Source organism: Poecilia mexicana, unplaced genomic scaffold (assembly GCF_051168715.1).
Source record: "Poecilia mexicana isolate PSO_F unplaced genomic scaffold, ASM5116871v1 scaffold_2, whole genome shotgun sequence".
In the NCBI taxonomy this organism is placed as follows: Eukaryota; Metazoa; Chordata; class Actinopteri; order Cyprinodontiformes; family Poeciliidae; genus Poecilia; species Poecilia mexicana.
The window spans coordinates 3,062,049-3,119,756 of record NW_028263371.1 but is presented as its reverse complement, the minus strand read 5'-3'; the positions used below and the strand labels follow the sequence as shown (position 1 = coordinate 3,119,756).

At 38.5% G+C, this 57,708-nt stretch overlaps 2 protein-coding genes across 3 annotated transcripts; both read left to right on the top strand.

Annotated features, from left to right (window-relative positions):
- Window positions 1-5,014: 5,014 nt before the first annotated feature.
- LOC106928869 (axin-1-like) lies at window positions 5,015-28,399 on the top strand. 2 transcript variants are annotated; one of them, XM_015005424.2, is made up of 13 exons: window positions 5,015-5,777; window positions 7,683-8,364; window positions 11,959-12,152; window positions 13,960-14,106; window positions 14,691-14,825; window positions 14,949-15,045; window positions 16,448-16,585; window positions 19,034-19,424; window positions 20,242-20,416; window positions 20,499-20,681; window positions 21,603-21,902; window positions 21,987-22,136; window positions 23,331-28,399. In XM_015005424.2, exons 2-13 carry the CDS (start codon window positions 7,753-7,755, stop codon window positions 23,455-23,457), a joined length of 2,649 nt encoding a protein of 882 aa, XP_014860910.1. In that variant the 5' UTR covers window positions 5,015-5,777; window positions 7,683-7,752; the 3' UTR covers window positions 23,458-28,399. The 2 variants fall into 2 exon arrangements, with proteins under 2 accessions (XP_014860910.1, XP_014860906.1); XM_015005420.2 differs by having other exon boundaries at window positions 5,016-5,777; window positions 20,496-20,681.
- Window positions 28,400-29,173: 774 nt separating this feature from the next.
- On the top strand, window positions 29,174-56,884 carry gtf3c1 (general transcription factor IIIC subunit 1). The gene is made up of 40 exons (XM_088008934.1): window positions 29,174-29,653; window positions 30,444-30,656; window positions 30,739-30,915; window positions 31,722-31,865; window positions 32,863-32,959; window positions 33,040-33,163; window positions 33,942-34,127; window positions 34,940-35,055; window positions 35,398-35,450; window positions 35,539-35,888; window positions 35,995-36,063; window positions 38,417-38,541; window positions 38,629-38,717; window positions 38,795-38,948; window positions 39,796-39,899; window positions 40,130-40,260; window positions 41,644-41,943; window positions 42,058-42,203; window positions 43,391-43,488; window positions 43,596-43,692; window positions 44,057-44,240; window positions 44,352-44,448; window positions 46,209-46,341; window positions 46,429-46,516; window positions 46,631-46,692; window positions 46,821-46,929; window positions 47,741-47,883; window positions 47,996-48,138; window positions 48,218-48,302; window positions 48,386-48,498; window positions 48,884-48,943; window positions 49,095-49,188; window positions 49,853-50,025; window positions 50,726-51,289; window positions 52,095-52,237; window positions 52,443-52,547; window positions 52,623-52,912; window positions 53,528-54,363; window positions 54,450-54,636; window positions 56,434-56,884. Exons 1-40 carry the CDS (start codon window positions 29,433-29,435, stop codon window positions 56,641-56,643), a joined length of 6,813 nt encoding a protein of 2,270 aa, XP_087865060.1. The 5' UTR covers window positions 29,174-29,432; the 3' UTR covers window positions 56,644-56,884.
- The last annotated feature ends 824 nt before the right edge of the window (window positions 56,885-57,708 follow it).

Here is a 57,708-nt window from a genome sequence, read left to right as displayed (position 1 = left end):
TTGTTTGGGTTTAGCACCTGAAACCCAATAATTTCTAATTCTGGATGACAACGGACCGACTTCTTTACTGCCTTCTGAAAGCCTCGGCTGCGTAAATGTTTCAGGTGAAAGTGAAGTGGATTTCATTGTTCCACAGCAAGACATGTTGTATTTAATATTTATGTACTCAGAAGAAATATTTTTAGATAATAAATACTGCATTCCCCTACTTAATTCAGAGGTTTTTGCACCTCAGAGCCACAGTTTAATTCAAAGGACATTTGCACATGAATTTTCAAATCAAATAAGTCATCGGTCCTGTATACATCCATCCATCTATTGACTATACACTGAAAAAAATTATTTAGTTGAACCAACTTTTACAAAGTTACTCTAATTTGTTACAGCTAATTTGATTAATTTTGATCAAGTTATTATTGTGATTTCAGAATTATTCAAATAAGAATTACAGCTTGACCAATAAAATTAGATGTAACAAATTAGAGTTATTTTTAAAAGGTTTGTTCAAAGAAAAAAAATTTCTGTGGTCACTGAAAAAAAGAGAATGGAGCTCCAACTTGAAAAAAAAACTTGTGTTGATTTGTTACATGTAATCAAATTAAGTTTGTCTGACTTAATTAATTTGCATGGCAACTTAATACACTTAATACATTTACATGGATAAGCTTAAATTGATTACTTGTAACAACTGTTATTTTTTTAAGTTGGATCACCTGTTTTCTTTTTTCAGTGTACTCCCATACCCACACAGTCCATCTACTCAATAATCATTATTATTATCTTTTTATTATATTTTCCACAGACCGTTAGTCATGGGTAAACACTCGGACAGGGATTGGTCAGAGATGAGGGCCGCTGCTGGAACCTCACCTGAGCCACCAGGCCCAGACTTCCTCTCCATGGGAACGCCGGCCTCCGACAGGACACATGGTAAGAAACTATTTAACATCTGCAGTCAATCAACCTGTAGCATTATGTTTTGATCAGAATAATCAGAACCCAGTTGTATTTTTCAACTGCTCGTCTAAGGAAGACGATCAGTAAATTTGCACTTTTCTGTATTTGAGAGCACAACTAAAGAAATAATAACATTTTAAATAGATCTGTTGGTCTCATTTAAAAAAAAATCTATTTTCTGAAGCTACATTTTGTTGGACAATTTTGCAAGGAATGCACAACTACAGAATTTCAAAAAGTATTCACACCCTCTTGAAGTTTGCCAAATTTTGTCACATTACATCCACAAACTCCCATGTGTGTTGGTGGTATTTTCTGTAATAGACAAACCCCACCTTTAAAGAATAATTGGGAAGTGAAATAAAAGTGACATAGGGTTTTCCAACGATTTTTGAAAAGTGCAGCATGCATCTGCACACCCCTTTTACACTGACACCCCTTAATGATAATCCACTACAACCAATGGTACTCTGGAGTGGCCTGATTACCATTCAGTCCACCTGTGTGTAGCATTATTACAGATGTTCCGTTAGGCTCTCAGGGGCCCTCAAATAGAGTGTTAATTTGGAAAGCAGTCAAAGGCCCATGGTACATCTGGAGAGAAACCAGGTGAGAGAATCTATTCACAGAGACAACTACCATGTGTACTAGCAGTCACTAGTAAAAATGTGAAACATAACATGTTCTTTTACCTCACTAAATACAGTAATGTGTAACTTAACTCTGAATGGTCAGGTATCGTCACTGAGATATAACCTTCTTGCTTAAGAAAACTCTTTCAGTGAATTTGAAATCTTATTATAAAAACTTGACAAAGCCATTTAGACTATCTTATTCATAAAAATGGTATCAGGACTTTTCATTTTAATTACAGCCACTGACATGAATACTTGCTTGCGAGGAATAAACTATCCATTTTGAGCAAGTGGCACGCTTTTGCATGTTATCAATTAGCAGTTTGAACCAATTGTTTCGAGAAATGGTTGTCCAAATGTTAAAATTCATGTGAGAAATGTACCGAAGCGACTTAAAATAGAAACCAAAACTGTAAGGGGTTATCTCTTTCTCTTCCCCCATACCCACCCTCTTTCCCTTCTAACACACACACACACCCTCTCTCTCTAACACACACTTACCAGCTCCTGGATGACTGACGGCGGAGGAGAGTGACAGGGAGGATGTTCGAGCGGCGGCAGCGGCGTGCTCTTTCGGTCCTGCCAGCGTCTCTGCCTGTGTGGACATTGGCTCTTAAATGACTTCACACCTGTCCAAAGGAACAACAAGGCTGAGAGGTGAGGTCACCATTAGCATGTGTTTTGCTTCAGGTTTTGCTTCGCGTATTTATAACCAGAGTGATGTTTGATATACCTGCGTACTCGCTTGTGCGCCTCTTCTGCTTCTTTAATTTTTATCTTTCATTTCAGACTTGGAATTTTTTTTCTAGCGCCGTTTGCTTTTGTCGTGTCTGGGTAATTCGTGTAATAACTTATCAGTCCCCTTCGTCGCAAATCTTTCACTTTCTCTAATTGATGTAATTGTAAGTTCAAATCGATAGGGGCGCTGTTGGGCACATCTCTATTCCTGTGATACAAAATAAAAAAAAACTGATCTCATCAATAAAATCAGCTTAATTACTCCTTTCTATGATGGGCACTAATAAAACTTTTGTATTTTTATATATTTCTATGTTGTTGTTTTCTTACTTGGGTGAGGTAATTCTCTTTCATCATTCTCCTGCACAGCAGTAAAAATCTGCAATTTGATCTGGCAGATATAATTTTTTCCCCTCCCAAAAATAATTATATTTCATCCCATACATTCAAAACATGTCAACATTGACATGTTTCTTATACATTACAGTGTATGCCAAGTTTATGTGACTATAAAAGCCGATTTATCTGCCGCCCCATTTTTTCTTACGTGGGATGATAAAAATTCTGCACTTTTATTTGACATTTTTATAACTCAAAATATAATCTTTATTGAGGCATTGTTGCCCAAGTCAAATTGTATAATTCTTGCATTATTTATTTCTCTTATATTTCTAAAACATCTGTGATGGAATGTCGACCAGCTTGGGGTGTACCCCCCTCTGACCCAATTAATGCTGGAGATGTGCACCACAGAAGATGGATGGATATTTATAAAACAGAATTTTTTTTAAAATATTTTTACTGATGTTATGTAGAACAGGTGAAACTAGCTGTGGTACAGGTATATGAATAACTAGTGGTGCATAATAACATTTTAATTGCATTATTGTAGCTCCTGCTGCCCATGTTGTAGTTATGTAATGATATATTTCAAAAAAATAACTGTAATTACATCTGAAACCATTGGAAATGTCAAAATGAGGATGGTTTAAATAAATACATGGTCTAATTTTAATAATCTTGAAAATATTAGAATTCTCACACTGGGTAATTTAATGCTGCTTATTATGATACAATAATACAAAGTCCGACTGAGTTTTATTTTCTGATTACATTTTTATTCTTTTATTAATTCACACTCAAATGAAGATAAATATTTGTAATTATTTAAACACCGTATCATTGTTTTCATGCTATATCAAAAGAGCAGAGACATTTGGTTAAAAAAAAGACACCACTTATAAAACAAAACACAAAAGACAAATACTGTGTTGTGTATTTAGTCATCCAATTTGACCAATGCTAAATCGGCTTTTAATTTACTCAAAGAACTGCCTGGACATATTTAAATATAAGAAATGATTTTGGTTAATGTACCTAGTGTATTTTTTTTTAAAATATTCACTTTATTTATAGAGTGGGCAATACAAAACAAATGTAATCTCCAGGTACTTAAAAAGAAACAAATGTTCAGTAGAATTGTATTTAAGTCAAGTCAGTAAAGACAAATTCATATTAAAAGCAATTTAAAAACAGTGCAGCTGGATCCAAATATCATAAAATACAGTCATATTTTTATTTTATTGTCTGACCTCCTGTCAGTCAATTCCAGTTGGTAAAATATAATCTATTGAGCAAAACCAACAGATTTATCATCCTAAGCAAACATGGGGTGACAGTGGAGAGGAATAGCTTCACTTAAAGTTGCAGCATGTAACTTTTATTAGGACAATTATATTTTTTTACATATTTGTTAAAAGTGTCACTATGTTGTAACAGTTTGGTACAAAACAAATAATCTGTGACTAAATGAAGCTCCTCCATTTCCTCCCAGTGCTATTATTGCAATCTCCAGAAATGCACTTCTCCTGGTTAAAAACAAACCAATCAGAGCCAGGAGGAGGTCTTAGCGCTGTTAGTCATGCTTGTGCACATGCTGCTAAATGTGCTAATGGCAGAGAAACAGCTTATTGTTTGTCGGCCGTTGCTTGTTGCTTGACTACGCCAACTAGCTTAGGCATTCATGACAGGTTCTACTGTCAGGAAACACTGTATCATAGAGCATGTTGGAGGGTGTGAATAGTGCGCACTCAAGATTGATTGACAGCTTTAAGACCCTCTTCTTGATTGTGATTGGCTTTTTCTTACTGAGTATAGTGTATTTCTGCAGTTAGCACTGGGAGAAGACAGTGAAGTTTGACTTTTTTCACAGAATGTGTCTCATACTGTAAACCAGGGGTGGGCAACTCCAGGCCTTGAGGGCCGGTCTCCTGCAACTTTTAGATGCATCTCTACTTCAACACACCTGAGTCAAATAATGAGGTCGTTAGCAGGACTCAGGAGAACCTGACTGCACTGAGGAGGTGATTCAGCTGTTGGATTCAAACATGTTGGACCAGGGTAACCTCTAAGAGTTGCAGGACACTTCCCCCGAGGACCTGGATTGCCCACACCTGCTATATACTATAGCAGGGGTGCCCAAAGTTGGTCCTCGAGGGCTGGCATCCTGCATGTTTTAGTTCTCTCCCTGGTTTAATGCACCTGGATCAAATGATGGCTGTTAGAAGACCTAAGAGGAACATTGACAAGTTGAAAAGGTTTTTACTACCACCAGGGAGAGAACCAAAACCTGCAGGATGCCGGCCCTCGAGGACTGACTTTGGGCACCCCTGTACTATAGTGACAGTTTTAACAACTATTTTTAAAAAAAGAAAAAAAAGTTTTTTAAAATAAATGTTACATACGGCAGCTTTAAAATATTTGAGTAGAGCAATCTTTAAATGCATAGCTTTTTTATTAATGACTTTTCAAGGTTTACCTGTGGAGAGCATCAACAATTGTCTGCTGAAAAATTATCCAGTCAGTAGTGTTTCTTTCTTTTTTTTTTTTTTTACAAGATTATGTAAGCGGGTGGTTGTTATAGAATAATATTTCTGAAAGAAAGTGTAAAAAAAGTACACTTTTATTACAATAAAATATCTTTATTTTTTAAATTTTATTCAGATTTTTTAAATGCACATTTTACGGGGGATGCTGTAAGGGATAGACATATCTGTGCAATTAAGTTCATTAGCACTATAAAGAAGGGGTATAATTTCTTACTCTGTATGTTTTGCAATTATAAAACTCAGTTTTAAGTCATTACTTTTACTTTAAAAAAATCATAATAGAAGAGTTGCTAGTTTTTGCAGGTTCAGTTCTTGACATCGCTTGGCTTCCTGCAGTCCCTGTGAACGTACTTAACAGTTGGCGTGCTCGCACGTACTCCGTCCCTCTCTGTATTATTGCTCTGAAACTAACCACCATGGGGAGTTGAGGGCAAGGCGACGGGATATTTTTGTTAATGCTTTATTAACTGAAATCGATCCACATGACGCGTTTTGGAGCACCGTGTTCACGCCAGTATCCCCAATGCAGCGGACCACGGGGAACGGGCTTTCAGAGACGGTAGGACGGACACTTTTAAGGGGAAAACACGGGACGTTAACGCACCTAGCTTCAGAAGCTAACAAACTAGCTAAGAAGCGAAGCTAGCTGCTTCTGCCGCCGCTGCTGCAGCTGCTGGAGTGGAAAGCGTGCCGTCGCTTTCTTGTTTCTTTTGATGTCACATCAGCCGGTTTATGTCGGGCGTATTCATTAGGAAAGTTGGTGTTGCTTTCGCAGGAGTTTTCTCTAAGTGTATAAATTACGCTTGTGTTGAAAGTGTTGTTGCATGCAGGCCCGTCTTGTGTGGCTGTGGAGTTTGTTGCTGTACCCATCCCCCAACCGTCTTTTGCAGGCCAACATGAATGAGATTCTCACTTCAAAGCTCTGGCATCGCTGGTGGCATTGCTACGAGGCTAACTAGCTGTCTTAGCTTCTTAACACTAGTTGATTGTTTGAGAAATGTCGTTTAACTTTCCGAAGAGTGAGCTACACCGGCTCTTAGCACTGCTCGGCGAGTTTAATGGTAAACAGACAGCAAGAACTTAGCAGTAAACCTCTGCTTTGAAATTTGCATACACTGTTCTCAGTTGTATTTGGTCCCTCGGGAGCTTTGCTTTCAAGTCGCAAAACTTGTAGTTGCTGGCTAGTTTATGGGACGAATTAGCCGAGCAACATTTTAGTACTTAAGCTGCTGTTTTGTATTCAGTCTCATTTTAAGTGTTAGTTTTTTCTACTCTATAACTAGGTGTGATAAGATTTTGAAAAGAATTGTTCGCTACTAGAAATTGTTTGTTAGAGCACTACAAGCAGCTGTTAGCATTTTTTTTCAGTTGCATGGCAATTTGTACACTCTCATTTGAAGAGCAATAAAATAACTTATAAATTCTGTAAAATTTCATATGCGTAGATGAAACGGGACAACTGAAATGTTCAATTCAGTTTTTGTCAAATATTTACCTTGCAATAGTCATTTTGACTTGTGGGTTTTAAAATTCAAAATTGTGTTTTATGTTCTGCAGTTTACTTTAAAATAAAAGCAAAGTGGTGACCCTTTAATAAATAGTAAAAAAAATTGGCATCATTTCATTTTTTATTATTGCTGGGAAACATTTAGCATTTGGCTGTCTCTCGTCATGCAGTGTAACCAGAGATGCCATCATACATTTTATACGTTGCATTATGTAGGTCATATGTAATGTTTGGAGATCGCTTGCTGTGTACCAGGCTTTAGAAATTCAAGATAAAACCAGAAATCGGTTTAGGCCGGTAAAAGCCTGATCGGTGCGTCTGTATTTAAAACCTAAGAGTTTTGTGTATTTACATGAATCAATTTACAGGTTAGACTCAAATCAGACTGTCACTATTTGCTGCTTGGATACTGGCATGATATTGCTTTTGGATGAAATTTATTGAGTGTGTTACGTGTTTTTAAAAGCGATATACACCTGGCAGAGTGGCCACGTTTTCTTTTTACGTGACAACCAAATTTTACTGGGGTCAAAAGGAGCTTGAGTTGGTGTACTTTGAAAGTTACAGATTATTTTGTCGCTTTTCAGATTAATCCTACACACTTTCAGGACAATAAAGTGTGTTTCCATCAGATTTGAAAGTTTTTATTTTGTAGATGGAAAGAAGGCAGGGTGGGGAAGTAGACTACGAATGAAAATCTGTCTTTTGTCTCGTCTCGAGGATTGGAAACAAATCCGACCTGCTGAAGCTAATAAAAAGTGTTTTCTACAATGGCTCTGCCAAGGTTGTAAAATAATAAATTCAGCAGCTGTGTGATCTCTGATAGCAACCTCTCTAACGCAGGCGGTCTGACTCATGTGGGCTGTGATGGATCAGTTAGTCATTCCTATATTTTTACAAGTTTACGTTTGTTGTGCCGAGTCATACTGCTAAAGCTGTCTCCGTTTTCCTTCCCAGGGTGAATTGTTTTCCAGCAAACTCACTGCTACAGAGGAAGGTCTGACCTCCTTCTTCTGCAACCAGAGACATGAGCGTTGTCAGAGATTTACATGGGGTCGGGTACAGGGGCGGCGGAGGCGTCGTGGCCTCTCTGAACGGCCCCGCGCACTTCACTGAAGATGCCCCCCGGCCTCCCGTTCCCGGCGAAGAGGGCACTGACCTGGACCCCCCGGTCCAGTCGGGCAACAGCCGTCCAGGCGGCCTGTCCCAAACCCAGGGATACCCCTCTTCTAAAATGGGAGACCCGTCGAGTCACGTGCCCTCCTCTTCGTCGTCCGCAACCCCACGCCGGCCCGACCTGGACCTGGGCTACGAGCCGGAGGGCTCAGCGTCTCCGACTCCGCCATACCTGAAGTGGGCCGAGTCGCTTCACTCGCTCCTGGACGACCAGGATGGCACCAACCTGTTCCGGAGCTTCCTGTGTCAGGAAGGGTGCGAAGACCTGGTCGACTTCTGGTTCGCGTGCTCAGGCTTCCGGCAGACCAGCCAGGACAAGAGGGCCAAGTTGGCCAAGGTCATCTATAGGAAGTACATCGTGGACGGGAGTGGGATCGTCTCCAGGACGATCAAAGCGGCCACGAAGAGCTTCATCAGAGACTGCGTGGGAAAGCCACATCTAGACCCTGCCATGTTTGAACAGGTGATTAAAACACTGCATGCATTGTGGGTATTATTATAGAAAATTAAAGGGACGGTGTTATGTGAAATCAACTTTTTGGAGCTTTACATCATCTTACAATGTTATTCCCTAAACAAAAACATATCTGGAGTATGTGTCACAAGCAACAACTTTAATTTGTTTAGTCTCTGCAATTAGGAGTATAACAGCCAATGAAAAATGAATAATAAAGAAACTGACAAAAGCAGTAGGTAAAAACAATAAACTGCAACAAACTTTGTTTCAAATTGTTCAGAAAGTGCAAGTAGTCAGGAATTATAAATATAATGTAAAATAAATAATAAAGCATGACTTCGCTCAGAGCACAAAACATAGAGTTAAACTGAATAGATCTGCCCTTCTGGATTTGGCACATTGTCACTGATAGTCGATCTAGATTTGTTTTCCAATTTCTGGACCAATATAGATATTTATACCAGATCGATGTTTCTCTATTGGAGGGTCGCCCTCGCTTTTCAGGCTTGTGTGTGTGTGTGTGTGTGTGTGTGTGTGTGTGTGTGTGTGTGTGTGTGTGTGTGTGTGTGTCAGTACAGTTTCCCTCCTCTCATTGGTCAGCTTTGTTCTGCACTTTCTAAACAAACTCGAGGATAAAGTGTCTGGTTCAGTGACTAATTAGGCAGGGTGTGCAACTGCTTAGAAGTTTTGGAAGACCACGCTCTGCAAATTTTAGCACTTTGACAACAGTGCAGTGCATGAGAAGGGACAAAAAATTACAATTTGTTTGAAATTACTACTGAATTTACTTTATGAAGCTAGTCAGATTCCTGTGCTACATTTCATTCTGAACAAATGAGAATCTGGACCCGTGTATGATTGGTGAATTTGTCTTTGCTTCAACTTAATTCTGACCATATTTTTCATTCACAACATGCTGAACACTTTAACTTGGAGTTATAAGAGTTTTTATAATACGTGTTGACACTTTATAGTGTACATATGTTTATCCTGCTTTAATTTTAACCTTATTTTAGGTTTAGGCATCCAATGAAAAGCTAGACTGGATTAAAAAAAATCCAGCATAAAGCAGTATTAATTTTTTCTTTATTTTTAGATTGCTTGTGAAATTAGTTGACAGATTAACTATAAAGAAACTATTTTAGACTAATCCCATATGCCTAGCCCACATAAAAAAGTCATGAAGGTATAAACTAAGTATGAGCACATCTCAGTATGTCAGTAAGTATTGTACTAAATATATAATCTTTAGTGCTTGCATTCACAAAATAGAAAAACATTAACGTCTTGTATTGTTCCTGTTCAGCCAAATCTGAGTTTTCTGTCACCCGCCGTTTACACACATAATCGGATGAAGTTACTGTTGGCGGCTTCACAGCTAATTCAGATAATCAAAGTTTTCATCCCTCCACATAACCTTAGTATCATTCATCTCAAGCTCAGCCTATCTACAAAGGATGGAAATTACCTGAAGGGACTCTGGTTTGATGTTGGATATGATCTTATCTCTGGGTTATCTTAATCACAAGTTAAAGTGTTGAAATTATGCTTGAATTACCAGCCCTGTTGCTTACATGTACAGCTGTGAATGCTCTTACAAGGCCAGACTTTCAGTGCCACAAAAAGTGCTTTTCTGTCTCATTAGGTTTCACTCTGACAGACAGACTGGGTCTCTTTAGTTTGATTTTAGTAAGTAATCCAAAAACTGCCTTAGTGGTACACAAAGTTGTTTCTTACCATTATTGGGTGTTGCACATGTTTTGTTTTTAAAGGGCCAGTATTATGTAAAATCAATTCTTCTGATCTTTACATCATGTTATGATGTTGTTCCATAATCAAAAACTTCCTGGAGTATTGCCTTGATTCTTTGACGCATGTTTGAGAAATCCTTTAATCTCCATGTGCAAAACACCTGGGTGGACCTAGCTCTTCCTCTGAAGACTAAGCTCCTCTGAGCTGCAATTTCCAAGCTTCCAACTCACACAGCACCCCTCCTCTGCAACTCACTCACTCAGCTCCTTCAGACTAGCCAGCAGCAATTGGCAAACACCAGGAAGAACTGTGCATATAGTAAGCTCATTATAGCAGCTACTTCTTTCTGCAACGCTGGTAAAAAACGTTAAAGGGTTAATAGAGGAGCCATGTTGTGATGACCTCCTGAAGGTGGAGTGTCAGAAAGAGCAGGAGCTTCTTAAAGAGACAGAGGCCCAATTTCAAGGGATTGTATTACAAAGTAAAATTTCTTTGAAGTCATATTTGACAGCATTTTATAACAACTGAAGGTAACATGGTTACTTGACTGTGCTATAAAATGGCTCTATGTGCCTGGAAAATACATAATACTGGCCCTTTAAGACACTAAAATGAGCAAAAATCAGCTTTCGTTCTTTTACTACAGATGTGTGTAAAATAGCAACGGCTTGCTTGTTATGAATGATGCAACCTTTTATAGGGACATTGCTTTCAGATGAAAGAAAAGCAGGACTCTGTGAAGCTTTCGTTATGGCTCACTTCTCAAACGTTCTATTCTTGTCTTGACAATTTTGTACACACCATTGCAGCCAAGGGATTAGTTTGAATGAAGCTTTTGGAAATCCTGTTTGTAAAAACAACGAACCACTGAACAAACAGTGGGAGAACTTGGATTTCAGACTGTGGAATATTTAGACTATTTTTCCCCTGTATTGATTAAACATTATACATTATTATGATTATTGTTATTGACTAAAATGTCCTCCAGCCTCACTTCTAAAACTGTGCGAGTTCAAATACTTCACTGCTTGTTTTCACAAATCAAGTAGTAAAAATAATTACTAAAGCTTGTTTTATACAATTTTAAAAATTCATACAAAATGTAAGTAAACGAATAATTCAATTCCTTTCTATTAAATACAAATGTTATCATTTTTTAGTTTGTATGCCACAGTTATCAATTAATCGATTACTAAATTGGTTGACAATAATAATTAATCATGACTAATCCAAATTAATTGTGTAAAATGTGTACTAAATTATAAAAAAAGCAAAGACAAAAGTACAGAGAGAAGACTCGTTCTGTAGCTATTTATTATATGACAAGATTTGTTGTTTTAATTTTAGCTCTATGGGGAAACTACTAAGTTATTTTTAAAACTATTAGAACAAAGCTGTCGTGGCACTCTGCTAGAAACAGACAACACAACAATTTAATTTAATTTTCCGTTCTATGTGAACACACCAACTTATTCTTTATCAGGGATCTGAAAATGAATAAAAATAAGCCAATATGCAAGAAAGACGAGATGATTAATCATCAAAACCTTTTAAGTCACTTAGCGAAAACTCATATTTCTAAAGTAAAATATACCAAAATGTGAGACAAGTCATGATTTTTGATTTGTATTATAAATATTTTTATTACACAAACATCCTGAAACATTGTCTTGTTTTCCCTAATCTCAGACACAATTGTGAATAAATTCAAGTTTTGTTTGTGTAAGACAGCTGGATCGTGATTCATATAAGCAACTTTGAAAGACGGGACTGATTTTTAAATAGTACAATGATACAAAATGGTCATGATCTTAGATAATAATAAAAAAAAAAAAACTTCTGTTCCAGGCTCAGACAGAGATCCAGGCCATGATGGAGGAGAACACCTACCCTCTGTTCCTTAAATCTGACCTTTACCTGGAGTACACCCGGACGGGAGGAGAGAGCCCCAAACCCAATCCCAGCGATCAGAGTCCCTCATCAGGCCCGGCCAAGCCGCTGCCCGGCTATCTCCCAACTCTAGCTGAGGACGTGGAGTGGAGGTGAGACAAACTTTTCATCACCGTTCAAATCCTCAGCGTTTGGCTTTTGTCGTCAGGTTCTTTGAAAGTGCATATTCCAAAACAATGCACGATTTGTAAAATCTCTTAGCGTTTCTGAAAAGTGTGGCGTGTACATTTAAGTATCTCCCCCACTGTGCCGAGGTACTGCTTTAGAAATTTGACCCGTCTAGTAATGGTTGTTGATGCAGATGGAGACTTTTTTTTTTACTTTGTAATCAGGGTAAAATTATTACAGACATAAAGTTCTCACAATGGAAAATATTAAGGACGATACAAAGTATAAATTTTTTTATAATCAAGCTTTTGTAATAAGTAAAACATTGTCTATCCAGAGACTTTTCTGCTCCCAAATGAGCTCTTATCTAATTTATTTAACTTGGCTAAATAAAGCAGGTGTTTGATACAAGCTTTTCATGTCAGTTGATATCAGTAATTATTGATTAGTTTTTGTTTTAAATGTCTGAAATACTGCCAAATTGGTGTCGTGACATTCCCTGTTTCATCCAGAGTTTTCTCTCCATGGCGTTTTTTTAAATTTTTTTTTTTATTTTCAAGCAGTTCTGGCGAAACCTGAAACTGTTGGTGCACGAGGTGCTCAACAGGTTGATGCTGGGTAACCAAATAGAGAGGGAGTTAGTTGATGCCACCAGCCCAGCTTAGCTCATTGTGAGAGGTTGAGCTGGCTAAACCTTTTTTCTGCCTCCTTCTCCCAGAATGCTGTTCGGTTCTGGATTGGAGTTCAGGGAAATGATTGAACATTCTATCAGATGTATTATCTATTGATGCTGATCACATGTTTATTGCAATATATTTTATTGATTTATTGTCCAGCCGTAGGCTCCATCTAGAAAAGCAAATGGCCCAAAACTCTGCTGTGTGACAGAGGGATTAAATCTTGCCAACTACTATAAATAGTTTAAAACTTGAAATATTCACGGCAAGTATGTCATTTAATTAGAGATAGAAACATATGTAACAAATAAATGCATTTTAACTCATGCCTTCAGTCTGTTGCTGTGCTTTTATCTTCATTTGACACGCATGCAGTTTCTCCACACAACTTACCGACTGTTACTTAATACCTTGCATTGCAGCCACTATGATTAGTTAAATCTCCCTTTATATCTGTAACTTGACAGATTATCACACATTTAGGTAACATTTTGCCGACATTTTGAAAACGGACATAGACGATGCCTGTTGGGAACTATGGATGAGTTTCCATTTTTGCCTAAAATAGCGCTTAGCACAGCACACATGCGTCAACAGCGTAGCAGAAGCGTTGTGTTTTCATGCAACACAAGTATGCCGAATAGTTGAACTGTTTAATACGGTATTTTTAACAACGCCTTGAGTCAGATAATTTACCATGAAGATTTTTAGTAATTAAGGTACCTGAATTATTTAAGGAATCTTTTCAACCCTAATTCATACAGTTATTTTATTTTTTCAAAGTCCTTTACATGAAGAACAAAGTAACAGCAAAAAGCCCTGATACATCTAAATGACTAAATTTCTCAGTTTTAAGGTCTTTATTTATATAAAAAAAGGGTTGGGTTGGAAACCATCAATTATTTTCCTTCTGCATCAAAATGATGAGCTTCTTTTGTTGTTCTTGGTCCATCATAACAAAATAAAAAATCCCAATATTGTGGATATAGTGTTTCAAGAAGTACCGATACGTCTGTATTTAGCACTGTAGTTGAAACTGAAATGTACACACACACACACACTTTACTACTTGGGGAAAGTTTGTCTGTTTGAATCAGTTTCCTTTATGTTTTAGAGGTGGAGTTCGAGAAGAAGAGGAAGAGAAAGATGAAGAAGATTGTGGTGACACACCAGTGAGTAGGCTGACCCAAAGCCTGCTGATGCAGACGGTGCCGCAGAGGGCCTCACCCAGCAGGAGGAGGCAGGACAGCAGGGAGTACAGGTGTGTGCTGCTGTGACCTAATTAGCAGGAGTATAATAGCAGTAGCTTAAAGTTTGATGCCATAATCCGTTTTGTTATTCAGGCAAAGCTGAGGGTGGTATAGAAGGTTTCAGTTGTATTGTGTTGCTTTAGCTTAAAGAAAATGCTTAACAAAATGTTTCTGTTATGTAACTTCACATAATCCATTTAATAAGTCAAACTGAACCCTTAAAGAAGTGTTAAACAAATGAAACAAAGGTCAGACTAATTTAATGTGTATTTTAAAGCTGCAGTATGTAACTTTTATAAATATTTTTTTTACATTTGTTGAAACGGTCACTATGCCGTGACAGTGTGGTATGAGACAAATGTGTGGAAAATAAAAATCAAGCTCCTCTGCCTTATCCCAGTGCTAACTAGAAACAACCAATCAGAGCCAGGAGGCAGGTCTTATTGCTGTCAATCACCCTCCGTGTGGTGTTGCTTGTATATTTAGCATATTTTTCACATATTTTAAAATAAAAGTAACGAATCTGCATCCCTAATCTGCATAAAAGTGCTGCATTAATGTCAGCATCCTGATTTTTGTTCCTGTCTTCCCTAAGACCTTGGAGAGAGCCGGTAAACCCGTACTACGCAAACATGGGCTACGCCCGGGCCCCAGTAACCAGCGCCAACGACAGTGAGCAGCAGAGCATGTCAAGCGACGCAGATACAATGTCCTTGACCGACAGCAGTGTGTAAGCAGTTAATCTTCACTTCATTCACACAGTTTATCCATTTAAAAGCATCAAGGCCCATTTGATCAGGAGAGTAAAGTTTGTGTTTTTAATATTTTCCTATTTTTTTGTTTGCGTTCCCAGAGATGGTATTCCTCCATACAGATATCGGAAGCAGCATCGGAAAGAGATGCATGAAAGTGCCAAAGCCAATGGCCGTGTGCCCCTACCTCATATACCTGTGAGTGTATTTGTTTGTCTGTTAGCTAGAAATGTACATATATGTGGCAAATTAGACACCTAAATACTCTCCAGGAGTAAATTCTGTGGATTTTCTTTGTCCTGAGAAGATGCAGGTCAAATATATGAATCAAGGTGCCTACAGTTATGATTTCAAAGCTTTTTTTTTTTTTTCTACAGTTCCTACTATTTCATGTCACTTAAATGTGATGCAGTGACCAAGTTTTGTTTGGCTGTATCGATCAGAGAGTAATGCAGTGTTGCCCCTCCCCCACATGTTCCCATCAACTGGCTGTAGAAAGCAGTAACGCATTTCCCTTGCTTACAAGACAGACACATTTTCTAATTAACCAATCTTCTAATACCAAAAGTTTTGAATTCAAGGTAGTCAGTGTTTCAGCATTTTTAGTTTTCTTGAAGCTTGTAATTGATAAAATAAAAAATAATAATAAAAAAAACAACTTCATATTCTTCATCTCTGACTCTGATTCTACTTGAATCAGAAGACCTTAGTGATCTGGACGGTTGATGCCACAACAACATCTAGTCTTTTAATGCATTTTGGTTCTAAACCATGCATTTAATTATAAACAAACAAACATTTTCTAAAGTCTTTTCTTAGAGACTTTAGATTTACATTAACACCAGCTTATGTCATCTGCTGTCAATGTAATGTAGAGCCGTGTGTCATCTATGAAGCTATGGTAACTAGTCTTATTATTTGTAATTATGCTGAGCACATGGCAGCATGTAGATTAAGGTTAGCTTAAGGTTCTGTATTGATATTAGCTAGTCATCTTTTAGCTAACATTACCTGCATCCAACAGCTTTACTCAACTCAGTCGGTTAGTTTGGAGGGAAAAACTGTGAAAAGTTCTTTGCCTTTTGCTGGTTTGCTGCCGTGATTCTAACACAAACGTGCGTAGCTCCACACAGCAGCAGCAGGTCTCCTTCACAGGTGGAAACCCAGCACGAGCGTCGTAGCGCTCATGTTGCGTTTAAAGGCGGCTCGGAAAAACAGGTTACAACATGTAAACAACGGATTAAACAGTTTTAACTGCTGATAAAAGTGACAGAGGACACAAATATGGGAAGTGTGGAAGCCTCTACTGTATCAAATTGACATAGGAATAACAGAGAGTTGGTCATTCTAAGGTAAAAACCCAGCCCATACAGTGTTCATGTTTTTTTTTTTTTTCATCCAGACGCTTCCCGTGCCCCCCCCTGCAATGACATGGCGCCCCCCCTAGGGGGCGCGCCCCACAGTTTGGGAACCTCTGATCTAGAGGATCTGGGGGGGAAAAAAAAAAATCTGATATGGGTTTTTTTCCATGTTAACATTCTTACTCGGGTAGCAGAATATAATTTTTAAAATGTGACCTGTTTGTATGTTTTCCTTGAAGCGCACGTATCGCATACCAAAGGACATCCATGTAAAGCCGGAGATGTTTGCGGCAGAGCTCATCAACAGGCTGGAGGCTGTTCTCAGAGAACGAGAGGCCCAGGAAAAGCTTGAAGAAAGGTTGAAGAGAGTACGACTGGTGAGTGTTCAGATTGGAAAGGCTGACGGGGTCTACGTTAGAGGAAGCATGCATTAGGGAAGTTGCCAGAATTACTAGGAATGAGTTTTACTTTGGAGTTTCTCCTCTAGGTTACATTATGTGTGTTAGTGTTGGGTAATTCATCTAATGTTTACCATGTTTCCAGAAATTGTTCAATTTTAAGTATCTCCACCTGTCAAGAAGGACAATGACTGTCAGGTCTGAATTTCCATAGCAACCACTTCACATCTGCATCTAGTTTTACTGATGGCTCAGTTTCGCTTAGAAAATTCTGCAGCAGGATGGTGAGGTGAGAGGGAGCATGATGGTGACAAAAAATGTAAAGTGCTGGTATCAGGTGGTGAATAAAAGACGCCCGACACCACCAAAATACAATGAAGACAAATGGCTCTGAACCAAGGAGCGTGTTGATGAAGAAGTCTGGACTTTTATCAATTAGGCATCATGGATTTCAGCTTGTTGCCTTCAAACTGGCCAGATTTGTGAAAGCTATATTTTGGTTGATGATCTGACAAAAGTATAAGTACAGATGGAAAACCACTGGCACAAAGCAGAAGTCTTCGATATTTCATATTTTGGTATCGGGTCAGAATTGCCGTTACCAATTTGGGATGCACCCATCCACTCTTTTCACTTTAGATATCGATATCTAAGATTATGTATCAGACGATATTTATCTGATACAGAAAAAATATATATTTTTAAACGCAGACATAAATGTACTGTATTATTATTTTTTGATAACTCTGCACCAGTACAACACGCTTAAATACACCAACATCTTCACAAGGTTGAACAACATGTAAAAACAACTTTAATTTGCTCAGTCTGTGCATTTAGGAGTAGGACAGCTAATGTAAAATAAATAATAAAGAAACTGACAAAAACAGTAGGTTGACTATGAAAGAATGTGGACAAAGTTCATTTGTTACTTTAATAACAAATTAACATGTTTTGTCTGCATTTTGCTTGAGTAAATAAAGTATAAAAATTATTTGAGAGCTATTACATAAAATTCTAGGACAGGATCTATTTCATTACATGTTCACTTACCTGAAATATGTTAAATACAACAAATATTTATTAATGTGTGATCTATTTCATAAAATGTATTTGTCACCTTTATTGCTTAATTACACATTAAATGTTTAAAGATGGGCTCTTTCATCTGGTTTGTGTCATGATGTGGTGTGGAGGTGGACCAAAGCACAGCAGGCCAGAAGACGTACTTTATGTGGATGTTATTTAAATGAACAAAATAAACGAACTAAATCCAGGGAAAACGAGGAAATCCAAAACACAATGACACAAGGGATAACAATGGTAACAACTGGCAACGTGGTGAGATAACAAGACGGACTGGCAAGTTGTGACTGAAAAAGAGGAGCTTAAGTACTTCGAGGTAGTAATGGCCTGGATAAATGAGAAGAGTGATGGCAGGTGTGAGTAATTTGGCACAGGAGCTGACTGAGGGATGGGGAGAAGGTGGCACAGGGAAACTAAGGAGATCTGCTGGGAACACAAACGGGAGGAAACGGGGAACTGAAAAATACTTCTAATACAAAAGACACTAAGAGTAAAGAAAACCTGATGAACTAGGAGAGAAAGATACGAGGGAAACCATACCCAGACCTAAATAAAAACAAGACTGATCTAACGACGGTATGAACTAAGGAACACAGAGCAAGAGAAACTAGAAATCTAACCTGAAAGAGAAATTCTGTAAGGACTTACAGAAATTGCTAAAAAAAATATATAAGAAGTGTTAAAATGTAATAAAGATGAGTGTGCCTCATTTAGTCTAGTTGGTAGAATGATTTCACACAGATTTTGAGTCAATGGAGCACACGATTTGGAAGCTATTGAAGAAAACATTTAATATTATTTAAAATATTAAATATGACTCAAAATTTTTATAGAGGATAGTGTGCCTCGTTTAATAGCATTAATTACCACTTTTGTATCAGTTGGTCACAAGACAAAGCATTTATTTACAGGAGTGTTCGGAAATTGGCGGTCCCTATGTGAACCTCCGAGCGCTTGAGGAGGGAGCGGTAGAGAACAGCTGGCCGAAATTAGCGTTCATAAATCGGATCAACTTTGAGCTAAACACCCCTTACTCCGCGGAGCGTGAATATCCAGTATCCAACTTGAAAACAACTTCGCTGCGGTCTGCAACACAATGAAAACACCAGTGTCCTGACTAGTTTGTTTTGGTCTGTGGACCCCGAAGATGGCGCCGAGCGACTGCGCGAGATGTAAATGTCACACGCTGTGACGTCAACTCCAAAGCTCTGTTGTTGTGTTGGAGCGATCCGCCCACCTGCAGCATAAAGACTCATGGAGACGTCAGGATTTGTCAAGTTTTGCATCTCTATTCATGCGTGTACACGACTAAATATTGAGTTCTGCTCTCCGTTCCCACAGGAAGAAGAGGGCGACGACGCCGACATCTCCATGACGACCTCCATGTCTTCTCACAGCATACCACTTCCCATCCCCTCGTCGTTTCCACCTCTGTATGGGGCCCGTTATTCAGAGACCACTGCGAACACGGGAACAGCCACCACATACGGCGGCCTGGTCGCCATGGAGGACCCTCATGAAGACGACCCCGAATCCATTTTGGACGAACATGTGCAGCGGGTGATGAAGACGCCGGGCTGCCAGTCGCCGGGGGCAGCCAACAGCAGCTTAGGCGGCGGAGGGCGGCACACTCCGCCCAAAACATCACGCTCACCCGACGGAGGGATCGGTCCGCCTCACTACCCCTCACACAGAGGAGGGGGGCAGAGTCTACCAACCGTGGGGGCTAAAGGTAGACCACTCAGGATTCCTACACTTTATCCATTTTGTTCTGTAGGAAGTGTTGCTCTTCTGTGTCTGCTTTGATTATGTATTTATTTGTTTATTTCAGTCGTTTATAGTTTTAAAATGAACATTTATATCCAATTCATTGGATACCCCAGTGCATTGCAACATGTTAGTGATACCCCACTTACTACTGACGGCATTTAAGCTAACCATAGCGTTTTGGCTAATTTTAGCTCACACACTAATATTTCCATACTGAGTGGAGTAAGTCACTTAGTAAACATGCTAATGATAACCCACATACTGCCAAGAAGTGTTTACATGCTTGTTCCCCTGTATGCTAGCGATAGCCCTCAGGCTAACATTAGCCGTACAGCTAAAATAAGCATTTAGGCTAATTTTTTATGTATATGCTACATTTAGCAGTTAGCTACATTTAACATACTGAATAGTGTAAGTCAGTGCAAGCCCATACGCTAGTGATACCCCAAATGCTACTGACAACATTTAAGCTAACCTTAGCATTTTAGCTAATTTTAGTACATACACTGTTTGCATAGTGAATACAGTAAGTTCATGTTAGCCAACATGTCACTGATACAGCACCCACTATTGACTATATTTTAGTTCAAAATCAGAATGCTGGGTTCTGACTGACATGCACCCTTGGCAGACCCCTATTAAATTTATTCAGAATTTTTCTGGTTTTAAATTGTTACTTAATTTAGTTTCTTTTTCCCTAGTTATCAAATCCATTTGAGGAAGAGTCTTTTGTTGTGGCTAAAAGCACATCATTGAACATTTCCCTGATTTATTTCCAGGTATTTACCACCATAAGCAGGTTTACCACCACAGAGGAAGAGACGGACAAGAGGAGACGGGAGGTCGGCCTCCGCCCAACCTACTGTGGAACGGAGACCAAACCAACCAGTATGGGGGCCGGAGAAACTACGCAGATGGAGCTGGAGCCAGCACCCTCGAGGGCATGGGCTACGGGTATGCATGCACGTCTGCTCTCTAGTAAAATACTCTATTTGTTCAGTTGATCTCCAAATGGCTTATTACGTTTTTGCAGTAGCAAAGGCAGCACAATGTCACGGCGGGGCTTTAAGAAGACGGAAACATCGAGCAAAGTTGACGAGAGCGGGCGTGGACTGGAAACCCAGGGCTATCCAGGAACTCAGGTGGAGGATCTGGAGAGGAACCAGAAGATTCTGCAATGGATGATGGACGGAGACAGGCAAAGGAAGAGTTCTCATGGGTGAGGAAAACCTTGCATTTACTATAGATTATTATTTCATGTCAGTTTTATTGTTCTATTGCTATGTGGTAAGTCCTTATATTCATTCATCTGTGGTGCTTGAGTTATTAGAAGGTTTGTTCAGATGTTTGATTTCAAGTTTTGGAAAGTGCTTTTTTTCTGTCTAAAGTCCTTGAAAGCGCTTGATATTCAAACTGCACAGTTTTGTAATAAAGTGTTCCTATCGTTCCTTTGAAACCTTGAAAGCCTTGAAACCAGATATTTTTATACACATAATAGACATTTTTCCTCACTCTTTGAAGTTGAATCAGGCCAAACATCGCATTTTTTTTGCTCAGTTATAATGTCCAAAATTCTTTCTATTTACTAAATGCTAGGAAACTTTAGCAAAAACATTTTTAGAGATATTTTTGGGTCTTTCTCTGTAAATTGTGTCTAAACATTTAATTTGGGGAGGAAGGCCATTTACCACAAAACTATTTGTTTGGATTGTTTCAATGTAATGAATATTTATTGACTTACTAATTTGAGTAATTAGGGTTAGTCTTATATCATAGATGTTAAACAACATTATTGAAATTGGAGGATTTTCTGTTAAACTAGTGTTTTGTCACTTTATTTTTTACATTGAGTTGTCCCTGCTGTAGATGTTACAATTCAAGACATTATTATTAACGGTACTAAATGATGTCATAAGGTAGTGAATTAAAATGTTCTTTCTTTTTTTTAGTTCATTTTTATTGTTTTTATCCCAATTGTGGTGCTGGAAAAGGTTAAAAACTTAACCTTAAAAACCTTGAAAATCCTTGAGACGTTCCTGAATATTACTGTGGGGAACTGTCCCAGTTACCATCTCGCTCGGCTCTCTTCACCTTCCTGCAAGATCTGAACCTGTTTCTCCATCCTCTCCCTCATGCTCAGCGGCAGCACCAGCAGCTCCAGGAGAACGGGAACCAGCACCGAGTCGCCGCGCCCGACCTCCGTGGAGCGACCTGGAGCCGTGCACCCATGGGTCTCCGCCCAGCTGCGCAACAACTCCTCCTCGGTGTCCACGGCGATCCCCGGCTCGTCGTCCACTCAGGTCCAGCCTTCGCACCCGTTCATCCAGGACCCAGCCATGCCGCCCAACCCTGCCCCCAACCCGCTCACGCAGCTGGAGGAGGCGAGACGGAGGCTGGAGGAAGAGCGGAGGAGGGCTGCTCTTCTACAGGCGAAGCAGAAGTACGGCTTATCTTTTTGCGTTAACTTCAGGTTTTCCATCATTTCAAGCATTTGACAGGTATTGTCCCCCACTCTTTCTGTTAGACACAAGTCTGGGAAGCGGCAGGTGTGTGAGAACATGACCGTGGCGTACTACTTCTGTGGAGAGCCCATTCCGTACCGGACATCAGTGAAGGGCCGTGTGGTGACTCTGGGCCAGTTTAAAGAGCTGCTTACCAAAAAGGGCCACTACAGGTGAGAACACACAGCATAAACACTCCACTTCAAAAGTATTCATACTTCTGAAGCTTTATAGAAAAAATCTTTAATAAATGAACACACAAAGCTTAGCCTGGTGGCCCGCCAGGCTTATAATACACTGGGGGAAACCCTGGAAATGGTAGTTTTCAAATTGTTCTTCAAATATCTGAAATGTGTGGGGGGTTTTTATTCAGCAATTTTTATGCTGATATTCCTAAATAAAGCCCAATTTTGCACATTTCTTGTTTCTACATAATCCAATTTTATGGAATTTTAATGGTAGCACAAACACAGATTTGCGGTGAACATACAAGACCGTGAAGACCAAAAAACACGCACTACATGTGAGGGATATACTATAATTTCCGTGCTAAATCGCTCCGGAGTGTAATGGTTCGGTCTGTGCTACATCGTCATATTTTCCTACAGTAGCCAGTAGGAGGCAGTGGAGACACCTGCAGTAATTCCGGGTGATGGACTGCTCAGAGGAAATGACACTACAGACCGAAACTGAACTTGTTGCGCAGGGGTCCCCAAACTGCGGGCTGGATCCGGCCCGCCTCCTCATTTGGTCCGGCCCCCTGAACAATACCGGATCCGGCCCGCCTCTTCATTTGGTCTGGGCCCCTGAACAATACCAGAGAGCATTCAATGTTTTTTTTCACATATATGTGGATTTTTCTTCAACCACCAGGGGGGCTGTTGAGCAGATATGAAACTTAGTTTCCCTCAATGGAATATATACTAGTCAGTACCAGTCACCGTTTCGCTCACGGTTTTTTTCCATTTGCATTCTGGGTAAAAATCTATCTACAAACGCGAATATGTCGTCGGCAGTAATCCTGCCCCCCCCCCCGGTCCACAGTGTCTCACACACACACACCCCACCCGTCAACAAAAGTTTTCTAAGGTTTCTTTCTCGAAAAACTAAGACTGGCCCCCGACCAGAAAAGGGAACAGTTATGTGGCCCTCGCAGGAAAAAGTTTGGGGACCCCTGGCCTACCAAAAAAGAAAAATATGATAAAAACTGACACTGGTCAAAGTTTTGTGCTACCTTGTGTTGGTTTTTCACAGGAAACTCCAAGAAAATGTAAGGATGTTTGCTGTTGGAAAAAGTTTCAGCCTTACAAATAGGCGATCATTTTGTTGCTGTATGTTGAGAACAGACTTTCTCCTTTGATTTTCAGGTTCTACTTCAAGAAGGTGAGCGACGAGTTCGACTGTGGAGTTGTGTTCGAGGAGGTCCGTGACGACGACGCCATCCTGCCCATCTTTGAGGAGAAGATTGTCGGGAAGGTGGAGAAGGTTGACTGAAATTCGGGGAACGGGAAATGGAACAGATGACTTTTGAAACAAGGAGATGCGACACCTGCAAGAAATCAGAACGTTGGCAAGTAGAAAGATGGACGAGCGATGTCTCAGAAGGGTAGAAAAATGCCGCGTAGAACGACTGATGGAAGATGGGAATTCACGGATAAACAAATACCTGCCTGGATTAAAAACGAAGGAAAAAAAAATTGGGTCAGATAATGCTGGAATGGAGAAAAGAACAAAATATTTTCCTTCTGTTCTTTACAGATCAACAAGGAGAGCTATATATTAAAAAAAAAATGTTGATGGAAAAGGGGCAAGGGGACTAATGGAAGAAAAAAAAAGAGGATGAAAGTTGTCTTCCACTTCTGCTCTAAAGGAGGAGCGCGTGTCCTCTGCAGACCATTACAATGCTGCTACATTACCACGGAAACGCTTCAGTCGGTGCTCAGGATGGCAGCTCGCCGTCTTCGTTCCTCGTCAGCTGGGGACCGGTGGGGAAGAGGACAGAAACAAAAAATCTGAACGTTTTCACCTAGCTTCTTGTTTTCTTTTATTTTTTTTTAAATTTTTTTTTTTTTTTTTTGCCTTGGTAGCCTCAGAACAGAGAGACGTACTCACCGCCGCGCGGCCAAACGCGTTCCACACTGATCTCTCACATCCTACCGTTCAGACGACAGATCTCCGCCTAACTTGTTTACCAAAGCTACATATTGTTTTTGATAGGACAAGTATTCTAGCTACTTGTTATCATTTCATTTGATTTGTATATGAACAAAGGCAGGTACTATTGCTTATTTACTGCATTTTTGTTTTGTCATATCTCACTTTATATAGTATTATTGTGTATGTTTTGAAAATCACATTGAAGCAGCGGTGGAGTTTCTCGTCACTAAATCATAAAAGTGCCCCTCGTTTCCGTCGTTTCGATAGGATTCGTCTTCTCAAATGTTTTTTTTTATTTTTTTTTTAATCTAGCTTTTTTGTTCTCCTCCACTATAATATTTCTCAAAATTCCCACTTTTCAAAAGCACCTCTGCATGTTTTCCACATCTGCCCCCATGCTAGTCTTGTGCGTCGCAGCGGAAGCTGAGGAAACATGCGAGGTGGGTACACATTGCTGTGTTTACAGGACTTTAGATTAAGCTAATGTAGAAATTGCCTTTTCTTATGTTCTCTGCTTTGTTGAAATCCTCAGCAGTAGGTTTATCCCGGGTGCCTGCCTCGTCGGTGCCGTTATGGTCTTCAAAAAATTCTCACTCACATCCGCGCCTTTATCCGTCTTGTATGTGAACTCTGCCAAAGAACACGTGTCCCACAAGCCGACGTGTGTCTAAGAACCACTTTTATCATAACGAGCTGAAGGGAATGTTGCTCCAGTAGATTTGCCAATCTAAAAAAAATGCCCATCTTGACAATTCATTTTAAATAGAGATGCACTGATCCATTTTGTGATCCATTTCGACCTGATTTTTTTTTTTTTGTTTTGTTTTTTGCTTTTTTAGAAATCCTCTTTGCCAAAGTTGATTTCATTTCAGCCGATTCTGATTTCTCTTTACAAAGTTTAATTACCAGCAGGAAAATATGTTTTTCTTTTTTTCTTCTAGCCATGAGCTGTCACTAGTCAGTTTTGTTAGGAATGGGGGTGATGTCACACTGTGTGTGTGTATGAGCAAATAGTCACAAAAAAAGACTCTACTATTTAAAACAAACGCAAAACAATCACAGGACACATTTTAAGATATTTTTTCTTTGTTGAAGATTAGCATGTTTACAACACGAATATTTATTGTTTACACCGGGTGTCTGGAGCTCCGGAGCCACTTGTGACCCTTTAAATCATCCATAATGTTGTCCAAAATATTAAGGAAGTGAGTGAGCAATTTTTTAAAGGATATGCAAAAGAAATGGTAGCTTGGTAAATGGTAGATATGTTTTTCCTAGGTGATAAAGCTTCTTCCTTTTGTCGATAAATTCTGTTTAGCTAGGCTAATTGCAGAAATGGCTGACAGACGTGAATGTTGCTGACCACTGGCCCCTTTACCTAAACCAGAGGAGGGGTTCTTACCAAACTGGTCTAAGTAATAAACGGTGCCAATTCCTGCTTATCACCAGTGTTTTGAGCTGCCACCTCACCAAACATCAATAAACTGGCTCAACTTTAGATTTTTGGCGCTCAAATTTAGATTTTTAGCACCAAAAAGCTAAAACTAGCTAAAAACAAACAAACAAAAAAAAAAAAATAAACCTAGCCACCAGTTTAATGAAACTACCAACCAGTCAAAACCCTCTGAGTGCCAATTTAGTTTTGTTTCACCTAATTTAATACAAGAAAACACTAGAAGCGTCAAACTTCGACATTAACAAGTTGGATTAGCACTGGAACAGCACAAACTTTTTCTTTTTTTCCCCCTTCTTCCTTAAGCACAGTCAATCTTTTAATGTCACCAGCTCTTCTAAATTCTGGTCTAAAAGTTGTCTCCCAGTTTGGCTGCTAGTGCAGGTCAGAGGTCAGCAGATTGGGATTTAGAAATCTGAACAAGCACAAGGTTTGTTTAATTATGTGTCGGTGATGATATGACATCTGTTTGAGATGATATGATTTCTGTACTTAAATTGTGCCCATGAACACAACTCTGAGGAAGAATCTAACTTCTACTGGTCAAGATGTTTAAAGGTGGCTCTAGGACCTGAAACTGGTTCTTTTATAAAACAAGCAAACAAAAAAATAGCCAATCAGATTTCTAAAAGGCTCCTGATGTTTCCAGCTAATTTTATTGAGGTTGGAAGCTCAAAAAGAGAAAAATAAATATTCCGATATATTTAACCGCTGAAATATCACTCCCCATAAACAGTATAAATGAAGCACAGACGTTTTACCCTTTTATGAGCCAAGATACTTTCCTTTCTAAATAGCCACCTGTTGTGCTTCCTTCATTTTAAAGACCTTATTAATAATAACAATGGTTAACTGTGAGCCTTCCTCGCTCTGTAGCATCTTCCTCCTTAAAGAGCACTGCAAAAAAAAAAAAAAAACCCATAATTTTACCAAGTATTTTTGGTCTAGTTTCTAGTGCAAATATCTTTGTACAGAACTGTCTGATTATTTCACTTATAATGTGGGGAATATGTCTTGTTATAAGTGAAATAATCTGATAGTGGAACCAGTAAACTTTTATTAATTTTAAAGAATAATTTACTTAAAACAAGCTCATATGTCTTGCTGAAAAGTTGTTGGTGTTTATCTTTATTCAAGTGTAATAAGAAACTTGTGCTATAAACTAGACCAAAAATACTGCGTAAGATTTAGTTTTTTGTTCTTTTTTTGCAGTGAGTGTTGCTATGACATTGGTAGCACTTTGAAATGGTGCGTTCTTTGACTGAAAATAATAGAAAAGATCAGGTTGAATGTCAGGCTGAAAACTGGTTAATTTCTTTTGGTGTGTGTGTGTGTGTGTGTGTGTGTTTCAGTGCATCTCTTGTTTGCAATCTGCAGTTTTTATAATTTACAAGTCTGCCATTTTGTCTTTCTGAGAGTTGGATAACAGTATGTACAACTCCAATCTGAAACAGCACACCCAAAGCCAAAGCAGCTGTTAGTTTACAGGACAGAATAAAAATGCAGGAGCGCTGTTAGCCAGTTATTTATTCAGGATTAATTAAAAGTGGGTTTGCACTTTTTTTTCTTTTTTTTTTTTGAAAGTAATATTTTATTCATTCTTGATCTCACTGGATCTACAACTAAAATAGTCAGTGACACTCTTAAAAATGGATCAACTTGGAAAAATGGCAGAAAAATAAAATAAATTCAACTTTAATCTGGGTCTGGAACAATTTTGAGCTTCTTAGATGCAAGTTAAAAGGGAAATTGTTAAAAAAAAATTTAAACCAGACCTGCTGTTTGCTGCCGTTATTCTTATCTCAGTTAGCCTACCGTGGGTTTTGCTTCATGTTTATTTTACAGACACGATTGGCATAACATCTCGTCGTCTAGCCGTTGCTGAGGAAATGAACACATTTTAAATTCCCCTGTCCTTCTAGCAGTTTCCATCAGTGCCACAACATATTTTTGTACAGCTGGTTTACTGAAACACCAGGTATCTGAGCTGAATGTATATTTTTTTATTTTTTTTTGTCTCTAGCCCATTTCCTGTAAGGAATCCTCCCAAGTGATCATATCATATATGTCTGTCTCCGGTACTGATCTCATGCTGTTGCGGACGTATCGCGTTTTTCCCCATGCTGGTAGATAATTGAATGTTCCCGTCAGAAACGCGGGTTCTGTCGCACCCGGGTTGAAAATCTGAAAACTCGTCCTTAAAACCCCTTATGCCTTCAGATGAAAAATGAAAAATTTTAGATATGTATTTGTTTATAAGAAATAAAACTCAATCACTGAGCATGTTTATAAGGAATGTTTTTGATTGAATTTAAATCTATTTTTATTGTTTTTGTGCAGACTGCTTTGGCCCTCTGACATCTTGTTTTAACTTTAGCGATGGACAGTCATGACATTTTTATTTTTTTTTTAAATAATGATTTAAAAAAAAAAACGCCTTCATCTGCAGCTTTGGGGATTGTGAAGCTCAGTGCCTTTTATTATGTATTCTTAACCAGTCTATAATTTTAATATAAAATTTAGTCATAAGTCACTCCCGTTGTGTGTTTCTTTCTTTTTTTTTCCCCTCAAAAGCCACAGTGTTGCTCTTTCTCCCTTTTGTTCAGATCGACCCTGTGCTGTAAATATGTACATTATCATTTCATACGTGTTGTCCATGGTGTTTTTTTTTATTGTTTTTTTATTTTTTATTTTTTTGTTTTGTTTTATTTTTTTTTGTTTTTTTTTGTTTTTTTTTGTTTTTTTTTCCAATGCCAAGATGTCCCTGTGCTGGTTTCACTTGTACATTTCTTAAAAAGGTACTTCATAATAAAGATGTTGAATAAACCTTTTTTGTCTCTATTTCAAATTGATGGGACTAAAACTTAATATTTGTTCAAACAGCTTAGAACTACTTCTAGAAATCACAACTTTTCCATGTGGAAAGTGGAATAAGGAGCAATATATTTCTGCTGAAGGAGAATTCTTCAACTACACAATCCTCTCATATTAAGATCAGTGCTACCGGTTTAATACTCCATGTACATCACATCAAATATACACATGCAAACAAAGTTTTTTTTTTTTTTTTAAATAACTAAAGTTAATTTTATGGTAAGTAAAATGGAATCTTATTCAGGCATTTAGAATATGTGTTCCAATAAGGCTTGTTTGTCAGATTAAAAGTACCTTTTGAAAATAATCTATAAACAGGTAATGAGTATACTTTTCTTTAAGCCCACATTTCTGTGGTCTTTGGATCTGATATTATATTCCAGTTTTAAATGCTTTGCTTAGCTGTAAGCGGAGAATAACAGAAAAACAGAAATTAATGCTTGAAAGCATCAGTCTGTATAATAAATTTATTTTACTTTTTGAGTTACTGAAACAAATTATGTGGGCCTGTTAAATGTAATTCTAAAGAATTGGATGAGGATATGTAGAATTGGAAAATAGAATAGTTACATAATATATAGTTATATAAATAAATAGTTACAATATGAAAGAAAAAAAGGCGTGTAAGAGCAGCAAAATCCTAGAGGTGGCCTCCATACTACTAGGCTTCGTGAAACAGCTGCTTTTCTAAAAGTGTCCTTGAGCGCCGCCTTGAGGAGAGGTTTATTCATTCATACGCACGACGTAAGGTCAAAGTTGAAATATGACGTATACAAACATTAACTAGTTGGACTCAGCGCTCTGGTTGCTATAGTTGCGGTAGCGTATTGTCCTGCATACTTTTATGGAAAAAAAAGTTATTGTTTTCTTGATAAACAGCAAGAAATAAGAAGTTGAGTCAAACGGAAGCGAACCGTATGTGTTCAACGATTCGGCTCGATTCGGTTTACTAGCGTAGCTTGTAGCATGCAGGGCTAGCTCAGCTATGGATGCGCTCAGCATCGTTGTGGATGAAGTGGCTTTGGAGGGACTGGACGGAATAACCCTCCCGTCTCTTTGGATACGTCTGGAGGACAGAGAGCCAAAGTTTCCCTTGAAGCTAGACAACTGCACCAAGGGTTTCATCTGGAGGTCTCTTGTTAACAACGCCGACCTGAGCTTCCACGAGCTGCCTGAGGAGAGAGAGGACATCGAGTTGTTTGACAGGTGCTCGCGCGACCCTTCCTGTTGCCAGTTTATTCAAAACTGAACTTTTAACATTTTCTTTGTTTAACTCGTACAAAGCCAAGCAGAGTTCAATATCACCACTTACTCCCGTAAAAGTCAAATGTTTTATTTAACTTTATACAATAGAATTTGTTATGGTCCAAGAAAGCACAATGAAATTTAAAATTTAACCTCTTCCTCACTTAAGGGGTAGACATTTTTAACAGATATCCTTAGTATTTAACACATAACTTTAACTAAAACTAAACATGAAGCCTGTTTTTTCGATATACGGTTTGCACAACACCCAACGATAAAGAAAACGTATATGGAGTCTGTACTATAATCAAGTTTTTTCAGTTGAGCTACTTAAATTAGACATGGACAGAACTGTAAAAGGTAAGAAAAGGTAGAAAAATGACATTCCTTTTAACCGCTTTCTTTCCAGTCAGGTTCTACAGCTTGTTAGGGACTGGAATAACACTTTTGTTAACTGCATATTCATATGTATAATTAGACTTATGTGAGTATTTGGTTTATGAATGTATAAATTGCAGGACGATTCCAATTTTCAAGACAAAACCTTCAACATGACACATTTTCTCACATTTTCTTGCTAAAACTATATTAGTTCCTGGCTGGAAATCAATTTATGTTAAATTTATTATCACCATCATGTTCCACTACATGGTGTTTTATGCTTTTCTTCATATATTTTATTATTAAAGGTTTAAGTCTAACATGAACCTTGAAGTTTTCCCTTTGATAGCCTGGATTTTTTTTGTTTCAGGTTTAAGGACATCGACCCAGAGACGGGCTTTGAAACTCAGAAACAGAAATTCTCTCATGACAGAAGAGACGTTTATCCTCTTCATGTCATTCCCGAGAATCAGGATGGAATACAAGGCTCGTGTGTCTTCTTCAAAGAGAGGAAGAACGTCACAAAGCAAATCCGCTCCAAGTCCTTTGCTCTGCTGGTTAACCTAGAGGAGGCTCAGGAAAGGTTGGTGTGTTTTAATAGTAATTCATGATATGGGAAAGTATTCATTTAAAGCTGAATACATTTCTCTTATTTTACCCTCTAGATATGGACGGAAGCTCGTGGTCGTGGCTTCCCAGGCTCTGCGCTTCCGAACTCTGATCGGAAGCAACAACGATCCCGAGTCAAAAATTAGCAACGACTCATACTGCGTGCTTGAGAAAGTTGGCCGAGGTCGTTGGCAAGGAGAGCTACAGAGCGATCTGCATGGAAGTCTGTTCAAGTAGGAGACACGCGAGATGTCCTTTGCTTCAGTCTGCTGTTACAGTTGCTGCGTTTCCATTACAAATGTGGCGCAAATCTTTGTTTTCTGCTAATGTCAAAAAAAGATAATTTCACAATTGCGGTGTTTTCATTAAGAAATAAAATGAATAAATTTTTTCACACGAGGAGTTATTGAACATTATGGCAGCGACGGATGTTAACAGTTACATGATATATATTTATAATTCAGCCATGACAAGCCCTTTACACTTGGGATTCATAATTCAGCCAATCAGAGGAGACGTTGGCATCTTATTCAGACGTTGGAGCGACAAACCCCTTACACTTGGGAGCAGCTTCATATGCTGCTTTTTGGGGAAATTGTAGTAATTTATTTTACTAAAGAGCTAAGGATTCAACACATTGGAATGACACACAGCTTTTATGAACTGTGTGATGCTGTGAGAGCTCTGCTGCAGCCAGCTTCAGATTGTCTGAAAGAAAACAAAAAACAAACCTTCATCCTCTTACCACTTCCTGTCCTCTTCTTCAATGTTTTCGTCATTAGCAACATCCGGCTAATAAAGAATAAAGTGTTTCCATTCCAGTTTTGCGAAATACATCTATTTCAAAAATGCTGAAAAAACCCCAACCTCATCCTAGAGGGGGAAAATCTATAATCAAAAAAGTTTTTTCGAAATTGGCACGCTTGCCTTAAGCAAATACATTTTTCTAATTACAATATGCGCAATTTTATGGTTGATGGAAACGCAGCTAATTGTTATTTTAATGTTCACACTGACACAAGCTGTTGATTCTGAGCAGGATAGATGCTCGAAAAATGCACTACTTGAGGAAGTGTCTTGTGAAGCATGACCTGATCACCATGCAGTCTTACGTCAGACGGCTGAAGACAGGACAGCAGCAGCACTCCATCCTGCTCCTGCTTAAGCGCTTCCATGTCAACAGGTCTGTTTGGTTCCGTTTTTGTTTTTCAGCTTATTTAGTCAACTCTTATAAATTCTCAAACTTTAGACACAACAAAATACCAGCAGAAGACTTTACAAGCATCACTACTAGGTCCATTAAACAGGGATGTAATAACTATTAACAGCATCAAACATCAGTATTCTGTTTCATATATTTGTAAACACTGTCTTTGCATTTTACGTCATATTCAACACAGTGGTCATTTTTAGGTTTTGCTTTGTTTTGTCTGATTTCATGATAACTTGTGCAGTCTTTAACGTCTGGCTTGGAAAAAATATTTACCTTTTTATACACAGATTTATATTACTAAGACATTCTAATCCTATGTTTTTGTGCAGTCATCGACTGTTTTGGTTTTTAAGTAACTGACAGTTAAAAAATGGAGCCCTTTGAAGATTTTAATCCTTGTATCAGGATTTTGGAACTTTAAATTCAGTTTACTATCTTTATCCATAAAAAAGATTATATAAAATATTTATAAATAATTTTTTGTATATGTGGTTAGAATCCACTGTGGGTGGGCTAAAGTGTGTGAGTCTTATGCCGCCGATTTGAGAACCCCTGTCAATATACTTACACTGATATATTTGATACAGTCAGTATTAGTAAGACCAGGAGTGGTCAATACTTTAAGCTTCTGGAAGCTTAAAACACAGGAGCAGCTGTGACTGTTTATAATGAAAGTATGTAATCTTGATTAATAAACCAACTAAACAAGGATAGAATAACAGAAAAGGTTTCATCAGTATTTATGCTGTTTTTGTCAATTTCTACAATTATTTTCATGCTTTCCAAAAGCAAAAAAAAAAAATCAAAATAAATTTAGAAATTCTACTTAAAAACAAAAACAAAAAGTCTCAAAGAAAAAAAAAACAATCTTTTTGTAAATAAGTTGTGTTGTGATTGTGTCTCATTTTACCCTCTTGTTGTGGTTCACCTCCTAAACAAATCCTCTCTCTTCTTTCTGCTCTGTCAGGCGAAACAAATACGACATCCTGATGGAGCACGTGTCTGACTTTCTGCTGCAGCTGCCTGACCACTTCACCACTGTGGACAATCTCAAAGAGCACCTCGTGAGCACCTGAGTGTGTGTGACTGCTCACGTTTCTTCTTGCTTGCTGTGCCGTTATGCTCCTCCGTTCTCTTCTTTCAGAATTTGAGCGAAAAGACTTTGAAGCGTCTCTTCAAAACCCTCCGATACAGCAAGCTGGTGGAGTTTTGTCAGTACGCTTTAGAAGACCTGGATCCCAGTGCTGAACATTGCACCAATAAAAATGGTAAACAGGGATTATTACATACGTGAGCACCACAACAACGAGGGGTTATTTTAGTAATTGTTTTAATCTGAAGATCAATAGGTTAATTGGTTGAAAAAATTGGCATTCAACAGATTTTTTATTTAGCCACTTAAGCCTGTTTTATACAATATTAGAAATACATTAAAAATATGCAGGAAACAAATAATTCATTTCCTTTGTTAAATAAGAAAATAAACATTTTATTGCAGGTGAAGCTAAAACTATTCCACTGGAATTTTGTTGACAAATATGCTTTTTTATCTTAAATGCAAAATGTATTTTGTACAATTTTATCTTAATTATGACTGAATATATTGTTTTTTGGGGTTTTTTCATCAAATGTCCTTTTTGTGTAGTGTGTGTACTCCAGTTAGTGATTAATCATTTACTAAATTAGTTGATGATTATTTCAATATTTGATTAATCACAATTAGTCTGATTAATCATTTCAGCTCCAACCACAATACAGACATTTGAGACTTTCCCATCAGTCTGTTAGCCCTCAGCTGATAACACTCGCATAAAGTCAAAACCAAACTGCTGATGTAAACAAAAGTATTTCTTGTTGTCGGTTTGAGTAAATATTTTCTGATTCAAAGTGTTTCTTCCTTCCTTTTTCTCTACTTTTAAAAGATAATTCAGTCACAAATGTAGTCAAAAGTGTAAAAATGCTTTACCTGAATTCTAACAACTTTTACAGTGGAAGCTTTTGGTTTAGCGCCTGATGAGTGATCATGCCTTTCTCCTTCTGCTCCAGGCAGTAAAGTCCTTATTCGCTGCATAAAACTCTTGAAGCCGTATGGAAAAAAAACTCCTGCAGATTCTGACGACGATGATGAGGATGATGACGATTACGCTGAAGGAGGAGGAGGAGGAAGAAGAGTCCTCCCGTCTGAGGGACGGATCATGGAGAGGGATTTCATGTCGCAGGCCTACCACATCAGTAAGTTTGATTAATTTAATAACGTGAAATCGCAAAGTAAGCCAGTCATTTTTAAGCCATTCATAAACTGCAAGAAGTGAAATATTACAAGAAATACAAAGGCGAAGAGTAAAAGAAGATCTTAAAATAGTGTTTTAAAAAGATGAGCTGCTTATTCCTCACTTTCTGTCATTACATTTTCCTTATTTTGGCCTACATTTACCAAAATTATAAGTTTTTACAGTATACTAGAATAATGAGAGAAGGATTATTATTTTTTATTTATTCCATAAAATTCAAAAACATACATACACTATTTTTTATTTTTTTTATTTAAACAGTTTTGGAAAAAGCAAGATGCCCTGAGTTAGTTACACCAGTTCTGTTTGGAGAAATGGGCCAAAATTCCAGAAACTCCTGGAAGGCGACTCACAGCCTTTGACCCAAATTATATCATTTAAAGTGTAATTCTACCAAATGTGTTTAATCTTCTAATTTTGAAGAACTTTATTGAAAATCTCTTCTCTTATTGTGGCATTTGGCAAGTAAAAATAATTTTCATAACCATAACTGAACTAAAACACACAATGTTTATTCTGATTTCTTTTCAGATAATGAGAAAACTTTGGTTTAAAATGAATGTTTGAAATTTGTAGCTGTGTTGTCATCCCTTCTCAACAACTACCCATCTGTACTTGGACACCTACTTATTTTCAGTCACAAATTTATCTTAATAGTTTCAGTTTCAGCTTCTTCTACATGTTTCTCTTTAATCCTAAAATGTGAAGCTAAATAATTTCTTCTCTGTTTTTGTTTTTGTTTTTTCCACTCAGTATTGTCTTCTGGTACAAAGGGAGTCCCTCACAGAGAAATTGGATTAAGAATGAACGTTGGTCGGCTGGAATCTCGCATGATCTGTCGTAAGATGGACAGGGATGGTGTTATTAAGGTAAATGTAGTTGTTTATTTCACCCTAAAGTTTGTGTTTATGTTAAGAGCAAAACCTGTTCTCTTTCAGTCAAACCTAACCTCCAGTTAACAGAAAGTCTGACATAATCCTGTTGGGTTTGTCTGCAGCATTTGCTTGGAACCCACTAGGGGCTTGGGGGCTTATTTTGGCCAAAATCTCTGTAATTAATTTAGCAAAATGAACATGTTAAGGCCCCAGGCCTATTTTTATAAAAGAAAAGTAGCAATTAAGATATTTCATAATTATATGATTACATTTATTTTGTAGTTTTCATCTGTTCCTGGGTCATATTTTTATATTGGATTCTTTTCCATCCTACAGAGTTTTATGGAGGATGAGGGTCGGCAGAGAACCACAAAATTTATCAGCCACAAGTTTGTATAAACGATTGACTGTTTTCCGTTTTTTTACATTCCTTCGCCTGCAGCTCGTTATTTCAGTTGTACTCGTTTGTCTCCACAGATGCGCGAGCGCCAGCGATCAACTCCAACTGTTTGCTAAAGAGCAGGAAAGGAACAAGCTGCTGTCCTTTTCAGCGTCGCACAAATCGGACACCAAGACATCGTCCACCTCGAGCAAAAGCCGCAAAACTCCCAGAACCCAGAAGAGTAAGAAAGCAGGCAGAAGCCGAAACAAAGACGAAGAGGAGGACCAGCAGGTTTGTGTTGATCACACTGAGGATGAAGAGCTGAACGGAAAGGGTGGTGAAGCAGATGAAAAATCTAGAGCAAAGAGGACAGAGGAGGAAGACTGCGGGACAAGAAAGCAGACCGAACCTGACGCTCCCGTCACACCGTCTGCTCAAGCTGAGAGTGAGAATCTAATTGATCATAACTTTTGACATCTTAAGAATTATCAGCTTGGTGGAGTGTTTAAAATGTTTATCTCTGTGTTTTTAACATTCTTGTCATTTCTCAGGTGAATCGCCGTCCTGCAGCGGATCCAACGACGCTACAACACCCGACTCCGTATCCATTCCTGCTCCAGGTAGGTTGACAGAAATAGACGTTAGTAACTAAACTTTGTCCAAAGTGCGGCTCTGCAGCCATCTGTGGCCCTCTCTGAAGGATTTTATACAGTTTTTTTTATCTTTTAGGGCAACATTTACAGATAAATTACATCTTTAAAAAAATTGTTGGGAACAAAAAGCAAACCTATGTCAACCTACTTTTTCTGAAATGGAAATCGAACAGCTCAGACAAGAAATCAATCAACCCCTAAAACATATAGAAACTCTCTGATGATGCAAACCTTTAGGGCTGTTGTAAACGAATATTTTAGTAATCGAGTAATCTATCGATTATTCTTACGATTAATCGAGTAATCGGATAAAAAAAATAATAATAAAATGAAATATTGGTAAATCTGGCATAATACCGGTGTTACTATCAGATATCAATATCAGTCCAATTTTTCATATTTGAGCATCCCTAACAGTTGCTTTTTTGTAGTTTAGAAAACTAACCTGTAACAATAATAGCTCACTTTCTAAGTTAACCAGAAGAAAAGTTATAGAAAAATCTGAAATTATACTGAATTTAATAACAAAGAGGCAGGCTCACAAATATGCTCATAAAAAATGTCTACAATCCAGCTTTTAGTTTATGTATTCATCTTCAGTGAGTTTAATAGATTAATTAAACTCACCTTGCCACCTAACCTGTCACGCTTTGGGTTTGAAAATACGGGAAATGTGCCTGGAGTGGGAGGAGAGGGCGAATGAACGAACATGGGGTGGAGGGGAGGAAATAGACCAGCGGACTGACGAACCGTTAGACCGGGGGACGAACACGGGGGGAAGCAATACGGGACATTTACGACACCTTCACTGGTCACACTCAGAAACTCATCTACCAGCCATGTACGATGCGCTCCGCCACCCGTTTCTTCAGACCGGGATATGAAATTTATTGTGCGGTTCGTCGGTAAAGCTACATTTACACGGTAAGCATCAGCTACTCAGCCGCCCGCCCTGTTCAGTCTATCCGCTCACCTCAGCGCTCTTCCCGCCGTTCGCTTTCAACCAGCAGCCCCGGAGGAGAAATGCTGCCGTACTCCAGGCATTCCCCCAGTCATTTTAAGGATGCTTATTGGTTCCCCAAAAACGATAAAAAGTCGGGCATTATCATCAATCAATAAAATCCCCACGGGCCAATCTTGAAGATTGGACTTTATGCCGCTGAGACTTAGCTTTTGTCAACAACTCAGAGGCGGAAGTGAGAGCTCCGCGCAACGCAAATGAAGTCCCGGCCGGAACACGGTGCGCTAACTAATAAAACATAAATTAACGAAGCTTCGAGGCAGGTAAATTTTCCTCGAGGAATTTTAGTAATAGAGGTACTCGAATCATTCGAGGAATCGTTTCAGCCCTACAAACCTTATAGATGTCTTCATGTTTTGCTACCATTACAGCATAGCAGTTTTTTAGCAAATTATACTACAAAACTAGCTTAATTCTGCTGGTTTTGTAGCAACATTTTGCATGGACAGACTAAAGAACCCACTTTTTTAATATGTTAAGGTTACATGAAGCACAGCAGCAACCAGATTATTTCTAAGGAGCCTCATGTTTAAGTGTTTTAGAGTTTGTTTTGTGGGGTTAATAAACTAAGACGAGCTGAAAAAACATGAAGCTTTGCAATCAGTAAGAAGCCACAGATTGATTTTATGATATGCATCACTGTTACGCTGAACTTTGACCTTTTACTGATAAATGTTCACAAAACCAGGTTAAACGGTTTTAACTCATTCCATGTGTTTTATGTTGTATTAAACCTATTCTAGATTCTGTCAATAACAATGTAGGAAAAACTTTGTATATAGCCATTAAAGATATATTAAGAAAAAACTTAGATATATTTAAAATATACTTAAACAACTCTTGTTTTCACAAATCTTTACACAATTTATTTATTTTTTGACTGAGAAGTGTGAAGTATTGGATAATCAGATGAAATCAGTAGAATTAATGAAAATATAACTGGTTAGCTGGAATGGAAAAAGTTACCATTGCATTTATGGAAATTGCACCAATTTATTGTCCTTTTAAAATATCTTTGTAGATTTTGTCAAAATAAAAATATTCTTTAGTTTTAAGAAGTAGAAAAAATATAGAGATATATTTGGTGTGAAACCATTCTGGAAAAACAAAATTGCTTGTGTCTGCAGCTCAAACTGAAAATTGCTTCTCTTCTCTCTCATTTTTCTGGAATGTAAACTATAAGCCAAATATAGTTTTGCCTTAAAAGGGTTTTATCTACAGTTTTTTTTTCTTTTTTTTGCTATTATTTTTCTTCATGTGTGTTTTGGATTTCTTTTCTTGCATCAAAATAACCTCCAGTGGAAGAAGAGGAACAACCCAACTCAACTCCTGCCAGCTCTTTGTCTCAGAGCGAGGCTGTGCATCCATCTGATAACCCGGCGAACGCCGAGATCGTTGAGATTGATAGTGTCTTCCAGCCACAGGTGATGACTCCTTATTGTTATCTGTTTGTTTTTTCCTCATGAAAAGGTTAAAGTTGACCACTTTTTCTTCCCCTCTTCTTCCTTCAGAGATCTCATGAGACGTACCGCCTGCTGAAGAGGAAGAACATGATTGTCGAAGCAATTCAGAGCTTTAAGATCATAGAGGGCTTCTTCCCGTCAGTTTTGTTTTCTTTGCTTTGTGAAGTGAATTGGACTCTTAAGGGGAAATCTCAACGTGGTTGTTTGTTTTCAGGCTGCAGAAAATCATCAATGATGCAGAAAAGAAGGATGGCGTCAGCTCAAAGTGTTGCAAGAAGACTGTTTTGCGGCTTGTCCACAGTCTGTCCAGGGAAGGCCTGCTAAAGCTTTACACCACCACCGTCATACAGGACGGGGTCACTAAGAAGGTATGCAAACTCCACTCCATACGTGGGAAATGGCCTGCATTTGTATGGAGCCATACTTGAATTTATGCTAGGAGAACTAAATGCTAGAACAGCTGGATTTTTCCTTTCCTTTTGCTAGATTTATTCACAAACTATCATGAAGATGTCACCAAAGCTAATACAGCTAATATTAATTAATTAATATATTAATGTTAAGGAAATAACAAAAACTGAAATTGAGAAAAAAAAATTCTAATTGAAATAAAGAGAAATGGTAATTAATGGGTGAAAACCATCTGGAACTGTTTATCAAACTAAAACATATTGAAGTTATAGATACAATATCCTTTGTTTTTGTGTTTATGAATCCTTTTATCAGCCTTTCAGACTGACACACAAGCAGTTTATGTCAGCTGTCACCAAATTACGTCACTCAATATTCCTGGCTGCTCTATTCTAGTCCACAAAATGGTGACAGCAAAGTTTGGGGGAAAACATCAGAATCAGTTGTTGTTCAGTGATAATTGATGACTTTTGATTTTGAAAATGGTTTCTTCTGCTGAGTATTTATTACCCAATCGATGTTTACATAATCACAATAAAACACTTAGACCTTTTCTGCACCGAAAAATGAGCCAAAATATGAAAAAAACTAAAACTACTACTATAACAACTAAAAACTAAACTAAACAATATTTAAATAATAGAAACTGGCAAGCACTCTAGTAACTAATTAAAACTAACTGAATTAGACAAACAAAAAGTCACATTGAAATAAAACTAAATTATAAAGAAAAACCCCAAACTATTAATCCTGGTTAACATTTTTGTGATTTCTTTCTTTCTTTTTTTTCCTTCACACATGTAGGTGGACATAATTGCTCATCCATCCATTCAGCCGAGTGATGTGAGAGTCAGTCAGCTCATCGAACAGATCCGGTTCAGAATCTCCAGCTCCTACGCAGCTGGACGGTAAGCACCAACAAGATGGGCCATTTCTGCTGAGGTCCAGTAAAAAGTTCTGTATCGTTGTAGGATGGAAAGGAGTTTTTTAGTTTTGCATTTTCTTCTCATCTTCCCTCCAACCTTTTGATGCCCCGACAGCGACCACGACTTTGAAAAACACCAGCCTACAATATGTCAAGTTTCTGTTTTTTTTTTTTAACTTATGTTCATTTTGTCTTTTATTGTCTGTCCCTCAGTCTGCAGGTTACTGAAGAAAAAGGAGAGCAGCTCAAATCAGAAAAGGCAACCACATCAAAAGCACAGAAGAGCGTCTTAAGAAACCAGATGTTAGGATGTGATGAAGACGCGAGCTTTAAACCCACACCAGGTTCTCTGTGATTACTTTTAATGAAGTATACAGAAAACACTGTGGTTTACAGATCTTTTATTAATTGACATTCTTAATAATCACTCATAATGACACATTGGGATTTCAGTTTTTGTCAAGCCAGCTTTTGTAAACAAAGACGTGGATATTTGTACTTTATCCCTTTAGGTTTCATTCATTTTCTAGTTAATAGTTTGAACTTCAGTGTTAGGGTGCTAAACTTGCTGGTAGGAGATTGTCACACTATGACATCAAGTAGAAACAACACAGTTTTATAGTATCTGCAAAAATAATTTAAAACAAAAATGTATAAAACCATCCAAGTGCTTTAATTTAAATCGGAAAATTTTCCCACTGATGCTCAGGGCCGAATTTATAGGGATATGGGCCCCTGGGCTAGAGCCAGTTTTGGTGCCCCATCCACTAAGGAAAAAATATTTTACTATTTTCACAGTATATTAATAAGTAGTCCTACTTATTAATTACAAATTGCCCCAGCAATTATTGTGATAAACGATAATGTTGTTGTTTTTGGGACCATTTTCAAGTAATTTATTGATTATGGAATAATAATGTAAGTGCTCTCTCAGAGAACAACAGACTTCAATTATGTAAATAACACTTAACAGTGGAACTGGAAGATATTGGAAATATCAACAATAAGATAACCAAAAGCAAAAAATAAAACAGAGATAACAAAAATGCACAAAACAGAAATCATAAACAAAAGGGACTGTGATGTCTGTAAACAAACTTGTCTTTCAAAATATAAAAACCATCAGAATGGAAACTATCAAGCTCTTTTTAATTTACCGTGTGATTAATTTATTAATTGCTTATTGCGACAGGCATATACAAAAAACGTGTGCATAAAAAGAATTGTAATAAAAAAAAATAGAAACCCAAAATTTGTGGGGCCCCCAAAGAATTGCCGCCCTGAGTTACTGCCCCGGTGAGTCGTTTCTAAAGTCTGGCCCAACTTATGCTAAATCTAGCATGTTGATTGTTATAGTTCTCAGTGCTACAGACAGTTTGCTCACTGTAGTTTCAAAACAACTGCAGAATGATGGAAAGTATTTCTTTCCTCTTAGAAAAACTAAGTTGCCACTTACAGTGGAAAATGTTGTTGAGCTCGATAATTACATTCAATCTGTTAATGAGGCTAATTATGTTAGAAAATGTTTTTCTGGCACTTTTATAAAAAAAAAGAAAAAGAAAATTAATTAATACAATTTCCAGGATTCCAGAGAGTATAGTGCCTAATTTGTTATCGAAAACAAATGATTTTGCCATAAGACAGCATTATAAATACATCCAATTTCAGGACTTTTTGTGAGGTTAACCAATTTTCCAACCGTATTTCTTCTCTTTTGACGTTTACAGTTCCTGGATTGGGCAAAACGTTGGGCTTCCAGCCCAAGATGATTCGTCTGCGTGTCGTTCACAGTTTCCTCTGGTACCTCATCTACGGCCACCCACTGCGGAATAACCCCACTGAGGCTCTCTCTGCCATTCAGAGTCCGGCGGAACCGGCCAGTTCTGATCCTGGTGCCGGGCTCCCAGAATCCCAAGCAAAGCAGGACGAAACCTCTAACCCGCCTCCAATAGACGAGGGATTAGGCGATGAAGACGGGCTGCAGGGTGATCAGCCTAAACCGGATCAGTCTGATGCCGACATGAAAGGTAAGAGTGTCATTGGGGTAAAGTGGTAAAAAAACTACAGGTATTTCTCTGTAAAGGTACTTGTCACTAAAGGCCATTAAAGAAACATTCATATTTCTTGTGTCTTTCTGACAGTGTATGCTGATGAAGACTCATGGAGGAGATTTATCCCTCCTGTTCCTCTACACAAAGGTTTCACCAGCGGCTGGGCAATGGTTCGCAGTCTCCTCCTGTGCTTGCCTCTCTCTATTTTTGTGCAGATCGTCCAAATCAATTACAAGGTGAGAGCAAAGTTTTATGTAGAAGTTAAAGGAACATGTGATGCTCCAGTAAATCCCCTGTGGTCAGCTGAATTCTTTTTGGTTGAAATTAAATCAAAAATTGTTGATGGTCATGATAATAATCACTGTAGATTTAGATTAGGAAATGAGATGATCATCTCTCAAGAGATAAGAAAACATAAAAGGGTCAAATCATTTTTATGTTGTTCTCAGTCAGAATTAGACATTTTCTTTGGCATGACATCAATCACACCCTTCTTATAATCTGACAATGCCTGATAAGTAGAGGCAGATCTATTCATTCTACTTCTATTCTTTGTGCTCTGAGCGACGACAAGCTATATTATTTATTTTTTGTTATATTTCGAATTCCTAATTGCACTTTCTGAACCATGTGAAAGGTTTGTTACAGTTTATTTTCACATGTTTGACCAAAGTAGTCGACCTATTGTTTTAGTCAGCTTCACTTTTTTTATTTATTTATTTTACGTTGGCTTTTATAGTTCTAATTGCACTGACTGAACAAATTAAAGTTGTGTTGTTTTTACATGTTTGATCAAGCTTGTGAAGCTATTGGCGTATTTAATGAGCTGTGCTAGGGCAGAGTTATCGAATAAATCTGTAATTCAGTGCATTTATTTCTGTGTATGAAAATAAATAAATCTGCATATAACTTACTGAACCTCAGATGTCAGTATTGGAAGTAAAAAAAAACAAACAAAAAAAACAAGTGGATCTGTACATCCATAGTACTTAATCTTGGTCGTCTGTCTTAAAATGTCTTTGTCCTGATTCCTAAAACTGACAGTTTTTCCTGCTTTGCGATTAATTCAGCTAATAATTTTGGGAGTTTTTCATAGAACATTGAAATTTCATTCCCGGTTGATTCATAAAATATTTAAAAATGTTTAAAAAAGCAAACAAAACAATGTGAATTCCACACACTTGGTCCAAATATACATTCTCTTTTCAGCATCAAATGTGAAAGACACACTTGAAAGACATAACAGGACAGGATGTTTCACAAAATCTACTTTATTTCCTCATGGTTAGACATGTGAAACTTGTTTTACATTGAAGTTGATGCAGACAAGACAGAAAGGCATTAATGCATAACTGCACACCTCGCACTTCACAAGCAACAATTTTCTGCTCATGCCTGTCTGCTCATGCCTGCGCGTCCGCAGGTGGATGAGCTGGAGGATTACCTCAGTGACTCTGTGAAGCAGCACTATCTCGTCAGAGCGCTGCCCGCTAGAATGAAAAGACAGCTTCTTTATAAAAGGTGATTTTCATTTCTTTCTCTTTTTCTTTACCTTTGAATATAATTTCCTGTCATAAACCGTGGCCTTGTCTGCCGAGCAGCAATTACTGCCTTTTTTTCTTTTCCAGGAAATACATTTTCCTCTTTCATGAGAACCTGCAGAAGTTGACCTACATGGGTTTGGTGCAGTTCGGTGTAGTTGAGAGATTCAAAGACAAAGACCAGGTACTGAGCAATATCATAGATGTAATTAAAATGAAAACATTAGCTTCATTTATATACTGACCCATTCAATACATTAGAATATTATTAAAAATAATATTCTTAATATTCTAACAGTGTTTTCCGTAATTTAAGGAACTTTATCATTAAGTGAAACACATTATACATATTAATTACACACAGGTTGATGCTACAGAGCCTTCATTTCTACTAATTAGGATGATTTTCTGCTTACAGCTAATGAAAACATGACATTTAAAATTAAAATGCTTCATATCAGTCAAAATTTCTTAATAAGAAAGATGGTGTCAAAGACAGAATATGTTGAATTCATTTCTTTGCTGTCATTCGTTTTACTCTCATCCAGGTGTTAGTTTACCTGAAGCGCAACGCCTCCATTGTCGACACAACCACTTCCGAGCCTCACTACTGGCTGGTGCAGGAGCCGCCTGATTCGCCTTTCGAGAGGCGCCAGTACACGTTCAACACCGCCGAGGACGTGGAGAGCTTCTGGTTCGACCTGATGTGTGTCTGCCTCAATACTCCACTGGGTACATGGATACACCGACACATAAAATGCTAATTCAGTGCCTAAGACAATGTGAAGTAAAACAGTTGTTATTTGAAGATCTGACTAATTTTGAGCTTTTCTTCTTATGAAGGGGTGGTTCGTAGCAAGAGAAACAACCCAGACGATGATTCGGCACCTCCTTTTGTGCACGATCACAACATGATTGCTGGAATGAGTTACCTGCTAAAGTAAGCAGTATATTACGTCTTCATGTATTAGGAAAAAAAAAACTGTTTAGAAAACAAATTGCTCATTTTTGTAGAAGTCTTTCTGTAAACACTTCTAAATCGAAAGAGTCTAATTAGGTTAAAAAAAAGACACATATATCCTCATTGGCAAATTAATATATTCTTAATTAACCTCTCCAAATTGCCCCTAGGTGTGAGTGTGTGTGTGTGTGTGTGTGTGTGTGCATGGTTGTTTGTCTCTGTGTTGCCCTGCGACAGACTGGCGACCTGTCCAGGGTGACCCCGCCTCTCGCCTGGAACGTTAGCTGGAGATAGGCACCAGCACCCCTCCCAACCCCACTAAGGGACAAGGGTGTAAAGAAAATGGATGGATGAATGGATGGATGGATGGATATGAGTTACTACAACATTTCATTTCTCTTTGGGATGAATAAAGTATTTTTGAATGTTGAAGTTTTGAATTTATATATGCATACAATTTCAGGACCTTTTGAAATTTTATGCAGTTTCCAAGCTTTCGAGCTTTCGTCTCACTGAGCAGTGCAGTGGAAAATGTTAAGGTTACTATGATTATTAACTGAATCAATGCATAACAGTAGTATGATTCTTGTGTGATGCTTGAGCTCTTGAAAAAGGCTCCTGAAGCAGTTTCTCTGGCCTTAGCTTTACAGTGAAGTCATTGAATTGCTTCTTTATCTCTCATGGCTCCCCTAGTAAAAGAAGACGTGTTTACTGCCTGGTATCTGTTCTGTAACCAAGTAGATTATCAAACTATGTGAATGGAATGAAACCCTCCCTATAAAACCATAAGCTGTGTTCTGCTCCAGGCTCTTTCTCCTGACTGCGATCAGTGAGCAGAGACTTCGAACGATGTAGAGACTTTGAATATATACCAATTTAAATATAAGTATATATATTCTCTCCCTGGTTCTTTGGGTCTTGAAACAGTTTCCCCTCACTCTTTGTTGAAGGAAACTTTCCACAACAGCAGCTCTCCGCTCAGCTCCTCCAGACTAGTCAGCAGCAATTATAAAACACCTGGCAGAACTGAACATCTGCTGAGCTCATGATAGGAGCCACTTCCCAGTGAAACACTGATAAAAATGTTGTTAAAGAGCTAATAGAGGAGACATGTTGTGATAACTTCCTGAATGGAGAGTTTCAGAAAAAAATTAAGTTTTTAAAGACATGGAGGCCCAGTTAATTATAATAAAATCAAATTTGATGTATATGTATAGCATTTTTATAACAACTGAAAGTAATGCTACCCCATAATTTTTCAGCTAGATTCTAAATTATGACCTTCCACCTCTGTGGTTTATTTGAATAGTTTGGACAGTTCGTTGCTTGGTGAAGAACTTTGTATGTGCTTGAATTCAGTGTGCGTACGTGTTTGGAAACGAGCCGTCTCTCTCAGCCTGTTTGTCCTTGTTTTTGTGGAGTTATGGGAGCAGATTAATGAGGTCCAGGGTGGGAGGAGTTGTTTTGAGTGTTGTGTATCTTGTTGCTGCAGTGAGGCTGCACAGGGCCTTCAGGAAGCGCAGGCCGCCGCCAGTAATCATCTCAGCTGTTTTACAGAATCTTCAGAGGCTCTTCTTGTTGGCCTCAGTGCGGCTGCTGTGTCACACTCTCAGTAACAGATAAAATAATGTAACGTTACATAGAAACTCGCATCTGTTTGTAGTCAAAATTTTTAGATTGTGAATTAAATCAGCTGTAATAATCAGTACCTTTCATTTCTCCCATTCTTGCTCCCTTAGAGGTAGCTATGAAGTGTGTGACGACGGCTCCATACCGGGAGACGGCAGAGGAGCAGCAGGTCTGGACTCTGAACTCTTCAGTCATCTGAAACGCAACTGGCTGTGGACATGCCACCTACTCGCCTCTAAGCCAGTAACATAAACATTAGAATCACAGTCTAAAATTGCAACAGTATGTTGATGTAAGACTTTTATTAACTGTTATTATTATGGTTTCCAGAGGCCAAGTATTTCAGAGGGACCAGATTCCAAACTGAGGCTGAAGAGCCTGCTGAGTAGAAATTCCCTCAGGATGACTCTTCAAGCTGGTGAGTTTGTTGAAGGGCTTTTGTCCGTCACTTGTATCAAAACCTGGTGAGTTCTTGTGAAGCTGCCGTAGTATCATGTTGTTCCTGAACTTAACATGATGTTTGTAATGACAGGAAAAAGCCTCACACCTTGTTATTTGACCAACAAGCGGCCTCTGATTGCAGAAAACATTGAGGTATGACTGCGTGTTAGCTTCCGGTTTTTGTAATATTCACTTGATGTAACTACATAATCAAACAAATTTAAGTTATTGTTTTATGTCCACTTGCTGATTAAAAATATGATTGATTTCTCTGTAAACAGATGGGGATAGAGTCGGTTTTAAGAAACAAGCTGGTGGTTGGAGGAAAGGGACAGACAAGGAAGAGGAAGAAAACAGAAGCGGTCAAGGCCCCACGCAGGAAGAAAAAAGGTATTGTGTTGTTTACCATAGAACATGGTTCAGATGTGCTTGAAATTGTTTGTTAAAGATTTGAAAGGTGTAATTTTGTGAAATTATCAGGATGTTTTCTTAAGATGTCGTAAAAATTCACAAGATCTGTTCAATGAAATCATCTAATATCCAGACCTTAAAAGTTTAAAATGCTTTTCTTTACTTTTATTTAGTAAATTTATACATTTTTGTATTTGTTCGTTCAGTGGAACTGAACATCTGCTGAGCTCATTATAGGAGCTACTTCTCAGTGAAACACTGGTAAAAAAGCTGTTAAAGGGTTAACAGGGGAGCCATGTTTTGGTAACTTTCTATGGGCGGAGTTACAGAAAGAACAGGAGTTTTTAAAGAGACAGAGGCCCAATTTAAAGACGTTAAATTGCAAATTCAAATTCTTCTACATTATATTTAATAAGTAGCATTTTTATAACAACTGGATTTAATAGTTACTTCATTGCTCTATAAAATGGTGCTATGTGCCTGGAAAAAACATAATAGCGCTCTGTTAAAAACAAAAATGTGGGCTTAATTAAAAGTATGTTTAAAAGCTGCTTAAAGGTTGTTGTTTGCTAAAGATGCTTTTAATTTGACAAGCGAGACTCGGCATTACATATGTTCTAATTTAATCTACCATATTTGGGATTTAATGCACTGAACATGGGTTACTATGCAAGCACATTTTTTTTATACCTTTAACGGTCTTAAATTTTAAATTGAGCTTACTGAAACCAAAAATGAACAAAAAGTAAATACCTGAATTTCCACTGTTCTGTGTGCATTTGTTGTATAGAACCTAGAAAACGCACTCGAGCCCATGACGCGACTGACCACCAGGCTCTGAAGAGAATGACCAGACACCGAGTCTACTGGTCCGTTCAGGAGGACTCGGTCATGATGCTCTGCTCCGTGGCATCACACCTGCTCAACAGCAAGGTACAAATACACATCTGTTAGACATCAGACTCTTTTGATCATTTTTTTACTGTTTTTTTTTTTCTATAATCAACCTCCTGAAAGACGCTTTTCTTTCTTTCTTGTTTTGCAGATAAAAAGGCCGTTTGTGCCATTCTGTGTCGTAAGAGATCTTCTCCACGCAGAGTTCGACATATCGAAAGATAAAACATCTGTCGCTGTTGGACGTCGCACAAGATACATCCTGAAAAATCCTCAAACACTCCTGAACTACAGGTGGGGCTAGAGAGCACATGTTAGACTGAACTTTTTCAATGAAATCCCTCAAGGCGTTTTAATGAGCTGTTTGTCTCAGGATCTGTTTGGCTGAGGTGCATCAGGACAAAGCTTTGATGAGCCTGTTGGAGAAGAACAAACCTGCTGACCCGGATCAGGCAGACGTGCGTTAATCTGTTTCTGTTTTCTTAACCGTTTCATGTTGACGGTAGGGAATTTGGATTCATGCTTGCTCGTTGTGTTTTAGGACTGCGCCGAAGTCTTCTCGGAGTATGTGCGGCTGCTGAGACAGAAGTTCAGCACCGTCATGTGTGATCGCAACCTGGTCATACCTGACTCTCAAGAGCAGATCTTCACACGGTAAGAATAGATCAGGGGGTGTCCAAAATGAGGTGCATGGGCCATTTTTGGTCATTGAAATAATTTTTGTTTGGTCCCCGACAACAAGTCAAGAAAGACAAAAATTTGTCCAGCAAAATAAAAAACAATGGCTGACCCACAAAATGTCAAAATTGTTTGAAGTCCGTTTTTATGGTTTGGATCTTTAATGATGTACAGATTTAAATTTTTTTAAGTTTATTGTTGAGCAGATAAAACTAAAATTTAAAAAATCACAAGTAACAAATTTGTAAAATATTTTGACTCCCGAAGGCAAAACGTTTGGCCACCACTAGCATAGAAGATTTTTCTGTGTTTGTCTTTAAAACAGATCAAGGTTACCATATGCATAATCTTTCGTTTGCAGATTTAAAGTTTCTGCGATAGACAGTGGAAAATATGTCCCATCCAAAGACATCATCAACTGGTAAGGATTTTTATGGATGTCTTCAAGATGTAAAGCATTTTGAACTACCGTGTTGCTGAATTGTGCAGTACAATTAAACTTGGATGAATGTTTCTTCTGTTTATGTTGGTTTTGGTGCCTATCATGGTTTGTTTGTGTTTATTCCTCACAGCAAAGAAGACATCCATGCTATCGTCTTACACAATCTGATCCAGAGCTCTATGTCTATGACCAATGGTCAGATGAAGTCTTTCAGATCATTTCAGGTGACAACAACATGCCATTTAGTTTGAATAAATGTAAAATGCAATAGGACATTATTTAAGCCTCTCTTGTTGCAAGGTGTTTATTTATTGTGAATTTTCTGTTCAGACTTGCGTCTGTTGGTCTTCTGTCATCATTTTACAGCAAAAGAGGAGCATTACTATGTAAAATTGACCATTTGAGCTTTACATTACATTATGTAACCATATGTGGAGTGTTGCTTTGATTCTTTCATGCATGTTTGAGAAACCCTTTAATCTCTCATGGCAACCATTCAGCTGTGTAAAACATTTGTAGAAACTGAGCTACTGCTCAGTAAAACACTGATAAAAATGTTGTTAAGGGGTTAATAGAGGAGCCATGTTGTGATGACTTCCTGAAGGCGGAGTTTCAGAAAGAGTTGGAGTTTTTAAAGAGACAGAGGCCCAATTTCAAGGTGTTAAATTATGAAGTAACATTTCTTTTTAAGTCATATTTGATGCAGCATCTCATCACTGCTGATTTTAACTGTTACTTGATTGTGCTACAAAATGGCTCTGTATGCCTGGGAAATGCATCATACTGCCCCTTTAAAATATTTTGATTGAGTCTTGTGACCAAATTCATAACATAAAATTATGAATTCTTACATTTCTGCCAAATGAAGTTTTATTTTTTGTGTTTTAGACTTTCCACACATACAGTAAGTATAACCAGGAGCTGCTCTGTCGAGTGTTCGTCCAGTGCAAGAAGAGGCGTATGTTCAATCGCCGTCGCATCAGTAAGACGCTCGAGCCCAAGAAGAACCGAGGCCTGCCCATGTTGCCCATGTCCTTCCAGATGTCCCAGACCTACTACAGGTCAGCGTTCTTATGTCCTGTATTAAGTGATTTACAATTTTTAAATTTCAGATTTAGACATTAAAACACAGTTAAAAATTCACGTTTTCTGGTATTAGACATGTATAAATAAATAACAGAACATAGCAGTTTGCCGGTGCCAGTACAAACCTCCAACTCTTAATAATCAGATTTGAGAACACAAAGCTCTGTATTATTTCTGCCATCTTGTAAGTCTCAGATAAAATTTAAACCCTTTTTATAGTGAGTTATGCAAACAGCTGCTTCATTGGCTGGAGTTGTGCTCAAAGTTGATGCTGCTTTTCTGTTTTGTGTTGTAAGTTTTTGATAAACAGAGCCAAGTTTGCCTAAAGTGCCATTTCTTTTCAATTAGGGATGCACTATATATTGACATTAACAATATCGACCAAAGTTGCTGTTTTTTTTTTTTGTTACATATTGGAATCGATCTCACAAGTAAAAATGTTCCGAATCCCGATATTAATATGTCTTCCAGAGGAGTTTATGCATGTGACAAAATGTATGCTTATATAAATGTATTTGTGTTTTTCAGTTACAGATATCAGCCCAAATTTGAATGTATATCTTAGAGTGACCTGAAATTAATAAAAGATTGATATCCAGTGTTTGATGGAAATTAACAGCTTAAGCAAATTAACAGCTCAAACAAATAATTTGACTGTATTTTGTTGCCTGGCAGGCATTTCGTGTGGCGCTTTCCATTTTCCCTGTGCACCGACTCCTTCTGCTTCTTGAGGAATTTAATAACCAGAGGGCCAGGGGTGGACAGGCCTGTCACCGCTTTCTATCACGAACCTGAAAACAGGTCACAAACCGGCGAGGAGGTGTACGTCAGGAAAACGTCAGAAAAGGCCAAGCACAACTCTGAAACGGAGCCACAGATGCAAACAGCTGGAGCCAAATCCACAGTCAAAGTAGACAACAACCAAAGTCTAACGCGGGAAGAGGAGAAATCCCAGGAATCAGAAGAGAAACTTGAGAACACAGAGGAGAAGATCCAATCAGATGAACAGAAAGATCCATCTGGAGATGATGATGCTTCCTCGAGCAGAGAGCAGATGGATGAGTCACCGGATCCTCCAGACCTATCAGATATGCTGCTGTTCCCTCTGAGCTCTCCAGGGGGCGCCTGCTTGGTCTCCCTCAGCTTGATGACTCTGGGATGGCTGAGCGTCCATGTGTCCATCCCCAAGCAAATTGTAGTGGTGGACAGCAGCCTGGTGGACAATGAGGTGGTCAAGAGGTGAGTTCCTGTTTGAATGAAACTGGTGTCTGATCAAAGAAGTTTCCGGTTTTTTTTCTTTTCAAAGTTTTGAAAGAAGTTTATTTTGGGATAGACAAATCAAAAATACCGTATTTTCCGCACTATAAGGCGCACCAGGTTATAAGGGGCACCTTCAATGAATGGTCTATTTTAAAACTTTTTTCATATATAAGGTGCATTACATTATAAGGCGCATAGAATAGACGCTACAGTAGGGGCTGGACGTACGTTATGCATCCATTAGATGAAGCTGCACTACAGGGAATATCAACAAAACAATCCGACGCCGGTCGGCGAGGAGAGCCTTCCGCGACTGGGCCGGGGCGTGGCCGGACGATGGTCACCCTTCTCCGTTCGCGCACAGCATGTTGGTGGAGAACGTGGTGCTAAATGACCTGCAGATGACCTGATTCTAGACTGTCGGTAGGTAGATAGGTCAGTCAAACTTTATTAACAAACCAGCATTCTGACAACTATCCCAGCATACACCGCGCGCTTCTTCTTCTTCTACGGGGAAATAGAAGTCGGCGGCTGCTTACTGTAGTTGCTAGACCTGTTGTGGCTCAATACTGGTCCATATATAAGGCACACCGGATTATAAGGCGCACTGCCGGCTTTTGAGGAATTTGAAGGTTTTTAGGTGCGCCTTATAGTGCGGAAAATACGGTAGGTTACATAAACCCTTTTTGTGCGTTAATATTGCTGTAATTTGGTGCTATTGAAGTTGCAAGGCCAACATGAAGAAAAAGCAAAAGATTAAAAAGTATGACTTATTGATTTCCAGCATGGCTGCTTTGGAAGAAGATGATGATGACGACGATGACGATGGCGATGAGTGTGATGGAAGAAAAAAGCTTCAAGTGAGCGCTCACCAAGCGTCACACACCAACTACTTGTTGATGCGGGGCTACTGCTCTCCAGGGATTGGTAAAACTTTATGTTATTATTTTTACTTTTCACTTTTATTTCCATTGTGTTCACTGAAAATTGTCATTCTATTGATGGTATTTAGTTTAGTTTTTTTTTTTTTTTTTAAAACGTGCTTTTTTTTCTTATGCAACAGCAACTTTTTTGTTCTATGAAAAAACAGAGAAAAAAATTCAACTTCAATAAATATATTTTTTTGTTTTAGTTAAGTTGCGCAATCTTAACATGAATGACAACATTGTGGTGGAGTCGTGCATCCTGAAGCTCAGTCTGCGAGGCGCTCCAGCTCACCACCTCTTTAGTGAACAGAGTAGGTACCAGAGGATTCAAAACTTTCACAATTAAGTTTTCTGAGCTGTAAAATCAAAATTTTTCTTGTTTCTAGTTGCTCCGCCTTTGGAGTTGACTAAATCTGGCCCCTCGCTGCTGCCTCCCATCCTCACCCGCATCATCCTGTCGCCGTCCTACTCTCCGCCCACTGCAGAGGAGTGTGACGAGCGCTTGGTTCGGGACAGATGGTACAGCGCCCAGGATATTGAGGCGTGCGCTCGGCTCAGGAGGAGTTTAGACGAAGCCGGTGAAAAGGGGTTGGATGAACGGGATCTCCACGTCTCTCATCTCCACCTGCAGGAGGCGCGGTCTGGACGCACGAGGAGCCTGCAGCAGTACCTGAAGGTAAACGCACAGAGTTAATTGTTGCCTATTGGCTGCTAACTTTTCACTTTCGCTTCACAAGTTAATGAAAGTGGCGCAAATAGAATAGAGATGCACCAAGATGATATGTGGAAATAAAATCATATACAAATATTTTCTGATCTACTACAGCGTTTACATTAAAAAGTGCAACATTGCTGGGTAACTCAGTGATTAGGTTTTTTGTTTTTTTAATAGCATTCTTTATTTAAGAATATTATTATGAACCCAACATATACGCATCTGCATATATATACATGCACATACGTAATACAACAAAAAAGAAAAAAGGATTAGTGTCTCAGTAAACATTTAAAATCCATTTCAGTTATTGACATTTCTCAGACAGGTCCTCATGGGCTCACATGTTTCTCTCATAAAAAAAGAGAGAAACATACATATATTTAATGGACACACCGCGATAGCGAAGTAGTATTTTTTTTGTTGTTTTTTTTACATTAACAGAATATCAACAAAGATTTGTGCACATTTGTATTGGAAACGCAGCTGGTGTGATTTTTGTAGATGGGAAGTTGTAAAAATCTGGGATCCTATAGAGCGAAGTAGATGTCTCTGATAGACGCTTTTCTGCTTCAGGATCTGCAGGAAGAAGGCCAGGTGGTCCGAGTCGGGAGCCAGAGCGTCCGCTGGGTCCTCATGCAGCACGCCGAGCCGTGGCTTCTGACTGTAAACTGCAAACAAATGTCTCAGCCTCATGAGAACGCCAACAGGCGTCCCCACCTGACAAGTCAGTACAACTTCCCCTTTGCACGCAAGAGGTGCATTAAAGCAATGCAGCTGGAGGCTGAGGGACCGCCTGCAAAAAAACCTGCATCAGACAAAGAGAAGCAAACGGACGGAGATACCAGGGCTGATGGACCTGGGAAACCCAGTGAAGACGATGCAACTGGGAAACTTGATGCAGACGATGGAACTGGGAAACTTGATGCAGACGATGGAACTGGGAAACTTGATGCAGACGATGGAACTGGGAAACTTGATGCAGACGATGGAACTGGGAAACTTGATGCAGACGATGGAACTGGGAAACTTGATGCAGACGATGCAACTGGGAAACTTGATGCAGACGATGGAACTGGGAAACTTGATGCAGACGATGGAACTGGGAAACTTGATGCAGACGATGGAACTGGGAAACTTGATGCAGACGATGGAACTGGGAAACTTGATGAAGACAATGGAACAGGGAAACCCAATGAAGCCGAACAGCAGAAAGAGCGGACAGATGATGGAAGCGGAGATAAAACACTGATTTTAGAAACGGGGAAAGAAGTGCTGACACAGCCTGAACAAGAAGGAGAGGAGAAGATGGAAACCGAGCAAGAACAAGCCAGACCAGGGAGGATCAGAAAATGCAGGGAAAGTAGTGAAAAATTGGAAGAGGCTGTAGAATCACCATCAGTCGATACTGAGTGAGTTTTCCCTGCAGCGAGCTTTATCCACTCTTCCCAGATCCCGTTATTCACTTTGTTCTACCTCCGATCTCTCGTCCACGCAGGGAGAACTTGAGCTTCATCAGCCGGCCATGGCGCTTCATCGACGGAAAGGTGAACCGGCCGGTGTGTAAGGCAATCCTGGAGGCGGTTCTGTACCACATCATGTCTCAGCCGGGCCTCACTCAGCAGACGCTACTGGAACATTACAAAGACGCCCTGCAGCCTGTGACTGTGCTGGACATTGTGCAGGTAAACGGAAATTCACTCACAACAGGCAGCAGGTTTTACTTTCTCTGCTGGAAATGATGTTTGTTGTAGTTTAGTTGTCTTGGTTCCTGCAGGAGAACGGGCTTTGCACTGCCTTCTCCGAAGAGAGGATGCATGCTGATGCTGCATTTCTGAGAAAATAGCTTTTTTAGGGGTTGGGGGGGTGCTGTCATTTACATTTTTATTTTTAGCTTTTGTACATCATAAATAAAATTGAGTGTGATTGGAAATAAAAGTGAAATTAGATAATTACAAAAAGTCAGGTCTGATATTTTGGACAAATTCAACCTTTTTGACTAATGGCATTCAAAAAAACTGCCCATTGTGACTCTGAAAAGATAGTTTAAAAAAAATCAAGGAGTTCATAAAGGCTTTAATTTTATAGTTTAAATATTAAACTGCTGTTGGTCTAAAAATAAGAGATCGACACACGAGACCTAACTGTGTTATTGTAACAATGGATGGTTTCCTAAAAGGTTTTTAGAATAGAGTAGTTCTTTATTAATCCCAGTGGGGACATTCACTTGTTACAGGAGCACAGTGTGGGATTATAGTTTGTCTTTTATTACAATATGTTGGTGTTAAGGAGGAAATAAATAAGTCTTACCTAAGGTGAAACACTGAGTCAATCAAGAACGAATCAAAATGCATTTTTATTATTATTTTTTATTAAGAAATGAAGCAAAGAATATGAGCAGTGATTCCCCTGGCTAGTCCAGGAAAGTGAAGAAAAAATGAAAATACATTTCTTTCAATATCCACCAGCCCTCTTACAAAGAGGGGAGCAAAAGGGAGTATCCCACCCACCAGCTCCAGTTTACTTCACAACTCTGGTATTTGTACTTGCAGACTGTGATCCTGGACGGTTCAAACCCAGTTCAGAAATACCTTTCATTATGTGTTTCCAGTAAGCTGTCTCCAACATGAAGGGTGCTTTATAGATGAAATTGATTGATTGATTGATTGATTGATTGATTGATTGATTGATTGATTGATTGATTGATTGAAATAAAACAAAGTTTGTCCGTAACAGTTGGTTAGGAGGTATTGCAGCTTATATTGATTAACTGACTATGATCTATATGGCAGTATCACGGCTCATCTCTGCTGTTTGTCTGGAATATTATGTGCCGACATTCCTGTTCTAGTCAGGACAACCCAATCAGAGATAATGTGGTTCCAGGTTTTGCATCTGGAGCTGCAGAATCTTGGAAATAACAACTCCTTATTAAGAAGTATGACTCATAAAACTGAAACTGTTAAAAGTAACACAACTCATTCATTATGCAAGCGGACAGAAAACAGTTTGTTTGCAGCTTAAGGTGTGGCTTACATCTATAAAACTGAGGGTAATCAGTATATTTGATTTAAACAGATGCTTTCCGTCTAATCTGACTTTAAGATAATTTAAGCAAAACTAGTACCTACCCAGACTGTCTAATAGCTGCACCTGAAGCAAACGTTGACTACTGACTGAGAGGCTGGATGCACTTTTCACCTTTTTTTTTTTTTAATAAAACATACCATGTTACAGTTTCCTTCCACTTTATAAATCTGCAGTTTGTATTAGTTTATCGCATAAAGAAACAAAAGAAAATTCATCAAAGTCTGAAGTTGACCATGGCAAAAGAGAAAAAAGTTCAAGCTATACGAGTAAGTTAGCAGTTTACTGTAATTAAAATTAAAGTTATTTTATTTGGCAAGAACTGTATTAAACTCGCACCACTGACGGCCTCTAATGTTTGACAGCTAAGGTCTGGTTCTTTGTTTTCCCATCAGGCACTTGTAGAGTTGGGGTGCATAACAAAGAGAACTTTAGTTAAAGACCCAAAACCTTCGCTGTTCAGCAGTTCTGCGCCGGCCAGCAGGGGGAGCATTGCGACGATAGAGGAACCGGACACCGTGTTTTATGAGCCCACCATCAGCTGCTGCCTGCGGCTCTGCAGGGTGCTGCCCAACGAGCGACACTGGAACAACAATCTACCATAAAGCTGCTGGTTCTCCTCGGCTCACACAGTCTAGGAAGACTGTCTTGATTTTTTTGGTTAATTTGCTCTTTTTTATTGAGTAAAAAGTTGTAAAACTAATTTCTGTGAATATTTTTTCTCTGTAAAGATATGGTTAACAGCCAGCATTTTGTTTAGTTGCATTAATTTAGTTGTATTAATATTCTCTTAGTGCTTAATCTATATGTTTAAAAGTCTAAATAAAACTGTTTTTTCTAAAGATATGACCTTGCTTTCTCTTTTGACTCCTTCGTTTTTTGTCCATCTTTCTTTCAATTTGCCCTTTTATTTCTACATCCGTCTTCCTTCTTTCCTGGTATTCTACTTCCTTTCTTTTAGCTTTGTGTCAGTAGCTGCGTTTCCATGACGGTGTGTGCAAATCTTTCTCTATATTCTAATGTCAGAAAAAAAAAACACAACACAATTTCACAACTGCAGTGTTTTCATTAAATAAGAAATAAAATTAAAATCACAGGATTAAATTGGTCTTTAGTCATTAAAAATAAAAACAAATGTAAACGGTGGCATAAAATGTATTCATAACTCGGGTATCGGAGGAAACCTCAGCGTCTTACTCAGGAGTTAGAGCAACATGTCCCTTATACTTAGGAGTGGATACATATTTTGCCTTTTGGGGAAATTGTAGCTGGTGATTTTACAGAAGAGCAACAGAAGCTCTATTGAGCTCTTTCAGACACGTTGGAATCAGGTAACTTTTTATGACCTGTGCGATGCAGCGATACTGTGGGAGCCAGCTGCACATTGCCTAAAAAACGCAAAACAAACCATCATCCTTCTACCACCTCCTGTCATATTCTTCGACGTTTTTGCCAGTAGTAACGTCCGGTTGTTGATGGAAATTGGCATGTTTTCATTAAGTGGATTTATTTTCATTATTTAAATTTTATGGTTAATGGAAATGCAGCGTAAGTGTACTGCTTTCTTTTCTGTTATCTTAGGTCAGTCTCCTCCCTCCTCTGTTCTTGCTGCTCGGTCAGGAACTGCACACTATTTTTACGTGCAACTTTCTCTTGTCTGCGTGTAAATC

Bases quoted from the DNA above. Each gene is read 5' to 3' on its own strand.
- gtf3c1 (XM_088008934.1), top strand. From the start codon at position 29,433: ATGGATGCGCTCAGCATCGTTGTGGATGAAGTGGCTTTGGAGGGACTG. The intron at 29,654-30,443 runs GTGCTCGCGCGA...TTTTTGTTTCAG, and splicing joins GACATCGAGTTGTTTGACAG to GTTTAAGGACATCGACCCAG. The intron at 43,693-44,056 runs GTACTGAGCAAT...ACTCTCATCCAG, and splicing joins GATTCAAAGACAAAGACCAG to GTGTTAGTTTACCTGAAGCG.
- LOC106928869 (XM_015005420.2), top strand. From the start codon at position 7,753: ATGAGCGTTGTCAGAGATTTACATGGGGTCGGGTACAGGGGCGGCGGA. The intron at 12,153-13,959 runs GTGAGACAAACT...TTTATGTTTTAG, and splicing joins GCTGAGGACGTGGAGTGGAG to AGGTGGAGTTCGAGAAGAAG. The intron at 14,107-14,690 runs GTGTGTGCTGCT...GTCTTCCCTAAG, and splicing joins CAGGACAGCAGGGAGTACAG to ACCTTGGAGAGAGCCGGTAA.